This window comes from Nannobrachium achirus (genome assembly GCF_963921795.1).
Source record: "Nannobrachium achirus genome assembly, chromosome: 21".
NCBI classification, from domain to species: Eukaryota; Metazoa; Chordata; class Actinopteri; order Myctophiformes; family Myctophidae; genus Nannobrachium; species Nannobrachium achirus.
In genome coordinates this window covers 44,672,117-44,741,914 of record NC_137828.1, presented here as the reverse complement: position 1 = coordinate 44,741,914, position 69,798 = coordinate 44,672,117, and the positions used below count along the sequence as shown (strand labels likewise).

The 69,798-nt window shown below is 43.2% G+C and overlaps 2 protein-coding genes across 2 annotated transcripts in view; one reads left to right on the top strand and one right to left on the bottom strand.

The window, feature by feature from the left end:
• lama1 (laminin, alpha 1) overlaps positions 1-7,541 on the bottom strand; it is a gene marked incomplete at both ends in the record, with an annotated part of 53,290 nt that extends 45,749 nt beyond the window's left edge. The window contains 5 exons of the mRNA XM_080751799.1: positions 1-160; positions 339-390; positions 2,201-2,325; positions 2,835-3,005; positions 7,466-7,541. The exon at positions 1-160 is cut by the window's left edge and continues 31 nt beyond it. Of these exons, the coding sequence (XP_080607925.1) occupies positions 1-160; positions 339-390; positions 2,201-2,325; positions 2,835-3,005; positions 7,466-7,541 (584 nt within the window). The remainder of the gene's footprint in view (positions 161-338; positions 391-2,200; positions 2,326-2,834; positions 3,006-7,465) is intronic.
• A 2,431-nt stretch (positions 7,542-9,972) lies between these two features.
• Positions 9,973-44,797, top strand: LOC308306753 (uncharacterized protein; the record flags this gene model as incomplete). The annotated part of the gene is made up of 8 exons (XM_080751798.1): positions 9,973-10,001; positions 30,800-30,845; positions 39,505-39,636; positions 40,881-40,994; positions 43,128-43,262; positions 43,517-43,650; positions 43,778-43,826; positions 44,645-44,797. The coding sequence occupies 8 exons, from the start codon at positions 9,973-9,975 to the stop codon at positions 44,795-44,797; spliced, it is 792 nt and encodes a 263-aa protein (XP_080607924.1).
• Positions 44,798-69,798: the final 25,001 nt, after the last annotated feature.

Sequence of the window (69,798 nt, the reverse complement as noted above, 5' to 3'; positions counted from 1 at the left end):
TAGTAGCTGGTGCAGATGACCTCGTGGTCGCTCTTGTAGGTGGGCGGTCCTCGGCGGGGCGTGATGTTGTAGCGACTCAGACACTCAGTGTCACTGATGGCGTAGTACTGCCAGGGCTCATAAGTCACCCCGTCCTCCGAGCGCTCCAGGATCCAGTTACCTGAAGATGAACAAAACAGCAACATCAGTAAAAAAGGAAGAAAGAAAGAAAGAAAGAAAGAAAGAAAGAAAGAAAGAAAAAAGAAAGAAAGAAAGAAAGACACTTCAAAGGATGGAAGCTACAGGAAGTGGTAACAGTTACAGGAAGTGGTAACAGTTACAGAAGTTGTGACAGTTACCTGGTCGTGGCGAATTGGCAGCTTTGATGATGATGTAGGCGATCTGGAATAACTGGAGGAAGAGAGAGAGAGAGAGAGATCTGATTTAACACTCTGATCAGTACCAGTCTGCTACTGCAGTGGTTCTCAACCTTTTCAGGCCGTGACCACCAAAATAATCATATTTTAACTGGGGACCCCCCCACCCTGACAAGCACTTGGAATTGTAGGAGTTGGCATTACATTTCGTTTGACTCAATCTGTTCCATTGTGAAAATAGTAGATCTACATGCTCACAACACCTCGCGCTGTGAACATATTTTCACCATTTTGCCTCTAATATTTGACAATTTGGCCAATGTCCTTAATTTGTCACTTTAGAAATGTGCAGATACCATGTATACACTTACCGTATACTGTATGTTAGTCTGTTTACTGTTGAGTGAGAAAACAATATTACAGATTAAGCTAATCATCTGGGGACCCCCCAAAAATGATGTGGGGACCCCCCTGGGGGTCCTGAACCACAGTTTGAGAACCACTGTGCTACTGGGAGCTCAGCTGACCAGTACAGCCAGAGTCCGATGGCTGTACTGTTCACTGGACACCCAAGACTGTGGCTGTTGTAAAAAGACTTCTACTACAGGGATATAACCAGTATAACAGATTCTGTTATACTGGGCTATGGATTGACTTTATGGATTGACTTTACAGATATTTCACTACAGCTATGCATTGGTATTAAAACGAAAACGTACTTTGCATTTTGTTTTGAATACTTGAGTTGTATTTATTTATCTATGTATTTATTGTAAAGGCAAATCCTCCCAGTACTTTAACTCAAGTATACATTTGACTGAGCTACTTTTATAATTTATCTGATCAGGAGTAATGGTACTCAAGCAGTGGCATTGAATACTTTGTTCAGCGTTGGTCCGTGGCATGAAAATGTTTGGAGTTTATTGATGTATTTTAACCTTTACTCTAGAATGTTGTGAAGGTCGATTAGTGTCTGTGTTTAATGGAACATTGTGATACTGTCTGGAAAGTGAGAGACGGGGAGAGATAAGAAAGAAACAAGATGATTGAGAGAACACACACACACACACACGCGCGCGCGCACACACACACACACACGCACACGCACACATGCTGAGACGGTGAGTCAGTTCTAGGCAGACAGGGACGCCCTGGGGTCAGAACCAAACATCCTTCATGTGGTGTGTGTGTGTGTGTGTGTGTGTGTGTGTGTGTGTGTGTGTATGTGTGTGTGTGTGTGTGTGTGTGTGTGTGTGTGTGTGTGTGTGTGTGTGTGTGTGTGTGTGTGTGTGTGTGTGTGTGTGTGTGTGTGTGTGTGTGTGCGCGCAAAAGACTGCTCATCTCCGGTGATGATCTTAGCATGCAGATGTAAGCTAACATCAGACTGGTAATGAATAAACGGTTATGATAATATGTCTGGGAAGACACCGTATATGCAGTCTATAGACAGACAGTCGTGTTCTTGCCACGTATCCACAAGCCTCAGATCTCCAACACAGCTTGCTCACCCTGTCAAAAGTCTTTTGAAACGAGCGAGTGAGTTAGTGATGGGTTGTTTGTGAGTGATTCGTTCAAAAGAACTAGTTAATTGCCACGAACAAACTGGTTCACTTCATGAAACTGTTACATTTTACGCTTTCGGTCATACCTCCCCCCGGTACACGGGACGGGATGCAATAAAAACGCGATAGTGCTGTTTCACGCTGCTGAACGAATCATTTGAACAGATCATTGCCGCGAACGGAATCGTTCATTCATTGAAATCAACTGTTTTGAGTGAGTGAGTGAGTGAGTGAGTGAGTGAGTGAGTGAGTGAGTGAGTGAGCGAGCGAGTGTGCACATACTTGTCTCAGGTCCAGGGTGACGGTGACCCAGTGGAACTCCCGCCCGTTGGCGATGCTGGGACTCTGCCACCAGTTGTTGGTGCCATCGATGACGTTGCCGATCGGGTGATGCTCCGTGCCCGGTGCTGCCAGACCTGCGAGACCACACCCACAAACACCATCATCATCAGCATCATCAGCATCATCAGCAGCAGCAGCAGCAGCAACAGCACAGAAGAAGACGGAAGAGACAGATAGATAGTGGTCCCCAGATAAATGATGGAGAGTTGGTAACCATATGGACCCTTATAGATCTTTAACTCTTTAACTTACGGGTCCATTTGGTTTCATATTTCACTCTCAAGAGTTAAATTACACCTGTGATACTTCATACTTAATTTACAAGAAGTCGACACAATTACAGAATGTACCAGAATTGTTATTTTGAATGACCTGTCGTCTTTCATATGGTACCAACATCAATGCATCATGGAATTGTGAACAAAATCCTATCCAACGATACAAAGAATATTCTAAGTATTGGGCCTGAGAGGCTAGGTCTCATCAAATGGTGGTCTGTGGCTCAAACGCTGAATAACTAATGGACCTTGATATGAAAAAGGTTGAAAACCACTGAGAAAGAGAGAGAGATTACCAGTAGCGTTGTCATCACAGATCCTGCACTGCAGGTTCTTCTGCTGGAACCTGTGGTGATAGTGAACATGCTCCACCAGCTTGCAGAACTCCTCAGGTCCGCTCTGTCCGCACGTTGCATTGCTGCTGATTGTAGCCTGGCTGGCCAAGTTCAGGATGGCTGGGAACAAGCCTGGGTGGGGGGAGAGAAGGACAGAGAGAGCGAGAGAGAGACTGTTATGTTTTGAGTGCTCAGGGGTAGAGTGGCTGGTGGAGTGGCGGGATGGGAACCGTGAGGTTCCTAGTTCGAAGTGTCCTTGAGCAAGACTCTGAACCCCTAGTTGCTCCCGGTGAGCAGGTTGGTGCCTTACATGGTTTCCTCCACCATCAGTGTATGAATGGGTGAATGTAATGCACAATCTATGTAAAGCTTGAATGAAGCGCTATATAAATGCACCATTTACCATTAACAATTGCTTGTGACTAAATAATAACTACATTGGACCCATTGGAACACAGGTTAGCTATCAAACACTGCACGGTTTTTGATTGATTGAAAAAAATTGTAATTCGGATCATAGTTGTTTGTTAACATATTGAATTTATTTCCCTGCGTTATAGCAGAATTGAGAAGCAATCATCAAGAAGCAGTCTTACGTGGTGGCTGTGCAGACAGACATCACTTTGGGGAAAGCGCATTTTGCACAAACAATTAAATATTAACCATTTAACCGTTGGTTTTCACTAGTTAATTTTCAAACAACTTTCTTAGAGTTAAACGGTTAACCATGAACATCTGGTTCATGGTTTGTTTACATTGGCTGTGCCCCCCCCACGACCTCAATTGGCCCTGGTTGCATACCCCTGCCCTATAGCAATGATTAAGATTAGCACTTGAATTGCCTTTCTAGAAATGTAAACACACACACCTTAATTGCTTTATCTATGTAATCAGCTGTGTGAATGCATGATAACATCAACAGGGCGGTCTCACACACACACACACACACACACACACACACACACACACACACACACACACACACACACACACACACACACACACACAGTCATGTAGAGGTGTGAGGAAGTGATGAGATGCGAGACAAAGAAAAACAGACCACACAGAGGAGTTAATGAGTCTGTCTGTCTGTCTGTCTGTCGAGTTGATCTTGGACATAGACCTACTGCAAATGACCATTTGTGGTTTTGGTTTCCTCGCTACAATGTGATGTCACATTGCTGTATTCACTTCAATGTACAATCTCTAGGCATTTAGCTGACACTCTTAACCCAGAGCCATTTACACACTCCATTCCAATTGTACATACATTATTTTGGTTTTGATTGTATTGTTCAACTGCTTTGGCAATTTAACAAATGTTTTCTCATGCCATTAAAGCCCTTTTAATTGAACCAAACAGTCAAATATAATACACAGGAACACAATGGAAACAAGCCTGCAGGGATTTTTGTGTCATCCTTTTTAGCTTTATTGTACAACTGTACCACTGTGCTTTTCTGCAAACTGTTAATAAAGTATTCACACACTCAATCATTCAATACAATGTACAGCTAGCTTGAACACAGATTGATTAGTGGGAAGATGGGAAAGGAGTTTTAAACACTTTCTTGGGCAATGTAAACGTATGTTTTCTCATGCCAATGATACTCCTTTGAATTGAATTGTATCTGTGTGCGTGTGTGTCCACTAAATGACGTCTCTACTTCACGCACATAAAACACACTCACATAAAACACACACACTGGTGACAAATCAGTCTTCACACCATACAGGATGTACACACAAACACACAATTCAATTCACACACACACGCACACACACCTAACCACCAGAGTGGTTGTAAGAGCAGATGGGAGGAGGTTGGATCGTCTGTGGGGGGTTGTGTGTGTGTGTGTGTGTGTGTGTGTGTGTGTGTGTGTGTGTGTGTGTGAGGTGAATAACAAAAGGCCATAGAGGAATGGAATGTGTAGAATCACAACAAGTAGAATGTGTCTTTGTTATTCAGATTAACTCTCTCCCTCTCCCTCCCTCTTGAATTGAAAGGAGCTTTATTGCTATGATAAAACATACATTAACATTGCCAAAGAAAGTTAAAAGAAAACTAAGAAATGCATGTATAATCAAGTAATGTGTAAACAGGGATATGTCAAATTGCAACTAGGAAAAACTAGCGTATAGCCTTTTCTCTTTCTCTCACATTCAAGGAGCTTTATTGGCATGAGAAAACCTCTCTTGTCCTCACAGTACGATCCTTATCTTTAATTATTTAATGTAACTCAAGAAATGTAACCAAAACTCAGAGAAATGTAACCAAATGGACCTGTCGTGGGTCTGTGTCATCAGTGTTCTACATGAATGGATACATCAACACAGGATGTAATTATTTTTTATTTTGACGCTTGCTTTGGCAACGTAAACATGTGTTTTCACATGCCAATAAAGTTCCTTAAATGTTACTGCATGCTCCTCTCTCTATTGACAAGGGAAACATACGCATACATTGCCAAAGGAAGAGTGAAAAAAACAAGAAATTTATGTACAATAAGTAAGGGCATATAGGCCTACTAGAATAAAGAAATGTGAGACGCATTGCAACTTTACAATCAAGCAGGGGATGGTCAAATTAAAATACATATTAACATATTCAGGCAGTAAAATGGCTTTGCTGTTATCTAACAATTGATCATTATCAGATAACAGGTAATTAACAATAACGCCTCTCTCTCTCTCTACATTGCAGATAAGATAGATGCTTATTTAAATCGATGTAATAGGATATATAGGATGTATGTATGTACGAATTGAAAGATAATTTTCACATCTCTCTCTCAAAGAGGCATGGGAAACATGTTTACATTGTCAGAGAGTTTCTGTCTCTCTCTCTGAAGTGAAGTCATGAATATAAATTAAATGCAGGTCTTGTGTTGACTCAGCTGTCCTCATTGACGTTAAAAAGAACAATGGTGATCAAACTTTCACACATAAACACAAGAGCTGTTAGTCTGTCTGTCTGTCATTAAACTGCCCCGGTAGGAAGGGGAACCCAGCTGTCCTGCTTAAATATTGATTGATAGAATACTTTATTAGCAGTTTGCATCGGAAAAGCACAAGACAGTGCAGTTCAAATACAAGGTCAGGATTTAAACCCAAAAAAGCACTATATGGCTTGTTTACATTGGGGTCCTTTGAACTCATTTCACTGAGGAAGTAAAAGTACCAATGCCACAAGGTAGATTGTAGACACTCTCGGCTACAAATAAAACAAGGCACATATTCAAACTTGATTAATTGAGTACTTTTGAGTACAAAAGTGTTGATGTTATTATCAAAATAATACTTCCAGTACCAGACATAAATGTACTCATTATGCAGCAGATGAATGATCCATTTCACAACATTGGATATTATTAAAATAAAGTAGATTAATGCATATCACTTTAACGATGTGGTTGGTAAAGTGTGGGGCTGGTTTTAATTATCCTGTGCTGCTGGGTAGCTTAGCCCAGTGGTTCTCAACCTGTGGGTCGGGGACCCACAGGGAGACCCCCACATGGTTTTGGGGGGGGGGGTCCCCAGATGACAGTGAAGTCACAACTTAAGGACTTTTAAGACCTTGTTAATACCAAAAAAGAAAGAAAGGAAAAAGGTGATCAAAAAACTATATCCTACTTTAAAAAACTGGTCAAACATTGGCCAAATTGTCATATATAAGAAAGAATTGTGAACATATCCGTTCTACAAGCTCACAACGCCTCTCAAAGCGAGGTGTAGTGTGCTTGTAGATCTGCTATTTTCACAACATCTGTTGAGCCAAGTCAAACCAAATGTAATGCCTACAATTCCAAGTGCTAGTTAGGATAGAGTGGGGGGTCCCCAGTTCAAATTTGATTATTTTGGGGGGTCACAGCCTGTAGACTATGGGATCCCTCGACTTTTAGCTCAACAATAGTATTGTACTGTATCATTTAATGTATGTTTTGTAATAATCTAAACATGTAACTAAGAGTAGTGGATTATAAAAGGCTACAACATTTACCTCTGAGATTAAGAATTAAGAATCAAACAATGGAAGAAGCAAAGTCAATGCAACCATCACTCCTTATGTAGGCCTCAATGAAATGAGTACAAAGGACCCCAATGTAAACAAGCCATGGTGCTTTCTTGGGTTGAACTCCTATTGGTAGACCTTGTAGGCTATCTGAACTGTACTGTCCTGTGCGTTTCCTATATGAGAACTGCTAATTAAGCATTCAATCATTCTATTAAACCCTACTTTTAAGTTATTTTTCCACCACTGATTTGCTGTAGGCCTAGAGACAGATGCACAGAAATACTGAACAAAAAGCATTTGAGAAATACAAGACAGCAGGGTGACTTTGATTTGTATGCCCCGCAGGACTGAGTCACCAAAAGCACCATTACGATCCACGATAACCAAACTGTGGAATAACGTTTTCGGCAAGCACGCAAAGAGCATAACGGTTTTAACTTTCATCAACAATAGAAAAGACACTGGAATAAACCATCCAGCAGCCTACACAGACAGTAGCCTATAGGATCAGTCTCTGATCACGTGCATCGATCAGCATCGTTATTGATTATTAATGAATGGGTTTTAATATCCTTACCTCGTTGCTGAGCGGACACGCGCGTCGCCGTGCACAGCACGCTCACCAGGAGCGCGCCTCGCAGCATCAGAAGCATCACTTTCTTTATGGGAATAACCAAACAACCAGTGTGGAATATAGTCTCGCCTGCTGGTCTCTGTAATGCGACTGGATCCACTGGGAGCTAACAGTGGACTGAAGTTGAACACAACTTATAGGTCTCTCTCTCTCCCTCCCTCCCTCCCTCTCTCTCTCTCTCTCTCTCTCTCTCCCTCCCTCCTCTCTCTCTCTCATTCATTTCATTCATCCGGCTTTAAAACTTTTGTTTCAACCCTAACCCCCCTGCCGGGTGGGTGGGTGGTACCATGTGGGAATTAGGGGGGTGGGGGTGATGGGGGGTTGTCAATGGGACCACCACTGACCACCACTCTCATTCTGCACTCTGCAGTGTGTCTCACACACACACACACACACACACACACACACACACACACACACACACACACACACACACACACACACACACACACACACACACACACACACACACACACACTCATTCAGTTAGCCTTGCAACTTTGCAAGCAGCATGGTTGTGTGTGTGTGTGTGTGTGTGCGTGTGTGTGTGTGTGTGTGCATCCACACTCCATCTAGTGGTGAAAGTTAATAACTACACTCAGGTCAGCATGCAATGTTGACATAATGGCATCACTGAAAATAATCTAGTCAGTGCAGTACTCAAAATGACTATATATTCCTTTGATAAAAAGAGATATATCTCTTATATTAGTAAAATGTGTATACAATGCGTAAAAATTAACAGCATAGAGACATGTTGGCCAAAGGATAACACAAATGTTTATTGTGGTCGGGCATTGCCAGTGGTTCACTTCAAGGTTCATGGCAGAGGCAACGCCATGGGTACATAGGCATATAGGCAACATACAATGCCCATACATGGAGATCCCAATCTGAACCAGCCACACAAATATGGGCCATGTCTTGTCCATCTGGCCAGTGATATATGACATCAGGGATCTTCATATATGGGCACAAAAGGGATTCTGGGGAATACCCATAGGCCTATATAGACTTTTACATAGGTGATGTCACCTGTGATGTCACAGTGATGTGTCAAGGGAACCAACCAATATTGTAAAAATCGCACCCGTGCGAAGTGAGCGGTGCAAATATATTTAGGGAGATACATTGTGGACAATTTTCAAGCCTTGTTTTTCTTTAAATAATCATATATGCTTTGTGTGTCTTCAATCAAATGGCCGTGATCAATCAATTGCTGTTCTAACCATGAATTAGAACAGCTATTGCCAGGGGAGTAAATCGCTTATAAGTGAATATTAATCTAATACATTTTTGAAATTCAAGGTTAGGCGGCCTAAACGTGTTATGACGTATTTTACACGGCCTAAACGCGTTCTAAATCAGAGTTAACCAATCGGGTGCCTATGTGACTATGACATCATGGACAGATCAACAGAATCGAAGTGTTTCATTGGTCTAACGGACTTGTGTCATCATCACGGGGCGAAGTGAGCGGTGCAAACTAATTCCTGTAAGGGCGCCTGCGCGAATCAGTGTTGATAGGCATGCATGACAATATTCTTTGTGTTGTGTATGATGTCAGTCTAGAGGTCTGCTCAGACTATATAAGGTTTCCGTGTGTCCTGACCTTTACACCATACAGAGGACGGAACCATCTCTGGACAGAACCAGCTCTGCCACCAGAGCCTGATGACTCTGGTGGTCGTCAGTTAGGCAACCAGTGATCTTATTTGCCTCTAGATTTTTGTTTATGACCCTATACTAATTATTTCGGCAAAGCCGAAGTATTTGAATTTCATACCACGATTATTTTGACCAAAGAATCATCCGTTATCCTGGGGCGGAACATTTGGTCTAGTTAACTCATGTTACCCTCATTAGTGACAGCATAATATTTTTTTGTATATATTAATATTCCAAAAATAAGAATGAGTCAGGTGATTTCAAAATCCTCACAGATAACAGTGGCACACATGGCACATGGTACTGTAGTTCCAAGTTTTCAAAGGAAAAGTAGGTCTCATAGGGGAAGAATCCACATGAAGGTAGGCAATCCAACATAGAAAAAACAGTCAGTCAAAGAAAGTGTTCCATTGTGGCAGGCCAGCCGGGTGACATGCAGTGTTCAGGCCTTGTTCAACAGTCTGAGGCGGGAGGAAGCTGTTCAGAAAGCTGGTGCTCTTGCATTTGATACTAGACCTCCTTCCATAGCCACGGCTGTAGAAGTGAGATGAAGAGGTTGTGACTGGGGTGGTGACTGTCCTGTTCAGTGAGCTTTGACTACACACTGCTCATCGTACGGCTCATGGAGTGAGGAGAGCCCACCAGCCATTATGTACTTGGCCCAACGCACCACAACATACAGTAGGCTTTTCCGTTTTTTAATGGTGCAGATGCCATACCAGGCTGTGACACAGCAGCCTGACAGAGTGCTTTCAATGGAGTTGTTGTAATACAGCCTGAGGATGCGGGGGCTCGCTCCGAACTCCTTCAGGTAATGAAACTAGTATGGTATTTGCTGACCCTTTCCGCTGCAATTCCATCAATGAAGCACCATGGTCTTGACATTGTGGGCAAGGTTGAGTACCAGCAATCCCTGTAGAGTCTACAGGGATTGCTGGTACTCAACCAGGGATTGCTGGTACTCAACCTCTACAATGTAGACAGACTCATCATATCTGGCATATCACTGTCATGTTGTGTCCTGTCTTGATTCTGTCATGCAGGTGGCTCTTTATTGTTTATACTATTTAGTTATAATCTATACAGTCTATACAGAAAAGTACAGTAGGAAATCACGTGATTCACTGTCTTCAGAAGCACATCACGTTCCGTCAGAACATTACTGAGATGAGATTCATTCGGTTTTGTGAAATCTGTTATCAGTGTGTTTGCCAGACCCATGAAATGGGTAGTATTACATTTAATGTGACTCGGTTCCACAGATAAATATTGTGAAAATAGCAGATCTACATGCTCACAACGCCTCCTGTTGCGAGGCGTTGTGAGCATAAGCAAATGTCTGTCCGGGTTTTCTATATAAAGGGTATATATGATGATGACATGATGATGACATGCCTACAAAAGGCATGATGTCATAAATGATGATGACAGACAGGGGGTCTGGCACAACCAGGTTGACCTGGTCTAGTTTATTATACATTTTGTTTCATGAAACCTCAGAGAACTGACATTGCTGATTGTATGAGTCATGTATTTATCTATAATACATGAAAACAAACCACACTTTTAGACAGGGCCCTGTGATTAAAGCGCTCTGTCTAAAGGTGTGGTTTGTTTTCATGTATTATAGATAATTTCATGTATTATAGATAATAATAAATACATGACTCATACAATTTTGAAATTCAAGGTTAGCACCGCTCAATAATTTTTTATGACGTAATTTAGGCGGCCTAAACGCGTTCTAAATCAGAGTTAACCAATCGGGTGCCTATGTGACTATGACATCATGGACAGATCAACAGAATCGAAGTGTTTCATTGGTCTAGCGGACTCATGTCATCCTCATTTGTGACATCATGTTTTTGCCAGACCCAGGGGGTCGGCCTACAAAAGGCTTTGTCGGTCTGTCGGTCGGTCGGTCGGTCCCTCTTTTCCTCAGTGTGCCTGTGTTTGCCTCTGACTGCTCATCTGCCCCTCCCTTCCCTTGCTCGGCTGATTGCCTTGAGTGCCGCCACCTGTACAGGACCAGCTGAGTTGAGTTGGCTGACGAGCTGCTGACACTATAAATTCCTCAGCCCATCTACAAGCTCAGAAACATTTCCAGCTGCTCAGCCAGGTCAAAGGAGAGAGGCCAGACTAAGATTGATCCACCCCCCCCCCCTTCCTTGCATTCTGATTTTCATTGCGGGTCTGGCAGAACCAGGTGACCTGGTCTAGTTTTTTAAGCGGTCTATAGGAGCGGTTAGCACCGCTCAAAAATGAGACAAGCTGTGACATTTCTCATGGTAAACAATAACTACACCTACATTGGATTCATTTAGTGTTTTATTGAATTTTTATATTTCTTGGATCCATTTGTATAGTGTTTAATTTTTATATTTCTGATAGTTTTGGCTCAATGTAAATGGTGAATGTATTTTTTATCTGGGTGACAGATACAGATGTATGGTGTAATATGGTGCTATCTGCTGTTTGGTTGGTGTCATTGTATTGCATGGACAGATGTCACATGATAGATTACCAATCAAATATTTTTTTTGTGTCTTTGAGAAAATAAAAAGCCATTGTGAAACACCAGTTGGAGTGTGGTTAATTCTAACTGCCTCAGAAGAAGAAAGTTCATCCCGTCCGTCCGTCCGTCCGTCCGTCCATCCAGTGACGTGAAGTAACAAAGTACATTTACTTAGGCCTACAGTGCTTAAGTGAAAAATGAGATATTCCTACTTTAATTGAGTGTTTCCCATTTCCAATATGTTTACTCGTACTCTCCACTACATCTCGGATCCAGATATTGTACAATTCATGGGTTGCATTTGATCCTACACTGGCCATGTTGAGGACAAACCAGTCTATGGGACCAACACAGGTGTTCTGATTGAACATTAGAGTTCTATGCCAATCAGACCAATTGAAACATCTGTGTTGGTCCTCACCATAGCAGTGTAGGACAACAAATTAAACCCATCAATTGTACTCCACTACATTTGAAAACTTGTACTAGATTTTGATTATTATTACAAAACATAAATTAACCGCTTTATCCCTATTCAGCCATTTCTACAAGCTCACAATGCGTTGCGATGAGACGATTGAGAGCTTGTAGATCTGCTATATTCTAAAGATTATACATTTGAAAACTTGTGAAATGGGACATTCTGCATAATGAGTACTTTCTACTCATTATGCAAGTGTACGTTTTGATGCCAATACTTTTGTACTTTTACTCAAGTACAATTTTTATTCACAGCTTTTACTTGTACCTATGTGAGTGGATTCCCAATTGCAATGCATTTCAATGGGAATGGAGCGGTTTCCTGCTAGTAGCAAATATCTGCAAAAATCACTCCATTCTCATTGAAATGCATTGGCAGAATTGGGAATCCACTCTCATAGGTAGCCATGCTGATTAACAGATTCTGCCAATGCATTTCAATGGGAATGGAGAAGATCTTTGGAGAAATCTGCAAATATGGCAGATTTCTGGCGGAAAGTCCACTCCATTCGCATGGAAATGCAATGGCAAAATCCGCTTATCAGCGGGCAACCCTTTGGTGTGACCATATCCTTAGGGCACAGTCACACCGGAAAAAATATTCTACCTATGAGAGTGGATTCTGCCAAAGCATTTAATTAGGAATGGTGTGGATTTATGGTCTTGCACAGCTTTCAGCATGCCGTGCAGACCTTGCGTTTATGCTTGAAGCACTGTTTTTCCCCTGTGTCCAATCTGGTGAGTCGAAGGCGGACCGTCCCAAGACTCAGGAAGTAACAGTTGTTGTTGGTTATTGGGAGAATCCGCTGGCTGCAAAAACAGTCTGCTGAGCAAAAAAACCAAAAAAACAAAAAAAGTAGCCTATTGGCACACACACACACACACACACACACACACACACACACACACACACACACACACACACACACACACACACACACACACACACACACACACAAAGACCACCCCATATAGGCTATGTGTGCATGTGTGCCCTTTTCTGGGGACTGAGCATTGGTTCGACCTCCCGTTTGTCCGACCACGGTTAGGGTTAGGTTTGGCATAGTTTTACTGAGGCTAGGGTTTAGGCTAAAGGTTAGGTTTAGGCATAGTTTTTCTGAGGTTAGGGTTACAGTTAAGGTTAGGTTTAGGTGGTCTGACCAACAGAAGGTCGAACCACAAGTGTGCTACCGGAGCTGAGGAGAGGAGGGGGAAGAGCGTGTGCAAGGACACGCTGTGATTGGTCAGTAGACAAACGCTCTCGACTAAACATTATACATTTACTATTCTGTCCCTATTGGGATATAACTTGAACGGCGCTGAGTCGGCTCAACGACCTTCGCAACTGCAATCGGCCCGGCGACTCGCTCGCTTTAGCTCGCTCGGCGGGACCTCGCATGGCTCAAGGTCGCTTGAGGCGGCGCGCCTCCGCCATGGTTTTGTCTACAATAACTATCCACACCGTCCCATCGTGCATTGATTGAGCAGAAGGTGGGTGGCAGTTCCGACTTGCAGCTGCGTCGCACCTCCGAGCTGAGCCGAGTGTGACGGAATCGTAATCCCGACCATCATTGACGCATTATTTGTAACGGCGAGAGAAGCACTTCCGTGTTGGGCGTGGCCTCTGCTCATGCAGCTCTGGTAGGAAAAACGTCCTCGCGGTCGAACCAATGCTACCCCCTTTTCTGTGGTTTGAGCACCTGCCCCCTCAGTGCTCTCTGCACGGCCCTGGTCCATCCATATCCTTACACACCTCCTCCACCAGGCGGCGAAATACAACAGCGCCTAGCTAGGTCTTTTGCTGCTCATCATGCTGCTTGTAACACGTTGAACCGGAAGTAAATACGTGTTCAATTCTTATTTTCAGTAGCCGTTGGTGGAATTGGTGATCTTATTATTATATAATAATATTACAGCAGCAACAGAGAGCTTTGCACATTATATCAGTTTATAAAGGAGCTAATCAGTTTATTACATTTGGTGAAAATGTCCCGTACTAAAGGATATAAAACGAGTCAAATGGAGTCTGTACGTCTGAAGATACATGAGCACATGACGTCGGTGGGAGAGGAGATACTCTGTGCGTTGGACAAACAGCAGCGCGATGCTGATGTTTGTAGTGAGAAGCGGCTTAATGTTAATTGTGTGAGGCTTAATGTCAGAGTGTTCGTGTGGGAGCGACTCACCCGTGCGGCGGCAGAGTTCACCTGCAACCTCCACCAGAGAGACATGGAGACACTAGAAACTCTGCTGGAGAAACAAAACAAACTGCTGGACGTTGGCGTTGACATCGACATCCTCCATCCTAACACTACAGGTTGGTTGACAACTAGAGAAGACAAGGGGGGTCCGCGGATGTAGTGGAGTAGAAGTAAAAGTATTGGAAATTGGAAAATGCAAAAGTGTAGGCTACTTAGAGTTACTTAATTACACCACTGCAGTGATGCCAGTCCAGGGGTGCCACAGAATAATCAGATAACATTTGGAATTCATCAATATCACTTCACAACGCTTAATAAAACTGACCTGATTTGCACTGTATATAATATGAGCTAAACTTTTTTATTATTATTATTATTGTTTGAAGAATTTAGGCTATTAGAAGTTTGCATAGGAAAAAAAAAAAAATACAAATCACCGGTACAAGGTCAACTAAAAGGAGATCCTAGTAAGCTTTTCGGCTTATTTACACAGGAACAAAAATAAAATAAAAATAGCAGACCTACAAGCTCACAATGCCTCACGTTGTGACATGTGAGCTTGTGTTGTATTCATCGCCATCTTCTGGCTATAATAATTATTTCCCTGTCTTTAGAGGAACGCCCCCACAGCCCTTCAAATAAATAAACTACATTTGTTTTCTACTTCCTGTGTACATGGCCTTTAATAAAATAATATACAAATCATATGAGCATTTTTAAAAACAACTTTAGTTGTACCAAAGTGCTATACAGACAGATTTCGTCAACAATAAACAACAATACAAACAATAGTAAAAAGAAAAACACCTAGAAAGCATACTAGAAAAATCACACCCGTGTGAAGTGGAGCTGTGTGTGTGTGTGTGTGTGTGTGTGTGTGCAAAAAGTGTGTTTTGGAGAAAATTCAAGATGGCGGAAAATCTATCCTGGCGCAAATGGGCGTGGCCTATATGGGGAGATGCGTCTTGACCCAAGGAATCCAGGGAAAAAAGAATTTTAATTTTCCGATCTACGGTTCAAGAGTTACGGGGCAAAACGTAAAGTGGGCCGTTATAGCGCCACCATGAGGCCGAGTGATGTAATTATTTTTCCATTCATTCTTAAAATCATTATGAATCTCCTCTCCGAGGTTTGAAACTGTAGCTCCTATGGTTTACGAGAGAAAAATACTTGAAAGTGATTTCTTGCATTGTCCCATTATAAGTCAATGGGGACAATTAAGCGTCGTTTTTTGCCGATTACGTCGGCATGGTAAGGCGGATCGGAACGAAAGGTAATAGAACACCATTCCCGGCTGAGCCGCACATTTTGATGTATATATTGCGCGAGTGGCGTAAATGGTGCGGCACTAGTTACGCGCCGAAGTCAGGCTACATACAGACACACAGACAGACACACACACACACACACAGACACACAGACCCACACAGCCACGTATAGGGAGCTGCACACAGCTCCAAAAACATTTACAGCGTATCAAACAGAAACAATAATGTACAAAAAAAGTCCTTATTCTTTTCTTTCATTCCAGACCAGTGTGTGGAGTCCAGTCTGCAGGTGAAGATCAGCTCTCCAGCCAGGACTGTTTCTATTAAACAGGAAGCTGAAGACCACCTTGAACAGGAACCTGAAGACCACCTTGAACAGGAACCTGAAGACCACATGGATCTCAGTAAGTTTCATGTGCTTTACAATTTAGGGCAGAAATATTGTTATATTATTACCCCAAACCCTAGTATACTTGGTTTAAATGAAGTACATTTCCCTTTTATGCAACTCATTGCAGCCTCTGATTTGGAAATTGCAGTAGATCATATATGCAATATGCAATTTTGGATTACTTTTCTACTAGGCCTAACTGTTCAGCCCTAAAGGACATGAGTGATACAAATGGTAAAAGGACATTCCCATTGTCTTTTGCAAAGCAACACAAGTTTTCCTCTGCAATGTTTTCTCTCACCAAAACAAAAAACTGCCCTAGCTTGCTTTGCGAGGAGTTGTTAAATTGGTATAGGATAGGGATCGACCGATTATCGAAACAGACGATTATCAAATTCACCGGAAGTGGTAATGTAAAACATGTCCGGTTGGAAACACTGCTGCCAAAATAGATAATTAAAAGATAGATAGATCTATGCCAATTTCACCAGCTGCTATAAAAATAATAATGGTAATAATAATAAATGTGATGATTAATGACAGATATTAGTATATATAGCCTATATTCTAATCTAGGGTGATGGCGGCAACTAGATGGGAGCCTCTAATAATCCACATTTATAGGATGGGAAAAATATAAATGAATTAACCACTTAAGCTTAATATCGGGTATTGGCCTCTTTGATCACTACATATCAGTATCGGTATCGAACATATCCCATATTGGTCGACCACTACACAAGACGCAAGCTGGTATAAAAGGACTGAGTCATTTCTTGTTAATTAGGTTGTTTCTACTGTTGATCTCCACAGAGCACAGGGAGAGGTCTTCAGTATCTAGGGAGATGACCTCCAAATTCAAAAGATATTCACCATTGTCAGAGGAACAGCCAGAGATGGACGAGGGACGTGGACTATTTGATGCAAGGATACAACAACCAGTTGTAAAGTTGTACAAGATAGGTATGTAGTGTTTTAGCTATTGTGGTTTAAATGAGTATTTCCAGTCTAATTCGTGTTCGTGCATGTGTACATTCCAAAGAAAACATTACAGCTGCGTTATAGTCGTTTGTGTTATTAGCTCACTAGCGTGTTATTAGCTCAATCTCTGTGGTGCTCCGGAAGTAGTACTACCACGAACCGGAAGTGGTGCTTCTGAAAGACGTCCGGGCGGAAACACTGCTGCCAAAATAGTTCCACCCCAACGTCTTGCAGATCACACAATTGTAGGTAGATAGATAGATGGATAGATCTGTGCCAATTTCTCCAGCTGCCAAATAACAATAATAATAGTAACTAGAAGAAGTGCTCTTCCGAGCACAGGTCTCCACCAGCCACATGTCCTGGTGGTGCTATAATAGGCCAATGTAAAAAGGGTGGCATGTGTTCTTCACCAATCTTAGGCCTTTCATGGCGCCACCATGAGGCTGATTTGAACATTTTGTAGTGTAATTTCTTCCTTGGCCTTTTGCGAATGTGCGTGCACAATTTCATTACAATTGCACGCTGTGTTTGATTTGAGGCATTTTGTTTGAAACGGATCAATCCTGCAAAGTTTGGAGGCCAATCTTAGCCAATCAGGATGGAATATTTAATACAGGACAGATCCGTCTTGATCATATGACTGTAGAGATACTGTGTACTGATTTGTGTTCATTTTGGGTAAAAACTGAAGGAGTAATATCCAAAAATGTGTCTTACATAAGTTGGCCTCCAGGTGGCGCTATAAAAGGCTCATGTGAAAAATGCAAGGAAAGGGATTTTCCTTGGCCTTTAGGGAGTGCGCTTACAAAGTTTGAAACTGATTGGTGTAGTTATAGGTAAAGCCACAAATTGGGCTGTTATAGCGCCACCATGAGCCTGATTTAAAACATTTGAAGTGGCATTTCTTCCTCATCCTAGTGGGAACGTGTGCGTTTGTGATTTGTCCAAAACGGACCAATCTTACAAACTTTGAAAGCCAATCTCAGGCAATCAGGATGGAATATGGACAATCAGAGAGATCCATGTCGATCACATGACTGTAGAGATACTCTCTATCGATTTGCGTGATTTTTGGACAAAATCTGTAGGAGTACTGGCCAAAAGGTAGTTTTGCACAAATTGGCCTCCTGGTGGCGCTAGAACAGGCCCATGTGAAAAATGTGGGGCAGAGGTTCTGAATTGGCATCCAGGGTAGGGATGAGGCCGAATATTCGGCACCGAAAATTTTCGGCCGAAAATGGCTAAAAATGCATTTTCGGTTTTCGGACGTATTGTTTTTAAAACCGAATAGTATAGCACCGAATAGTGTGAAGAACAAGGGTCCAGTATAATCTCTCAAAAAGCAGCATCAGCATGCCACAGTAGTTCTGTTGGTGTGGCCAACAGCGTTAGCTAGAATCTAGATTGTTGACACTTGTAAACAAAGGGAACGGAGGGCTGCTGTCCCTCGGATGCGCCTCCATAGTCCATGTTAAAATAATTTACCGCATCGCGGTAAAAGAAAAACATTAGCGATTAGCGAATAGCAAAGGCCGCGGGCCGCGATTTTCTGCAAAGTAGACTTCCCAAGCAATATGGAGACGTTTTAATTTTAGAAATCCCTTCATAATTGACTACGCAATCTAATAATGTCCTTAAATCCTTGTGCATTGATTGAAAGCTGCAAAGTGAAAGTGATTTCTGTGCAACTGTGGCTCCCCCTCCGTCCCCTGCATGTGTGTGAAACTTTTGGTGTGTGTCTTAGGGTGCTTTTTTGCCTTGATGAAACTTAAGCAAGGCAGCGACATACAGTACTTTCTTCCTTGACAATAATGAGAGGCAGACAATACCATTACTGACATTTTGCTGAATATAAAAACGTTTTATATTGCTAATAAACAAAGTAAAATGGAATCTTTTGGAAACTTAATGGGTCTGTAACTCAGTGAATAAATGGAACCAAATGGACCTGTTCCATTTGTACTCTAGTATTTTAACATTTAATATAAATTGGGGTCCCAGTGATATAAATATAATTAAATGGGTGTCTGTAGCCTAGTGTATTTAGAAATCCTAGTTCTAAGTTCAAACATTAGCCAAATTGTAAAATAAATATAAGAAATAGAAATCTGGAATAACATGTGGGTCCCTGGCTGGCACACAATATTTTGAGAAGGGAGTCTGACTAAATTGGCCTATATAATTATGGTTTTGACATAATCACGTTTGCCATAATAAGGTAGCTTTACAGCAAATGTACTGTAATGACAGCAATGATACAAAAATGGCAATAAAAATACATTATGCGCATAATAATATATATTAATAATATTCGGCTATTCGGTATTCGGTTTTCGGCCGAGTGTTTCCATTATTCGGTATTCGGTTTCGGCCAAGAATTTTCTATTCGGCACATCCCTAATCCAGGGAGTGCGCTTACAAAGTTTGAAACTGATCGGTGGAGTTATAGGTAAAACGACAAATCGGCCTGTTATAGCGCCACCATGAGGCTGATTTCAAAAATTTGAAGTGGCATTTCTTCCTCGACCTAGTGGGAACCTGTGTGCACGATTTCATGTTAATTGCACTCTGCATTTGTGATTTGAGGCATTTTGTCCAAAATGGACCAATCTTGCAAACTTTGAAAGCCAATATCAGCCAATCAGGATGGAATATGGACAATCAGACAGATCTCTGTAGGAGTAGTGTACAGAAATGTGTTTTGCAAACATCGGCCTCATGGTGGCTCTAGAACAGGGCCATTTGAAAAATGTGGGGCAGAGGTTCTGAATTGGCATGGGAGTGTGTGTGCTCATTTTGGCAGCGTCCGGGCCAACGGCGCCGGAGATTAGCTGGTAACAAACTCGGAGGATGGACGCACGGACGGACGGACGGACGGACGGAGCACGGATGCACGGACAGGGGCGAAAACATACTCTCCCCCTGCCTTCGGCTGGTGGAGACAATAATAATAAATGTGTTAATTAACCAGTAAGACACCTAAGGGCGAAAAGCGACCTTGCCTAAAAAGCGTGGTCGTGCATGTGATTCGAGTTGCGGTTGGTTGTTTAAGTTGGACTGGTTAAACTGACACAATATGTCAATATATGGGCATTCCCAGATAAGGGCTTAATATTGATGGCCTAACAGGGATTCTGTTGTATGGGCGTTCCCAGCTAAGGGCTTAATATTGATGGGATAAAAGGGATTCTATTAGTGTGGTTTCCCTAACAGGGCATCATCTGGGAATCCTTAAAGGAGAATTCCGGGGGAAGAACGAAAGTGCATTTTTCTACTACACGCCTGTAGCATGTAATGCCTAGAGTCTGTATCCATCGTTTGTTTACATCCAGCTCCTCCATTTTTGCCGTAAAGCCGTGAACTTCTGTGAAATCTCGTCTCTCGTGGGACTTCCGGAGCCCGTTCGTTGCATTTTATAGAGTAACTTCTAGCCAATGAGGAAGCAGCAAACATGTCATGTGACATTGCTTCAATGTTCTACGGTGGTTTTAGGGGCTTGAATCTGCTCCCTCTACATTTCCATCAGTCACATCTTCATCATAAAATTGAGAGAGCAACGAAAACAACTGAGCCTTTTAAACCGATGTTCTGCATACTTTATTTTCCTTTGTTGAGAACTGCAACCTCTGCACTGAAATGGATGTGCGTGCACTAGCTTTTCATTAAACAGAGGAAACACTGGATGGATAAAATGTAAAACTGTAAATGTAAAACGTTTACAGGTCTCTCATTGTATCTTTTCGCCAGATGTCCCGCACCTCCCTGTGTGTACAGAGAAGGAACCAGAGCCTCCACACATTAAAGAGGAGCTACTTCAAAGACCAGAAGAGGTTGATAGGCCAATGCTGACATCACTAGCAGTGCAAAGTGAAGGTGATGATGGTGAAGAGAGAGACACAGAGCCTGTAGCCAGCTCCTCAACTGAACACATGGAAACACAAGCTGATGCAGAGGACTGTGGAACATCACAACCAACTAGTGATGACCAGCTCTTCTCTTCACACTGTTCTGAGTCTGACATCACTGAAGACAGTGATGGGTGGGAGTCCAGTGTAGCTGACATCGCTGAAGACAGTGATGAGTGGAACCCAGAGTCCAGTGTAGCTCACATCGCTGAAGACAGTGATGAGTGGAACCCACAGAGTCACACAGGGACGGAAAGCTTTAGTTGTACTATGTGTTCCAACGTGTATGCTCATAAGAGAAGTCTAAACAAACACATAAGGACTCATACATTGGAGAAGCCATATACTTATAAGAAAGAAACTCACTCCATGCAGAGTCACACAGGGAAGGAAAGCTTTAATTGTACCATGTGTTCCAAAGTGTACGCTCATAAGAGAAGTCTAAACACACACATGAGGATTCATACAGGGGAGACGCCACATACTTGTACGAAAGAAACTCACTCCATGCAGAGTCACACAGGGAGGGAGACAATTATTCAAAACAAAAGTCTAAAAAGGACTCATGGAGAAGAAACGTCATTTACTTGTCCATTATGTCGCGAAATATTTGGTGACACAGGTAGTCTAAATAGACATGTGACAGCGCAACCTCTGGCCGGACACCTAATTCTCCGGCATTTGTGAGAGTGATTACAGTGCATGTGTTATTGTTGACATTTGCATATCTCGGCAAGTCTCCTGTTTCATTGGTATGGAATAACAGCTTTTTCGCCTGCGTGCATTTCGTTTTGTGCTCGCTCCAAACTGTTACTCACACTGAATGCTCACTGATCGCTCCTCCCATGCTTGTTTATCGTTTGCCAACGTATCCGATGAAAGCGACGGCAAGTAGGCTACTACGATACGATACGATAATCAAAATATCGCCTACATCCATTATCCTGGGGTGGTGCGTTCTGAGCTTGTAGATCTATTTTTTTTGCAAAGAGATTTGGTAGAGAGGGAAAAAAAAGGCTGTATGTATATTTAGTACATATATTATAAGTACTGTGGCAAATACAGGTTTAACTGGACCAAACCATTACACAACACAGTTGCAGGTGCAAGCCATAAGGCACGTTTATTCACAGAACTGTATACAGAGTGAAAAGGAGCGGTGCAAATGTCAAATAAAACGGTCACAGTAGAGGCAAACTGAAATAGTCTTCTTCTTTTCACAGAGGCATATACTAGAGTCTTTCTCCCCCTCCCCTTTTAAGATTGTGCAACGTTCAGGTAGCTCACCAGAGCAGGCAGGTTCAGGGGATTTAGCGGACTGTTCCTTTAAGAGAAAGGGTGAGTGGAACGCTTTAGAATAGAGCTTTCTCTTGCAGGTAGGTGGGTAAGGTACTCTTCTTCCACGGGGCAAAGTGAGTAACGATACTTTTACAGAGGCTCGGGGAGTATGAACGTTACTTCTCTTCACAGGGGGTCAGGTGGGCGCCAGCTCAGCCAAGTCCAATCAGCCCACTTACACGATAATTAGGCCTGTGCAAAAAAATCGATTCAAAATATTGTCGTGATGTTAACGCCGGCGATTCAATTAATCGATTTTCAAAGTTCAGAATCGATTTTCCCGATTTTATTAAAAAAAAAAAAAAGAAAAAAAAAACTTTTTTTTTTAGGCGAAAGACAGAGGAGAGCTGTTATTCTCCCCTCTCTCTCCCTCCCCCTCTCTCTCTCTCTCTCTCTCTCCCTCCCTCTCTCTCTCTCTCTGTGTGTGTGTGTGTGTGTGTGCAATGTGCATGCGTGCGGCAGTTCACTTCTCTGTGAGCCACGTTTCTCCCCTCTACACACACGCACACGGAGTAGAGAGAAAACTGCTCTGCTCTTGACACTGACACTGGAATAATTCATCATAGATCATAATATAAGTAGCTTACTTTTACCTTTGTAGCTGTTGTCATCTCAAAGTAAAATCCACAATGTTATGCTCCAAGTTGCTTGGATTAGAATCCAGAGAAGTTAACACGATGCGTTTTCAACACTATTGCCAGCCAGCTGTTTAACGAGGCTCGTTTAGAATGACCCTAATTTGACATAGTGTGTGTGTGTGTGTGTGTGTGTGTGTGTGTGTGTGTGTGTGTGTGTGTGTGTGTGTGTGTGTGTGTGTGTGTGTGTGTGTGTGTGTGTGTGTGTCTGTGCGTGTGTGTGTGTGCGTGGCTCCAGTTAACGTCTCTCTCCTTCCCTCTCTGTGTGCGACATGAGAGATAACTACTCAGTCACGTTGCTGTAAAACTTCCCCAAAAAAAAAAACATACAGTAATTCCAAAGCCATTGGAGTAGATATGGACAACAGTTGTTATTGATCGAAGGATAAAGTTTGTAATTCCCTTATAGAGTTTAAAACAGTCATTTCCATAGGAGCTAACGTCTAGCAGCTAAAAAGGAGGATGAAGCGTTGCCATTCAGTTTCTGACACAGAAACAAGCAAACAGGTCTATAAAAAGGTGTTGCCAGATCCTGTTTTTGCGAGCAAACGGGTCTATAAAAAAAAAAAAAAATGGGGAATGTCAGTCAAACAGAAATATTGCTGTCTGATATTGTTTAAGAACAGTGGTTCTCAAACATTTTCATGCCAAGAGCAAGGATCCCAAATGTGTAATATAGTGTACAGAAAAAAATTCTTAAGGGCTTTGGCCTATTATTGATTCTGCTTTTAAAGGAATATGTTATTAACCATTATAACCAAGTAACCTTGAACATAATGAAGGGCAGACAATATTGCCACTGTGTTCATAGGAAAACGTTTTTCTTTTGGAGGAATTTTCCTAGGACTAGGACTAGAATCGAAAGTTGAATTGAATTAATATATACAATGTCAATGTTGAGTAAGAGGAATCATTAAATATATAAATGCTGCTACAGTGACAAATTAGAATAATTTATGGATTTCATGCTGTGATCGATCGGTGCCTGCAGCACAGCGATTTTTCTTTTATCTTTTATTTATGACTGTTGTGTTCTGTGTTTTCTGGCATCTTGACCAGGAACATGTTGTAATGTTGTACCACTGGCACTTTGGCTGAAATAAATGTCAGAAAGATTGACTGACTTTATTTGGCTGCATTGATTTTGAAGTATATGATTCAACTTTTAATGTTTTATATTGTTTAGAATTGTTTTAAAATGTTTCAATATAAAAAAGCTGTAATTTTTGGGGAAAAATCGCAATAATCGTGATTCGAATCGCAAATCGCAGGAAAGCGCAATTAATTGTGATATAATCGAATCGTCACCCAAAGAATCTAAATCGAATCGAATCGGGGAAAAGTGAATCGTCACAGGCCTAACGATAATCAAACTTAAACGGGACATAAGGGGCCATAGGGCCAGTGGGCTATTGGACGTTCTGTAGTTAAATAAAGGGGTGAGTGCACAAGCGTAGATTGGACGGGTTTTTGGGTTTTAATAACCCAAGGGCCCCCCCTAGTGTCGAAAATAAGAATTGTTTTTAATAGGCCTAAATAAAAGAATGGGCCCATATCTACATAAATTCATACTAGGATATTATATGTATTTTGTCATTTCCAATATATTAGGGGTCCCAGGGCCCTACTTTCCTAATCTGTGGGCGGTGGGCCCCCTCGCAACAGTACAAATGCTTTTATTTTAGCATTATTGACTTGAGGAAGCGCCAGCACGGCGCCAATCATAAACATCCGGGGTAAAGTGTAGACTAGCAGGTTTTTCATTTGGCTATTCACCACAGTTATTCAGCGCGTCACCACCATTCATTGTGAGTACGACGCGACACCTCCACTTTGATAAAACCGTGATCTCATCCCCCCCACCTTTTTGGCCGGCCGGGGTGCTTTTTTTTTTTTTTTTTTCTCCCCTGCGCTGCAAGCTGGCTATCATCAACACAAACGCGTAGTAGGGGCTATGGCTACTTATATTTCCATGACAATTTCAAAATAAACATGTTGAATGATCGATTGTATATGAAAAATAAATAAATAAAGGCTTTTGTTTTGAAATGCGCTTCTGTGCAGAGAGGAAATGGCTTTCATAGGAAGTCCCTTTACCTCTCTGTCTTCCGTGCGTATTATGGACTCATGGTGAAATGAACAACACACTACAGGCATAAAGGAATAACACCAAGACAAGACCTTGAAGACCATGTAGGCTATATTAAACATCGTCCTCTGCTCCTCTCATCCTAACTCAACACTTGGTGAGTCGTGACTCGTGGCTATATTATATTAGAGTTAGAGTAATGATGATGGAATGGATGCTAATGCTATGCTGCCTGCTGGCTAATGTACACTGTTGTGGCTAAGTGGCTTTATTGTTTATGTCGGACTTCTGCGTTGTTTGCGGCGTGAGTTTTGGTGCTAAAATCAAATGGTTTGCGGATTCAGAATCACAAGAATCTTAGCTTTCAAATGGTATACAGCTTGCAAAGAAATAAACCGCGGAAACCCGAATAAAACGCGATCAAATCCGCGAAAAACCGCTTCGCGCGCGTGCGTGACCCCCCCCCCCCCCCCCCCGCTTCGCGCGCGTGCGTGCGTGACCCCCCCCCCCGACCCGGGCCCCTTTGATCAGGGCCCCCCTGATCTGAAAACCCATGGGGAATAAGGTCTAATTTCGCCACTGGGTGAGTGTAGTACTCAAAATAAAGGGGATTCGTGTATTAGCTCAAGGCTTTTCAATACGGTCCATCTCCAGTCCTCCTCCTCGTCCTCCTAGGCAGGCCGGCTCACAGACGTCAGATTTCCTAGGATAGGATAGGAGACAGTCAATATGTGGAATTTCTATTTAGAAATGAGCAAGAGTGTGTTGCGGAGTTATCTCTTACCGCCCAATGCACACTTTGCAGCCAGGAGAATGCCAAGATCTGAAGGCAGAGGAAACAGTCTGTATGTATTTGTACCCCGCCCCACCTGCCGCTGTCGTCAGTTCAGGTTGATTGAGAAGGTACGTTTGTTTCACGATAAACGATAATATCGCCTATCGTCCCATCCCTAGTCAGCAACGATCAAAGGAAAGGTAGAACGCAATGGCATGCTTTGACTGACAGGCAATGACTCAATGTGAGAACTGCAGGTTTTCCTCTCGTCTTCTCTCCCCCGCCGGATCCCCAAATGTGAACAAAATAACAGCAGCTGAGCTATCCAGTAACCATATGTCCACAAGTCTACCCTTCTCTTCCCTCTTCCCTCTGTATGGCAGTCGTGTGTGGATTAGATTTCAATTGGGACAACTTAACTAAAAAAAGTCAGTGTATCATGAAAAAGCCTACAATAATTCATGAAGGGTCTTTGGTTGCATAAATAAAGTGGGTACCCAGTCTTAGTTTAAACCCCTTTAAACCTATTTTACACTATATTCAAAAATAGCTGATCTACAAGCTATGAGCTTGATCTAAATTTTTCAAAAAGTGTAAACATTTTGGTACAAAACATTTTGAGAAGGGGGTCTGTGACTAAATAGGCCTACACATCAATTCCGGGGTCCCATACAGCGTGCCCGGAAAAGTGTCCTTCTTTCTGAGGTCCTGCTGGTGGCCACCCTAATTATAGCCATGATACTAAAGTGAATCGCTCAATATCACTTCTGTGCTTGAGATGTCGTACAGTTCTTGGAACTTACTATCACTGTTTCTGGGAATGTTAGTGGATATCCAGGTTTTGGGGGCAGGTGGCACGTGAGCTATCTTTAAAGTTAAAATAAAGAAGGATACGGGAGCCTTGATCTTGGGACTCAAAAGAGGTCAACTTGACACCCCTCAAATTTTAGTTATTCGATAAACGTCTACCTTCAGCCCGAAAATGCATTTTGATTACCGGTAATTGGATAAAAGATAAATCATCGACCATACAACTACACTACAACGCGGACACTTTCTGTGTGTAAATGGGCGGACCCGGAGAATCTCTCCGGGAGTCTCGGCCAATAGCATGTGTTTTCCTCCCCCACCCCGCTCTGCTCCTCTCCTCCTCCCCCTCCCCATAGCAGAGAACGCACGTCAACACATTCGGTGCGACAACCCTCTGCACTCTGATTGGTTAGGGACATTTTACACTTCCTCCAACAGTGTTTCTAACGCGATCACCCAGGCTTCTTTTCCTTCCGATCGCCAAAAGAAGCCTGGGTTTCCGAGGCTAGTAAAGGTGTGCTACCCCACGAGTGATTTGGGAAATTTAAGGAGCCTGTTTCTACTACCGTGAGGCGGGACTACTGGGAAGAGACCCCGGGGGAAACCAAGGGCCAGATGGGGCGATTACATCTCCACACTGGCCTGGGAATGCCTCGGGATCCCCCAGGATGAAGTTGTTAATGTTGCTCAGGAAAGGGAAGTTTGGAGCTTTCTGCTGGAGCTGCCCCCCCTGCGACTCGACTCCGTTTGAAGATGGATGGATGGATGCATGGCACAGTTTGTCACTGCCAAGATCAGGAAGAAAGCAAAACTATCACCTACTGCTGAGAGAAGATTGTTTTAGGATGATCAAGAGTAAACTTGGAACCACCAAAAAGCAGGTTTGCAATGACTTAGAAGCTGCGGGACATTGTCCACTGTCAAACTTGTTTTACATCACCATGGGCTAAGAGCCTGCCATGCAAGATGGAAGCCCTTGCACCAGAAGTGGCACCTTCAATTTTAGGGTTAGGGTTTCATCTGTCCACAGAAGTCCTCAAGAAGGCCTTGTCTTTGTCCATGTGATCAACCGTGAACTTTAGTTGAGCCTGAAGGTGCAGCTGGATGCAATCTTACCTGGTGTGGCGAGAACAGGTGGTGGAGGTGAATGGTATGGTGTTCCCTCCCCCCTCCCAGTAAGCTGTGGTGTTCCTCAAAGAAGCAGATGTAGTGATGCGTGGAAGTGGGGATTGAACCCGGGGCCCCTACTCGCCAGACCAACGCACAAACCATTGTGCCAATACGGCTAAGCCCGGTTGGCAGGGATGTTGTGGGCTGGTTCATGGCTGTACTAACTATGGGGGTACAATCACCCTGGGGCTCCCACTCGCCAGACCAACGCACAAACCGTCGCGCCAATAGGGCTGAGCCCGATTGGCACTAGGTCTGTTCTGGCCTGGTTAGGGCCTCTATTGTTCCTAATAGCCGGGGACCCAGTCACCAAAATGGGAGGGGACATGTGATTTTCTGCCGTACTTTTTATTTCTGTTTTATCTTTTAGTTTGGTCATTAAGGTCCACAGAATGAGAGGCCTGCTCTGCTGGAAACATCACGAAAAAAAGTTATGGCCATTTGTGTATTCACTGTCCCATTGACTCCACTAGAAATATTTAAAAAAGGAAATAAAGTCTGCTTTCATTAGCATGTGAGGGGTCAAACTGGGGGGGGGTTTCATGATCCTGAATCCATTGCATTTCAGAATCATGAAGAACCCCTAGTTTGACCCCTCACATGCTACTTAAAGCACATTTATTTTATTTTTTAAATATTTCCCCCTAGTGGCGAAAATGAGAAGCTTCTGGGAACCCAGATTACCTTGCACCTGACTAAATACTTCCAAAATGTCAAGGATGTCCACAATTTTAACATCAGAGGCAGTGCCACAAACCATCTTCAACCCAGATTCATCTCAAACAAAGGGTCAAATTCGTTCTCCTGCTATACCAATAAAATGTGGAACGCCCTACCAAAGGCCTTAAAGGAGTGTAAATCCTTAACTTCTTTTAAAACCGCTCTGAAAAAACACTTACAGGCGGCTGCCACTTGAAACTGGTAACAATAAACCTAGCCTAACCTTACCTCCCCCTGACCCTTCTATTGTTAAACCTTTTATTTTTACATCATGTTATTATTTTCACAACTTTTTTTCCTGCATATTACTGTGTTCTGTCTGTCATTCAATGCTATGAGTTAAAAAAAGGATATCAATGTAAATATCCTTTGCTTTCCTGAGCATATCTTTATTAGCTGACCTCATGAAACTGTACCTTTTATGCAAACTTCTAATAAATAGTTCAATCAATCAATCAAAGTCATACTTGTGCCATACTTGTACACTTTGTTGCAAAGGCTTAGTGACACGAGTAGTCTAAAGAATGAAGACACATGATGACACACACACACACACACACACACACACACACACACACACACACACACACACACACACACACACACACACACACACACACACACACACACACAGGGGAGAACATTGAGGCCTTCTGGCCAGACAGAAACCGGAGGCGTGATGCCTTAATCATGTACCGAAATAAAACTTTTTTTTCTTCTTTTTTGCATATTTGGGTGCTGTTTTATGTTTGACTATGAAAAAAGTAGTTGCATATAGCAACCACACTAATAATTAAGTGTGAACACTGTTCTGGGCAAAACAATATTCCATATTGATTGGCTTCAATTGGCTTCCAAATTATAGCGGTTGTTTTGCACAAATTAAAAGCCACAAATCATGAACACAGCGTCCGATTGCAGTGAAACCTTACACTCCCATTCCCACTAGGCCGAGTGCCACCCCACGTTTTTGGAGTGGATCGAGGTTCTTCCCTGACCTAACTGGGAGTGTGCGTGTAAAGTTTCACTCTGATCGGTCAGACGGTTTCGTGGCATTTCGTGCGAAACGGGCCCCTCCTTCGAACACTCTTCAGACTGCTGCTGAAGAAAGAGCAGTGTGCTCGAAACGTCGCTTTTAGGTACAATAGATGCCACAATGAAGTCATTGAAGGGAGATACAGTGTGCAAACTCTTCTGTGCCATGAAATAGCAGAAAATGTCAGGGGGAAAGGGTCTACGTCTATGGCCTATATGGGGGCATATACATACAGACCTGAGAGAGAGGGGGAGAAAGAGTGAGAGAGATTGCTTTAAGTTGAAAGCTTTCTGACCTGACCTGTACTGAGTTAAATGCCAAGGACACATTACCTGATGGCACGCACAAATGCACGCACGCACACTTTCACAAGCACACACACACACACACACACACACACACACACACACACACACACACACACACACACACACACACACACACACACACACAGACACCTGATATTTTGTGAACTAATGAGTGAGCGTGCGCGTGTTAATATGCTGTGTGTGTGTGTGTGGGGGGGTCTCTCTCTCTCTGCCTCTCTCTCTCTGCCCCTCTCTCTCTCTACCCCTCTCTCTCTCTCTGTATCTCTGTCATTTTCTGTCTGTCTGTCTGTCTGTCTGTCTGTCTCTTTCTGCTAATCCCTCGCTCCATCTGTTCCCATCTGTCTTCCCGTGTGAAAGAGGAGAAGGCGAGAAACAAGGAAGCAAATAAGAAAGAGAGCAGTAGAAGAGGAGGAGGAGGAGAGATGAGGAGAGAGAGGAGCAGGGTCTGATGCCAAGTCCTATTCAAGCCCCCGTTGTTGTCATGCCAGCTCATCCTGCTTTTCCCAAAGAAAACAGGACACTGATCCAGTGTTGATTGTGACAGCAAATTTTGATTTAGTTTTAGTCATGGTCAATGTTGCATTGGTGATTCAATGTTTGGGGGGGACGCGGTTTTAATGACGTCACACGCACGTCGCTTACAGGTAACGATTGATGTATGCCCATGTGCGTGCGAGGCGTGACCTTCATCAGAAAAGATAAGGGATGGCAATGTACACACGTGTGACCAGATCAATGCAACACTGGTTACACTCGTCTTTTGATTACAATGTCATTTAGTTTGTCATATTTTAGTCATCTACAATGTTTTGGTGTTAGTATAGTTTTAGTCGACTAAATCAAAATAATTTTATAGCTAATATCCTATATATGTTTTTTTTTTTTTTTTTTTTTATGAGTTCCTGTGCCTCTGCAAGGGTTGTTGCATGTGTTGTCTTTCCTGTGTTGCTGGTTCCCCGTCAGTCGGTTGGAGCTGGATGAATCAAGGAGTCAACTGGCCGTCTTCAGGGTAGCAGAAACACATATATGCCATTGGTTCTCAAAGTGGGGTCCGGGGACCCCCAGGGGTCCTTGAGGGAGTACCAGGGGGTCCCCAGCTAAATGACAGTTATGAACCAAATGGACTCTTAGGGGTCTGTAACAAAATGGACCCTAACAGGTTAAATTAATACTGATTTTACAATATAAATTGGAGTCTAGTAATGCCATTAAATGGGGGTCCGTAGCCTAATGCATGTCAAACTGGGGGTCCTTGAAATTAAAATGGTTGGGAATCACTGCTAGAGCCTTAAAAATCTTCTCCAATGGGGTCCCTGGCATATCTTTTAAAATGGGGGTCCACGGGCTAATAAGTGTCAATTTGGGGGCCTTGACATGAAAACGTTTGAGAACCACTGATATACAGAACAACATCAAAGCTGTGGAGAATAGAGAAGTGGACGAACACCAGAACACTTGCCCCGAAACACAGTCGCCTTGCAGGGCGTTAACCCGGCAGAACGGTAGATGGGTCTCTGGTATTCCTAAACGGTTAAACCTGAACCTTGTTCCTAACCTTAACCTCTTTAGATCGGTGCCAAAACCTAAGCCTATTCCAAATGCCTGAACTTATTTCTAACCTTATCCTCAGTAAAACAAATACTAAAATACAAGAACCGGTGGGAGAAAATTTATAATGATGGCGAGCGTTTTTTTTTAAGGCGAGCATTCCGGTTACCAAGTGAATAACGACCCCTCAGTTGGGATTCTTCAGCTATAGAGTGAAGAGCTATAGGACTCAAAACCCCCAAAATGCATAGAAAACTAGAAGAAGTGCTCTTCCGAGCACAGGTCTCCACCAGCCACGCGTCCTGGTGGTGCTATAGGCCAATGTAAAAAGGGTGGCATGTGTTCTTCACCAATCTTAGACCTTTCATGGCGCCACCATGAGGCTGATTTCAAAAATTTGAAGTGGCATTTCTTCCTCGGCCTAGTGGGAATGTGTGTGCGCGATTTCATGTTAATTGCACTCTGCATTTGTGATTTGAGGCATTTTGTCCAAAATGGACCAATCTTACAAACTTTGAAAGCCAATATCAGCCAATCAGGATGGAATATGGACAATCAGACAGATCCGTGTCGATCACATGACCGTAGAGACACTGTCTACCGATTTGCGTGATTCTTGGACAAAATCTGTAGGAGTAGTGTACAGAAATGTGTTTTGCAAACATCGGCCTCATGGTGGCGCTAGAACAGGGCCATTTGAGATATGTGGGGCAGAGGTTCTGAATTGGCATCCAGGGAGTGTGCTTACAAAGTTTGAAACTGATGGGTGGAGTTATAGGTAAAACCACGAACCGGCCTGTTATAGCGCCACCATGAGGGCCATTTGAAAAACGCAGGGCAGAGGTTCTGAATTGGCATCCAGGGAGTGTGTGTGCTCATTTTGGCAGCGACCAGGCCAACGGCGCCGGAGATTAGCTGTACACAAACTCGGAGGACGGACGCACGGACGGACAGGGGCGAAAACATACTCTCCCCCTGCCTTCGGCTGGTGGAGACAACTACTGTATGCATTTGGCACAGTTATACTTATAACACGCAAACAAACACAATAGATCTTACACCTTCATACTGCATCATTCACAGGTTATAACAAGTTCTATTCATACCAACCCATTTTATATATAACTTTTGATTGGGTAGGCAGGATGCACATTTGGGTGGGCCACCCCACCCACATTTGGGTGGGCCCCCCCACCCAGAAGCGTCCCTGCTCCAAAGTGACAGAATGCCTCATTTCACCCTGTTCACTTTGTTTGTGCTGCTCAATGCGTCGTAATGAAAGTGTATTTTTGACAGACCGGAAGCAATATTCCTGTCTTTACATTGACATAACAGCTGAGTGGACTTGTGGTTAGAGCAGTTGTATTCAACCAGTGGTCCGTGGACCACCAGTGTCCTTGAGGGGGTTCCAGGTGGTCCCCAGCTAAATGATAGAGAGTTGGAAACCAAATTAACCCCTATGGCATATAAAGGAGGAAGGCATAACCTTTTTTGACAATGTCTTAATATCAAGTATTTCTTTAGACTATTTTCTTGTCATTATTAATCTTCTATATAAATTATAATATGATATACTCTGACTGTTAGCCTTTTTAGTTGCTTGTGGTCAGTCAACAAGCGTTTAATACACAGTTGTAAGCATATACTAGTAAGACTCCCTAAGGGCGAGAAGTGAGGTCGCGCTGGTACAACAAGAGATTGACACAATATGTCCAATATGGGCATTCCCAGATAATGGCTTAATATTGATGACATCAGGGATCTTCATATATGGGCATAATAGGGATGGGGACGGCCAGGTGATGATAGTCAGCTACACATTATAGAGACACACGGGCGCCTACAAATATGGATGCCCTATTGTGATAGCGACCCCACTTCGGGTAAGGATGAACGGTGAACTGCAGCTGCCAATGCAATCCCAATGAGAGGAATTGTGAAATATCATAATTTCAGTGGTTGACTACTGAGGCAATAGCGATTTTTTTTTTTGTGTTCTAATAAAGTGTCCCATGCGTTTAATTTTGCCTTTTTAAAGTGGCATATCTGTCATCTTGATACACTAACTACAATATACTTTAATTTACTTCATCTGTGAGTCAAAAGTGCTAGCATTGGAAATCTTAAGTTTAGGTGGTCGCATGGTACATACGTCATGGACGCATCCCTTGAGGTTTTCAATACCCAGATACGCTTGTCTCATGTATAATTAATTAGGCTGTTTATTTTTAGGAAATGATCGCATCTCACTTCTTCCAAATGGAGTCTTGCAGGTTATTTTTGGATTAATACTAACCTGGAGAATTCACTCTGTAGTTGAAAAAGTCAGGATCTTCAAAGTCGGCGTTCATAAACGCACAGCAGTAAAGACAGTGATGTCACTGAAAAGCGACAGGTTCTGTATCTGCCGTCTCCCCTTTTCTCTGTTAACATTATGGGTAACTCATTCAAGTGGCAAATTAAACGTGAAACACATCATGTATTTAGCAAACAAGAAGATATGTTGTCAGGGTCAGGTCATACATTTGAAAACATTTTTATTTAAATCAATATAGTCTTCAGTTTGTGTAGGAATATTTTAATACCAGTAAGACTCCCTAATCTACGGTCGCTTATCTCCACAAATAGGGCAAAAATTTGTTTTTCCAAAATCTTCCTGATCCATGTTGATGACATGAGTGTAGACATGCTGTGTAGTGATTTTCGTGATTTTAGGGCAAAATCTGTAGGAGCAGTGTCCAAAAATGTGTTTTTAAAAATCGGCCTGAAGGTGGCGCTATATGGGACAGATTCATGTTGATGGGATGAGTGTAGACATACTGTGTAGCGATTTGCGTGATTTTAGGGCAAAAACTGTAGGAGCAGTGTCCAAAAATGTGTTTTAAAAATCGGCCTGAAGGTGGCGCTAGAAGAGGGCCATGTGAGAAATGAGGGGTGGGGTACGAATAGGTACCGGCCCCGGCTCTCCCGGACGCTCCTAGCCCGAGTTACGGCATTTTATGTGAGCTGCAGTGGAGGGGGTCCTCCACTGGGGGCGCCACCACTTTTGCATCCGTTCTGGAGCACGAGGAGTGGGTGGTCCCCAGGAATTCCCCGTGAGCAGCCCTGTTGGGGTGGTCATTTGGTCATTTTTGCACATTTGGTCATTTTTTACACCTGGGGGTCCCCCAGGGACCTGGGGGTCCCTGAAGCTCCGGGGGTCCTTGGAGGTTGTAGTTTGGCAGGTAAGGAGTGTGTGTGCAAAATTTGGCATGGATGGGGGCAACGGTTGTGGAGATATGAGCAGGGCAAAAGTGTGACGTGTGACGGACGGAGAGACAGACAGACAGACAGCCGGTGGAGGTTTCTGTAGACAGTAAATGCGACCTACGGTCGCAATTAGGCTAACCACAGTTGAATAGCAATGACTTTCTATGGGCTGGCTTGCAGTTCACTGTTCTCCCTTACCCGAAGTGGGGCTGCTGTTTCAATTGTGGGCGTGAATTTGTAGGCGCCCGTGTGTCTCTATGGAGATCCATGTGTTGTACCAGTAAGACTCCCTAATCGGGAGATAAGCGACCGTAGGTCACTTATAGAAATGAGGGGTGGGGTCTCCGCGCCGCCAAGGCGGACGAATAGGTACCGGCCCCGGCTGTCCCGGTCGCTCCTAGCCGGAGTTATGGCATTTTATGTGAGCTGCAGTGTAGGGGGTCCTCCACTGGGGGCACCACCACTTTTGCATCCGTTCTGGAGCACCAGGAGTCGGTGGTCCCCGGGAATTCCCCGTGAGCAGGCCCGTTGGGGTGGTCATTTGGTCAGTTTAGCACATTTGGTCATTTTTTACATCTGGGGGTCCCCCAGGGACCTGGGGGTCCCTGGAGCTCCGGGGGTCCTTGGAGGTTGTAGTTTGGCAGGTAAGGAGTGTGTGTGCAAAATTTGGCATGGATGGGGGCAACGGTTGTGGAGATATGAGCAGGGCAAAAGTGTGACGTGTGACGGACGGAGAGACAGACAGACAGACAGACAGCCGGTGGAGGTTTCTGTAGTAAATGCGACCTACGGTCGCAATTAGGCTAACCACAGTTGAATTGCAATGACTTTCTATGGGCTGGCTTGCAGTTCACTGTTCTCCCTTACCCGAAGTGGGGCTGCTGTTTCAATTGTGGGCGTGAATTTGTAGGCGCCCGTGTGTCTCTATGGAGATCCATGTGTTGTACCAGTAAGACTCCCTAATCGGGAGATAAGCGACCGTAGGTCACTTATCTCCACAAATAGGGCAAAAATTTGTTTTGCCAAAATCTTCCTGATCCATGTTGATGACATGAGTGTAGACATACTGTGTAGTGATTTTCGTGATTTTAGGGCAAAATCTGTAGGAGCAGTGTCCAAAAATGTGTTTTTAAAAATCGGCCTGGAGGTGGCGCTATATGGGAGAGATTCATGTTGATGGGATGAGTGTAGATATACTGTGTACCGATTTGCGTGATTTTAGGGCAAAAATTGTAGGAGCAGTGTCCAAAAATGTGTTTTGCAAGAATCGGCCTCATGGTGGCGCTAGAAGAGGGCCATGTGAGAAATGAGGGGTGGGGTCTCCGCGCCGCCAAGGCGGACGAATAGGTACCGGCCCCGGCTGTCCCGGTCGCTCCTAGCCGGAGTTATGGCATTTTATGTGAGCTGCAGTGTAGGGGGTCCTCCACTGGGGGCGCCACCACTTTTGCATCCGTTCTGGAGCACCAGGAGTCGGTGGTCCCCGGGAATTCCCCGTGAGCAGGCCCGTTGGGGTGGTCATTTGGTCAGTTTAGCACATTTGGTCATTTTTTACATCTGGGGGTCCCCCAGGGACCTGGGGGTCCCTGGAGCTCCGGGGGTCCTTGGAGGTTGTAGTTTGGCAGGTAAGGAGTGTGTGTGCAAAATTTGGCATGGATCGGGGCAACGGTTGCGGAGATATGAGCAGGGCAAGAGTGTGACGTGTGACGTGTGACTGACGGACTGACTGACTGACTCACTCACAGACAGCCTGTGGAGGTTTTGGTAGTAAATGCGACCTACGGTCGCAACCAACCTTCTGTCTTGGCCATATATGGAGCGTGACATGACGCACGGAAGCTGCAGGTTTTAAATGTGACATATGGTCGCAATAATAACACTAACTCTAACTCTAACTCTAACAATAATATTGTTGTTAATGTTAATGACGTTCATATCCATAAAGCTCCAATGTGTTTGACAACACCCAGTGAAACCAAAACCATATGTGAGTGACACAGTCAGCTGTGTGTGTGTGTGTGTGTGTGTGTGTGTGTGTGTGTGTGTGTGTGTGTGTGTGTGTGTGTGTGTGTGTGTGTGTGTGTGTGTGTGTGTGTGTGTGTGTGTGTGTGTGTGTGTGTGTGTGTGTGTGTGTGTGTGTGTGTGCGTGCGTGCGTGATCGTGCGTGCGTGCTGCAAACGCGTGCGTGAGAGAGATCCAGTTGTCCTCAAATAGAGATGTCTCAGTGACAGCAGACAGATAGTGCTGAGAGAGGAGAGGTGCTGGATGGTTGGCAACAGAACACAGTAACTATAGTTAGGGAAACATTAATTTGTTTCTGCTTTACGAGTGCATGAGGTAGTTTACGTTTTAGGAAAGGACTCGTATTAGTGGAGGTCATGTTCGCTGTTTGTCCAGGTATTATATGAGGAAGGCCTTGATTTATATAAGCTGAAACAGGTAGGATGAAGTCATGCATTGACCTACACAGATGTTTATTGTTATTTATTTAATTATTATTTATTACATGTTCCATATCATCACTGTCGGGCAGAAACCTTGTATCTCCAAGTTTCAAATGTGTATGTTTTTTGGTAAATTAAAGTTCTAGTTCATCATACAAAACTTGTGAAAATAGCAGATCTACAAGCACACAACGCCTCGCACCGCTTGTAGATCTGCTATTTTCACTAGTTTAAATCATTTTTAAAATGATAAATACAAAACGAGTGGTTTTGGACATACAAGGTTTCCACCCGACAACGACGATATGGCGTCATTTTAGTTTTGTGCACCGAAAGTTGCCTAAACCTAAATGATTTGCAATATTTTTGTTTAGTTTTTGCATTGTTCACTAGCTATAGCTTTCCTTTTAGTTTTAGTGGTGGAAGAATAGGTTTATGTTTTTGCCTAAGTGAAAGTAGCAATACCACAATATAAAACTATTCTATTACAAGTAAAAGGCCTGTATTAAACATTTAATTTCAGTATAAGCTCAAGTATAAAACATGACTTAAATGGTTAATACATGTTTTGTACTAATAATCTAAATCTACGAAGCAGTTTTCCCTATAATTGTAGAGGAGTAAAAAGTACATTTGACCGTGAGATCTAACAGAATAAAAGCAGTGGGGAAAAAAGGAAAAGTACAAAATTGTGCTTAAGTTGAGTACAATTACAATTACAATTTAGGCATTTAGCAGGCACTCTTAATCCATGGTGATTTACAGTTAGCAAGGACAGCACAAGGTAATGCATGAAATGCATAGAAATAGTCATCTAAAAATATCCGTAGACCAAGAACCTGTCATCAGTCTTACAATAGAATAAGTAATGAACTAGAAGCAGTGCTCTTCCGAGCACAGGTCTCCACCAGGTCAGGTAGGTCCTGGTGGTGCTAATAACTCAACCTGCTGGTGGTGCTATAACAGGCCAATGTGAAAAGAGTGTAATTTGTTCCTTGACCTAGTGGGAATGTGCGTGCAGAATGTTTCTGCAAGCTGCGTCCATGATTTAAGTCATATTGTTCAAAATGGACCAATCCTGCAAACTTTGGAAGCCAATGTTAGCCAATTAGGATGGAATATCAAATATCGGACAGATCCGTCTTGATCACATGACTATAGAGATACTGTGTACTGATTTGCAAGATTTTTAAAGGCATATATAAAAAATGCAGGGCAAAAGATTTTCCTTGGCCTCTAGAGAGTGCACATACAAAGTTGTACACTGATCAGTGGAGTTACAGTATAGGTAAAAACATGAAACTGCCTGTTATAGCGCCACCATGAGGCTGATTTGAAATGTTTTAAGTGGCATTTATTCGTCGGCCTATTGGGAATGTGCATGCACAATTTCACCAAGATCGCACACTGTGTTCATGATTTCAGGCATTTTATTCAAAACCGACCAATCCTGCAAACTTTGGAAGCCAGTTTTAGCCAATCAGGATGGAATATGGAAAATCGGACAGATCACATGACTGTAGAGATACTGTCTACTGATTTGCGTGATATTTGGACAAAATCTGTAGGAGTACTGGCTAAAAGTTAGTTTTGCTAAAATCGGCCTCCTGGTGGCGCTAGAACAGGCCCATATAAAAAATCTGGGGCAGAGGTTCTGAATTGGTATCCAGGGAGTGTGTGTGCACAGTTTGGCTTGTAACAGACGGACGGACGGACGGACGGGCGGACAGGGGCGAAAACATACTCTTCCCCATGCCTTCGGCTGGCGGAGACAATAATCTGTACATTGAGGGTATACACACTATAGGATGACAGGACAACAATGACGTGGTATTAGTCTACATAACTTAGCCATCTAAATTACATTTTAGCCTCTGTATAAGACTAGGCTTGGGCAAGTGCTGAGTAAATGTACTTGGTCACTTTTCGCCACTGGTTTTGGAGTGGGGTATAAAGAAGCGTATATAGATGGGAGGCAGATCATGTAAGGAGAGAGGGACAGAGGAGCAGGAGGAGGAAGAGGAGGAGGAGGAGAGGAGGAGGACACAGAAAGGAGGAGACGAAGGAGGCGCGCTGAGACGACAGGCCGTCAATCAGTCTGGATACACCGTCCTCAACCTGGCACGGAGAGGGTTAAAGGTGGGCACTGTTGCTGTTGGTGTTGTTAGTTAGTCTATTATTGCTATATAGAGTCTGGAACTGCACCGAAATCCGAGTAACGGAAGCTGGCATTTCCGTTCATGAAAATATATTTTGAAATATCATTGATTTTTACTCCTTCCATTTCTGCAAGGCAGCAAGCTATAGGCCTATATCGTCACTGTCGGGCAGAAACCTTGTTTCTACAAAAGTAGTGAAAATAGCGGATCTACAAGCACAGATTTGTGCATGCGTGTGTGTGTGCGTGTGTGTGTGCGTGCTTCTGTTCAGGAGACCCCACATGAACTATACTCGGTGAGCGAGGTGCAGAAGTTGAACCTGTCCGTCAACCTGTTGAGGAACCTTCCTTCACATCTGTCTCTGCTGTCCAACCTGGTGGTCCTCAACCTCTGGGGGAACCAGGTGACTGTTTTATAACTAACCTGAAAACAGGTTACTGGTTCTAAACTAACTTGCTTTGCTTCAACCTCTGCTGTTCTGTGTTGTGCTATTGTTGTATTATTGTAATAACTAGAGGTTTGCGCTCACATCTAGAGATTGCGGCGCTTTGCGGCACTCACTAACCTGCCTTTGTTGCTTAGTCTTTACTTCTTTTCATAGACCTGGTTGCTTGTTTCTCTCTCACAAAACGTTCACACACACAGCGAGGGAGAAGGCTGGTAACCATGTCATCCAGTAGAATATGGATGCTCCATATCTGGAAACTCCCGGGTTCCGTATTTTTGCTCGCGCACACACAATGTCCAATGTAAAACGTGAAATTGTGTCTGTGACGTTATGTGTCCATGACCTTAATGTGTTCATGTTCACCATAGGTGTGTAGATTAGACCATCCACTGCTGTTGATTTGAAAGTCTATGTGGTGTTGATGGTGTTGTTTTTCCTGCGAACTCTCGATCTCTCCACGCATGCGCTGTGTAAACTATTGCGAAATAAGCATGTGCATGAAAACACGCTATTAGTTTATTAGTTTTCCCATAGCATGCAGGATATATTTCTGCGTATTGTGGAGACTTGTACACTAGAGCTGGGATCAGGCTGATTTTATTTTCAGCCTAAAAGCCTGAACGTTACCGACAGCTTACCAGGGCGGTGCCCGCCGGGTCTCGAGGGTTTTCGGTCGGGTAACCCAGCTCTGTTGTACACGACTGGTGTGGTAGTTTAGGCCCACTTCACCTCTGGGACAACCAGATCTTATTTTATTGTTGTTTGGGACACGATCAACACAATCCTGAGTTATGTTTTTTTGTTCAATCTGTGTTTTGAGATATGTTAGTATTTCAGCATGACTAGTGATGCATTTAGCATCATATGATGCATCATGCTGCATCATATGCAAAATACTAAAATATCTCAAACACAGATTGAACACAATAAATAACTCAGGATTGTGTTGATCGTGTCCCAAACAACAATAAAATAAGATCTGGTTGTCCCAGAGGTGAAGTGGGCCTTTAAGGGGGGACGGAAAACTGAAGTGGTCTTCCTTAATTAGTGTGGCTGGATGTGTTACAGTGCTGTTATATGATTCTATATTTGACCCCTGAATTAGTTAATCCTTAATAAGGCCGCTTCTCTCTCTCTCTCTCTCTCTCTCTCTCTCTCTCTCTCTCTCTCTCTCTCTCTCTCTCTCTCTCTCTCTCCAGCTAAGCAGTCTCCCTGTAGAAATAGGTCAGCTGACCAGACTGAGGGTTCTGTTTGTTTACAGAAACCGGCTGACTGACATACCAGAGGAGCTGGGAGCCTGCACACAGCTAGAGGTTAGACTTACATGCTACTACACTTTGATATGACAGGGGTTGACACTAAGGTCTCAGAGGCAATTGCCTGTCGGGCAAGTAAAGGGCATGTTCTACTTGCTCCAAAGGTCATGCCCCCGAAAAAGAAAATCATCCATTATAAAATGATAGGTAACATCTGTGATTGTTGAACAAATTAATGTTGAATCTAATCCAGGGGTCTTCAACAGGTGGTCCGGGACTCTTAGGGGGTCCTCAGAGTTACTACAGGGGGGCCACCAAATCAGTGATAGGATCATTCTTTTAAATTAACAACTTGAGGGTTCAAGTTGTTAATTTAAAAGAATGATCCTTATCGCATCCCTATTCTGTGGAGAAATGTAGCCTGCGAGGCGTTGAGAGCTTGTAGATCTGCTCTTGTAAAGAGCAGACCAAGTACAGAGTGAAAGGTCAAGTTAACTAAAAACACGAATCCAACATAGATTGATGACAGTGCTGGGGGCGCGACGTTAGTGTAGTGGATAGTGCATGTGCCCTTCATGCAGAAGGTTGAGTGGTTCAAACCCTGCCTACAGGCCGATGTCAGCAAGAGGGAGAAGACGACAGCCACCTCATGGCAAGATCTCCTAAGTAACAGGAGATCTTATGAAATAAAATGTCGCCAACCAATCATCAAGGACGATGATACACAAAAGAAGAAGAAGACGACATTGCTATCAAACAGGTCTATGAATCTATCTATGAAATCGATGAAAATCTGCATCACGCATTTATACAATATGTAGAGGGGTCCCTGCTTCATCTCTCTCTCTCAGCTAAGGGGTCCTTGGCCTGAAAACGTTGAAGACCACTGATCTAATCGACAACTGCAGATTGGCGACAGTCACTCTGAAAAACCAGACTGAGTTCAACCGCTGCGACAAAAAGGTAGCATTGTTCTTCATGACTGATGGAATGCACTTGACCCGTCGGGCAACCTTAAAGAGCAAACTCCACTTGCCCAAACATTTGATTTACTTGCCACGGGCAGTTGGACGAAATCAACACTGGTGTAGACACACCACCAGAGCTAGATGCTCGGTACGACAGTCTCTCAGTTGCAGCTTGGCCTGACAGTCTCAGAGATTCAGTGTGAAGCTGTGGCATCTCCTGCCAGGGGCGTCACAAGGGGGGGTAAAGTGGGACTGAGTTACTAGGGCCCAAGGTGGAGGGGGCTTAATTATTTTATACTTATTATATCTACTTTGTAGATCTGCTATTTTTGAAATGTTGTGAAAATGTGTGCAAATCTTTGAATATACTGTATGTATTTTTAAACAAACATTTGTATCTCAAATTTTGCTTCAGGGAGGTCCATGGAACTAAATATTTTGAGATGGGGGTCCGTGGCCAAATACATATCCTTTTGGGGGTCCTTCACATGAAAAAGTTTGAGCACCACTGACATAGAAACATAGGTAAAAAAAAAAAAAAGAAAAAAACTAGAAGGATTTGAAATATTCAAAGGCACATTTTCAAGATTTTTCAAAAATAGCAGATCTACAAGCTCGCAGCACGCTGTGAGCTTGTAGATCTGCTATTTTTCAATAGTTAAAGCACAAAAGAATGTGTAATAATACGTTCCCAGTCTAAATGGGTTAAACCCCCTCCCCCTATGAAGAACATTCATGGGGGGCCCCGCAGTGAATCCTTGTATACCAGGGCCCAGAACTCACCTGTCTCCTGCAATCGTTCATTTCCTCCTCTATTGTAGAGGTGGCAGCCCTGATCACTGTTCAAGGGAGCACCACCAGATGGCGACGCTGCACTGTGTATCGTCAGTCCACACAGAGGGTTGTATTAGCTGCTGTACTTTAAAATCAATTAAAACATGAAAGAATAAAACCAACTGCTGCTACTGAACACTCAATGCACAGTCCTCCAAACAGTAAACCCAAGAAGAATGCTGTGGTCTACGGCATACAAAAACAAAACATTTATTCTCAGTGGGGTAATTATACATTAGTTTAAATATACTTGTTTCATATATCCTCTCTTCTCTTCTCTTCTCTTCTCTTCTCTTCTCTTCTCTTCTCTTCTCTTCTCTTCTCTTCTCTTCTCTGTATTGAGTTTAGGTAACACAACCAACTTGTTTCTCTCCCCTCCTCTCTCTAGGTATTGAGTTTAGGTAACAACCAACTGGTTTCTCTCCCCTCCTCTCTCTCGTCTTTGAGTCGTCTGAGAAAACTGGACCTGAGCCACAACCGTCTGGAACAACTTCCTGTCTGCATCTACAATATGAAGACTCTGGTACGCACGCACGCACGCACGCACGCACACAATATTAAAAATTTTGAGCACCACCGATAAAGAAATACACGTTTTTCAGAAAACCATTAAGATTTCGAAGACATTTTAGTTGTTTTTCAGGTCTCAATGGGTTAACATTCTCCTCAAAAACTTCCTTACAATCTCTCTCTCTCTCTCTCTCTCTCTCTCTCTCTCTCTCTCTCTCTCTCTCTCTCTCTCTCTCTCTCTCTCTCTCCCTCTCTCTCTCCCCTCAGGTCTTCCTCCATCTTGGTTACAACGCCTTGGAGAACATGTCAGAGAACATCCACGCGCTGTGTGAGCTGAAGATATTCATTCTGGAGGGGAACCAGCTCCGCTCTCTGCCCAGGGCTATCGGCCATCTCAACAGGTCGAACCACGACCTCACTATTACTAGTATTAATTATGTTTCAACGTTATTTCATGGATTCAATTTGAATTAAATCATCATGATTTTTTTTCTTCATGTAATTTAATTTATTTCCTCTGCTGTGTAGGCTGGAGTTGTTAAACATAGACTTTAACGACATTAAAGATCTTCCTCAGGTAAGATTGTCTTAAGTCTAAAGCTGGCTGCATTTTTCAAGAACAAGAAAAGTCCAATTGTTTTAGGGCTTCAGCAGGGCTAACTCAAACTGGTTCAGTTTCTGTGGTTCATAATAGACCTGCGTAATAGTCCATATCAATGTCCATTATTTATTCTGCATTTGAGCCACGGAACCACCATTTGATGACATTTAGCTTCTCAGACCCAAAACGTAGAATATTGTGTTGTCTGTCAACAATTCAATGCTGACTGTATTGATATGGTAGGACTAGGAGTGATAAGAGGCAAACGTTAATCAAAACATGTGTAGACTCTCAAGAGTTAAAGATCTATGAGGGTCCATGTGATTACCAACTCTCCATCATTTAGCTGGGGACCACCTGGAACCCCCTCAAGGACCACTGTTGGTCCCCGGAACAATGGTTGAGAAGTGAACCCACTGGTCTAGCCCTATATATGAAGTGTTTCTCGCCGAGCCCAAAATATTCTTCAATGAAAAGATTATTGATTTAATTTGTTTTGGTCATTCTACTGTTAGACTGACGTTCTTGGTCTACCTAAGTTTTTAGATGACTATTTCTATGCATTTGACGTATTACCTTGTGCTGTGCTTATTGTAAAGCACTATGGATTAAGAGCGTCTGCTAAATACCTAAATGCCTAAATGATACAATTTGTGTGTGTGTGTGTGTGTGTGTGTGTGTGTGTGTGTGTGTGTGTGTGTGTGTGTGTGTGTGTGTGTGTGTGTGTGTGTGTGTGTGTGTGTGTGTGTGTGTGTGCGTGCGTGTGTGTGCGTGCATGTTTTTTTGTGTATCAGGAGTTGCTCCAGCTGTATTGTCTGGAGAGGGTGGCGTGCCATCCTCTGGATAAAGGACTTCACGTGGTTCACAACCCGCTCATCAAACCCGTCAGAGACGCTCTTCAAAAAGGCCTCAAGGGGCTCTGCAACTACCTGAAGAACTCTGAATAGACCCCTCAATGTTCTCTTCCAGAAGGCCTCAAGGGGCTCTGCAACTACCTGAAGAACTCTGAATAGACCCCTCAATGTTCTCTTCCAGAAGGCCTCAAGGAGCTCTGCAACTACCTGAAGAACTCTGAATAGACCCCTCAATGTTCTCTTCCAGAAGGCCTCAAGGGGCTCTGCAACTACCTGAAGAACTCTGAATCGACCCCTCAATGTTCTCTTCCAGAAGGCCTCAAGGGGCTCTGCAACTACCTGAAGAACTCATACGCTCTCTACAAGAACCAGGGGTCATCGCCATGCTGGTGGATATTTTTGTTAAAATGTCATTTTTGCCACGGACATACAAAATGAGTGGACAATATTATTACCATAAACCCTTAAAGAGCCCTGAATGAATGTAACATAACAGCCCTTAACTCTTATGGGTCCATTTGGTTCCATTTACTCTCAGAGTTAAAGGACGAGTTCACCCCCAAAATGACTTTTTTCCTATTGATTACTCATGCCATGGAGATTTGAGTTCAATAATGTGTTTTTGTATTTGTCGCATTCCTAAGACAATAATTTGATTACAATAAATGTACCCCCATTGATTCCGGATGGGAGTCCAAAAACGGCATCTTAGTGATGACAGACTATATCTAAATCAATATGAAATGATACAATACAACAATCAACGCGTAAAATTAAAAGCTGCCAGACAGCAACAGTAGGTATATTTCTCCCTTTGAAAATGATGTTAGACTGTTAGATGAATCCCGAATTGTTGAGCAACCTTTTAGCTTGTTCTTGAATACCACTGCTCCGTGATTTAATTTCGTATGGGAATTCGTGTTGAGATTAAGCCCAGAGCTGCGAGCTGACACAGCCCGCGGCAGTATCACCATGTTGTAAAAATGGCTCTCAGCATCAAGGGTTGGATTAGGGGTAAATCCCTGCAACATACTATCGTCAGCCGTCAGGTAGCCTCACCCTACAGAAACAAGAGATATAGGCTCCTGCCATATGGGGCTCATGGCTCGGCAAGGCAACACTATGTTGAGCTGCATTCACACTGTGCCAGTATGCAGGATATAGGCCTACTGTTCATGCCATACTGTTTTAATTGATTCTGTAACACTTCAGGTGCAGAGATGGGCTTAAATTTGTAACCTCAAAGTTTGCTGCAGCCTGATTCAAAATGAATACTCTTACTCTCACGCCTTGTCTTATCTTCCACAAGAACGCGCTACCCGCTATTTTAGGGTATCATTTGTGTGTGGCGGAGTCACCCTTTCACTACGGGCAATCCGTAGTATACTGCCCTTAAACACCTGCGCAACTATAGGCTACTCATTTTTCTTCATAGCTGTGGTTTGGTTGTTACATTATAAACAAACCCATATATCAGACCCCCATGTTTGTCCTTCGCTTGCAAAGATGATCAATTGACTTCACAGTGTCTTGTGGGTGCGAAGATGGACAGGTGATTCCGGTCCTCGGCTCGCACAGAATGTCCGGTTGCAGTGAGGGCATGTTATGGTTCGGGGTTATTCCCTCTAAGACCAATTAAGGTTGCACTGTGCAGAACACAAAGTGCCATATCTTCCGTACAAGTGGCGAGATCAAAAGGCCACAGAAGTATCACACTGAAAGGATCAATGACCACACACTGTTTAATCATGTCGTCTCATATCCAACATCTCTCTGTGATATGCAGAAATACCCCCCCCCTCTCTCTCTCTCTGGGGTTGTTTTAAAAGGGGTTTAGTAATTTATAGCTGATTTAATTTTGAATCTTTCCCAGGGAGGCCTGCAGGGCTCTCAAGTGAAAAAGTGATTCGGAATGAAGGAGGAAAAATATGACGTTCATATGTGTGATGAGTGTACCATTAAAACCACATTTATAAAGATAAATCAGTATCACACTGCCTATACATTTAGCTACGTGGTTCAGTCCCTCTCATTTTGCATGCAGGATAGCTTGTGTATTAAAGCCCAAACGCAATTACGACCCCGTAATGCAATGAAGAGGCCACAGTCTGTGACAGATCCTCAGGCAGAGATGAATATGCAGGAGCCGTTCTGTAGCTCTCTGTGGTGAAAGAAGTTTAGTCAATTTAATTTACTGCAATTCAGCAGGAATGCTTCCCTCTAAAAGCCTTATCTATACAGTGGTGATTTTGACAGCAAATTCTGATTCAGTTTTAGTCATAGTCTTTTGAATCACGATGCTAGTTAGTTAGTTGGTAGGGAAACCAGACTATAGTAGGGGATATCCGCCTCAATTGTAACATGTCATAATTGTAATGTAGGTGATTCCTACTTCCTCACTTGGGAATACTACTACTACCCGAGACAGAGTAGAAGTTGAACATCAGAGTTTATTACAACAGATGAGAAACACAGTAGATAGTTACTTAAACAGAAACAGAACAGAGTGAAAGGCAATAATATTGCTACTTTGCAAGAAGCAATAAATACGAATTATAAAGTTTAACCATGAAAATAGAATTGATATAAGCAATGGCTGAGAGACCCCTTGCAGACTGTGTAAATCTGTGCCTTATACATGCACTCACACACTTTTGTGTATAGTTTTTATTTCTGATTCTTGTTACAGCTCCACTTTGTATTTCTAGCCTACTTGGTGTCGTTCTTAGACAGAGTTTTTATAGAATGTGTGGGCTTTGTACTTCAGCAATAGAACAGAGGGAGTGTGTTTTCACAAGTCTCAGCTGTGATAATAAGTAAAACACAACCTGGAATATGGTTGCTTTTATTCAATACTTTTACAAAGTCAAGAGAACAAAGTAACAAAATATGAAATATTTTACCTTTCATTCTGCCTCCTAGTGATGCTATTATAGGCCAATATAAAAAGGGTGTAATTTCTTCCCCTGCCTTTCATGGCAGTTATATGCTGCGTTCATGATTTGAGGCATTTTGTTCACTTATTAAACTTATTTCATGCACATCGCAGGCTGTGTTCATGATTTGAGGCGTTTTTGGACACTTTATCGCTGCTTGCAGCTATATTTATTATTATTATTATTATTATTAAAAAATTGTGCACTTCATAGGCATGTTAGATAAAGGTCCTTAGTAGTCTATAAGACCTGGCTAAGATATGTATGCGCTTCATTTAGGAGAGAATATCTCAACTGTTCTTGGCTAATATGACCCCAAGGAACAACATAAGAACTGTGCGAAATTCTCTATCCGGGACGAAATATCCGAGAATGACCACGCCCTTTTAAAAATGACCACAACTTCCAACATGGCTCTATCTTCTAAACTGTTGGAGCCACACATTGTATGAGGTGCTCCAAATGTTCATAATGACTAATGTTTAGGGGGACATGTAAGTTTGTGACATGTCTAATTTTGAATTTTTATGACAAAACAACTAAGAAACGCTAAAAACGGTCAACCTATTATTGTCCAGGGCCTTAGGGATATTTGTTGCACTAATCAGTGTAAAAGCACCAAATTTGTGCCAAATGTAACCCAGGGCATGCTCTAATGCAGGGGTATTCATTAATAGGTACAACACATTGTACTTCCTGGCTTGAAAGGATCCACGCACGTCTGCACACTGTTTGTTTGCACACTGTTGCTTGTTGTTTGGACAGTGTTGTGTGTCTTGTAAATTGCATTTGTTCTGTGTTTCTTTGTTTTTGCACCTTGCCATTGAAGTGTCTCTGAGTTGTTACTGTATATTCCAGCTATATACAGCAGCTTAGAGAGGATAAACATCCATGTGCTAATGATCAGATATTGTTGGCAACAGATTTTGATTTGATTTGAGTTTAATTCATGCAAAAAAAACAGCAGAACTTTATAATGCAACAAAATATACTAGAAAATAGCAATTAATAAAGTTAAAAAAAGTATTCCATGGCAGCAGTGAAGTAAAACACACGTATCAGTTCATGGTGACCATTATTTGTGCTTCTATAAAGTGTCATTGTACAGCGGCCTAACTGCAGCGTACAGGGTAGAGTTTTTTACCCTGTTTGTTTTGGCCTTGGGGCCTGGTTCGCCCAGCTCATTTTGATTTCGCAGAGTCCTTCCTCTTGTTTGCGGTAGCAGGTCATGTAGAGGTGTTGCTTCTCAGGCATGTCCTTGACCAGCTTCACTGCAGCCTCCTCCCTCCTAGTCTGGAGTGATGGTAGGGGTTGTGAGAAGTTACCAGCTCTCCTTCAAATAATTTTACAGGCACATTTCTGGACTCGCTCTAGCTCTGCTTGTTGTTTTTTAGAGCAGCCCACCAGGAGCACTGAGCTGTATTCCAGACACGGCCTGATGAGAGTGGTATAGATGATGATGAGGTCATCTGCAGGCAGTCCGTGTCTCGCCATGACCGTGCAGCCGCTTGGAGGCAGTATTTACTGTCTTCTCAAAATGCACATCTCCAGTCAGGTGGTATCCTAGATACATTGTTGTTGTCACAACGTGTACCTCCTGTCCCCCCAGCATCAGCGGGGGAGGTTGTGGTGGGTCCCTTGCAAAACATATCCGGAGTTCCACTGACTTTTTTTCCATTGAGCATCATTTTATTCTTTGCTGCCCATTAGTCCAGCCTTTTTGCCTCCAGGCACATTGATGTGTCTGACATGATGTTGGCTATGGGGATCGCTCTCGACAGCCCGATATCATCTATATCCAACATCAAGGGTGTCCTCAAACACAGCATCCCGGGTGGCCATGTAGAGGAGGAAGAGAAAAGGGGAAACTACCCCCCCCCTTGTGGCACCCCAGATGTAACCTCAATCCAAGGGCTGTGGGCTCCATTTGCCACCACTCTTTGTCTCCTCTCTGTGATGTAACTGTGTAGCCAGGCTGTCAGAGATGGGCACAGTTCTTCTAAGCCTAATATATTTTGCATCACCCATAATCAATCTGGTCAAAAGCTTTAGACATATCTGCCAACAGTACTCTCACCATTGTTGGTTTCAGTGAGCCAGGTGTGCATTGCTCTAACTAAAGCCGTTGTGGTACTGAGCTTGGGAAGATATGCATATTGTTTTTTACACACGTTGAGCACCGTGGGCATAAGCTTTTTCAAGACAAAACGTTCTATTGTTTTCCCTACACAAGAGGTTAGAGAGATGGGACACCAGTCTGAGATTGAGCCAGGGTCTTGACCTTTGGCTATGGGACAAACATTTGACTCTTTCCATATTTCGGGAACACTGGTAAGAGCAGTTGGCCAGATGTGTAATGACCGGAGCCAGGTCCTCTGCCTGTTCCTTAAGCAGACAGGTTGGAATACCGTCCGGCCCACTTGCTTTCCGGGGGTCCAGCCGAGTAAGGGCTATTCATCTCACCTATGCTACAGATGTCACTTTGTGTAGGAGGTCTTGGTAGGGGAAAAACACAATCGGGTGTTGTTTTGGTCCATGATTTGGCAAAGAAATTGTACAGAGCTTCTGCAGCTTCGTTTTCTTCTACTCCCTGTATTGTGATTTTAGCATCAGGTGATTTGGTTCGTCCTTTATTTATAAAGTCCCACCACTCCTTGGGGTTCTTTTTCTTTATATTTTGCATTTCATTTGTATCGTATCTTGTTTTTGCCTGGTGTATTAGTCTTTGGACAATGTTTCTATTTTTCCTAAATTTTTCCACATTTCCCCATTTGTTGGCTTTTTGTCTTTTCTTTATAGCCTGCTTTATTTTCTCTGTCATCCATGGTTTGTCCGCAGTTTTTTTCTGTCTCACAGATGCTGTACACATGCATGCATTGCGTACAGTAGACCATGTAAGCTCACAAGACGTTTGGCGCCAAGACGCTATAGGTGCCAAGTCAAGTATGTTTTGGTTTACTACAGGGGGGAATGCACAAAAGCATGCACACACTCATGTGTTGCGCTGTTCACGTTGTGAACTTGTAGATCTGCCATTTTCAGAGCAATATTATGGTGAGTGATCCAGTACAATATTATATGATGATTGATCCAGTACAGTGTAATATGGTGATGAGTGATTGCGACCGTAGGTCGCATTTACTATCAAACCCTGCACAAAGTGTAAAGGCCACTCTTAACCGCACAGATTCGTCGACGATTCGGCGGCGGAAGGCTGCGGATAGCGTCGGTTGCCGAACGGGAGCTCATCGTCAGGTTTTCGGCAGCGGGTCGGGAGCGTTATCGACCGAGAACTGGGAAACTGGACTTGCTCGGTTTTGTTGAGTCGGTCCCTTGCCCGACGGCAGTGAAATGAGCCAACGAGAGCGGAAAAAATAAAAGACAACACACAATCCGCTGGTAGCTATCTGTTTGGCATACATACTGTTTCCACACAGTCACAGAGGACACCGAGACAACACACTACACACAACTGAACTGAATAAAGTGGGCGCGAGTGAACTGCGAGAAAGGTGCTTGATTGTATAATATCCACGTCCACGTTTCAACTGGGTCCAGTTTGGTTACAGTTGGCATACATACTGTTTCCACACAGTCACAGAGGACACCGAGACAACACACTAAACACAACAGAATAAAGTGGGCTAGTAATAGTGCAGCAGCTGCCCGTGTTGTTGTTGTTTTTTTCTTCTCCTCTGCACGGAGAACAGTCACGTACAGAGTGCCTCCGTGCCTACTAGTGGTTAGATTACCTCCTCTTTGTGAAAAGCTGGATGTGTGCTTCAGCGTATGACGGTGCGTGTCGAGCATAGCAGACATACAAGCTCACAACGCTTCAAGTTCCGACATGTTGTGAGCTTGTAGCTCTGATATTTTCAATGCGCGACGTCACACCATCGTATCGTATGACAAAATAATACAACTGCACACAGCAGCGGAGGCAGAACGCTGAAGCAGCAACAAGCTGTTGTGAAAGTGTCAGATCATGATACAATTTTAAAGGATTATGATTGGTTTTAAAGGTTGTTCTACTTTATCCAAATAATAATATAAATAATAGGCTTAATAACAGCATTTTCCGACAGCGACGGCATGCAGGGACGATCAACTATGGAGTGAAAATAGCCTTTCAGACTACTGCCACCTCCTGGTTTGGAATGGTATTTCATGCGATCTCCCCGCGCATGCGCACAATTGCGTACAGTAAGTACAGTCGGCATACAGTCGGCAGACGAAGTTCTGTGCAGTTCTTTGCAGTCCTTTGCAAGTTCTTTGCAGTTCTTTGCAGTCCTTTGCCAGTTCTTTGCAGTCCTTTGCAGACTTTTTGGTGTGGAGAGGCCTTAAGTCCGTCAGTCAGTCAGTCAGTCAGTCAGTCTGTCTGTCACTCCTCACACGTCACACTCTTGCCCTGCTCATATCTCCGCAACCGTTGCCCCGATCCATGCCAAATTTTGCACACACGTTCCTTACCTGCCAAACTACAACCTCCAAGGACCCCCGGAGCTCCAGGGACCCCCAGGTCCCTGGGGGGCCCCAGATGTAAAAAATGACCAAATGTGCTAAACTGACCAAATGACCACCCCAACGGGGCTGCTCACGGGGAATTCCCGGGGACCACCCACTCCTGCTGCTCCAGAACGGATGCAAAAGTGGTGGCGCCCCCAGTGGAGGACCCCCTACACTGCAGCTCACATAAAATGCCGTAACTCCGGCTAGGAGCGACCGGGACAGCCGGGGCCGGTACCTATTCGTCCGCCTTGCCGGCGTGGAGACCCCACCCCTCATTTCTCACATGGCCCTCTTCTAGCGCCACCATGAGGCCGATTCTTGCAAAACACATTTTTGGACACTGCTCCTACAATTTTTGCCCTAAAATCATGCAAATCGGTACACAGTATGTCTACACTCATCCCATCAACATGAATCTCTCCCATATAGCGCCACCTCCAGGCCGATTTTTAAAAACACATTTTTGGACACTGCTCCTACAGATTTTGCCCTAAAATCACGAAAATCACTACACAGTATGTCTACACTCATGTCATCAACATGGATCAGGAAGATTTTGGCCAAACACATTTTTGCCCTATTTGTGGAGATAAGTGACCTAGCTACGGTCGCTTATCTCCCGATTAGGGAGTCTTACTGGTCCAGTACAGTGCAATGTGATGGTGAGTGATCCAGTACAGCAAGGGTCTTCAACAGGGGGTCCAGGACCCCTAAAGGGTCCTCAGAGTTACTATAGGGGGTCCTCCAAATCTTTGTGTGGTAGAAACTGTTTTCTTCTTTTTTATATTAACCACTTGAACCCTAGTGTCCTTATATTCTGAGAACTTTGGCCAAAAATAGCAGATCTACAAGCTCACAACGCCTCGCAGAAAGAGCTTCGGTTTAGTATTGACAAGTATTGACACTGACAGTTCAAGTTTTTAAATATCTGAAAACACAAATTGACACATATCCAAAATACACTGATGATGATTGTGCTGTCAAACAATGAAACTATATGGAATCTATGAGAAGGTTGTGGGGGTCCCTGCTTCATCTCTCTCTCAACTAAGGGGTCCTTGGCCTGAAAACGGTGAAGACCCCTGCAGTACAGTGTAATATGATGGTGATTGATCCAGTATAGTGATGGTGATTGAGTGCAGTGGATGGTGCAGAGCAGAATATCTGCAGCCAACTCTTTCCAAATCCTCTCTCGTTCTAATTGGCATCAGCTCAGCTGAGAAACGTCTTCACCCAATTCCTTCAGTTTTGTTTTGTGTTTTGTCATTTATTTCCTCCAAATCCCTTTCTAACTGTGAAGCGGCCTATCCCAAGTTGTGCACCCACTGGAGCAGGGGCAGGCTGTAGTGATTTGCTGGGGAGAAAAAATATAGTTTTCTTCTTCTTTTTTTCTTTAATTGAGCCAGAAACTAAATCCTTTTCAGCCCAAAGCAATTCAAGGGTAAAAGTGAGCTTTCTTTCTAGTTTAGAAATGCTCCCCTGAAACACTCCGACAAACACTTGTGTTTGAGAGATATTATTTGCAGCAGCTCCAATATGTGACATTATGTTTATGTCCATGTATACGTGTCCCTATTCGTTTGTCCCTTTTCTGATTGGACAATATAACTAGACTGCAGTGTTAATTTCTTTGACTAAAGGCCCTGATGAAGATAAGGATAAAAATATAATTTTCAATTGAAGTGGATGGCAGCGTCCACACCACAACGATAAAGCCATCATAATTGATGTGAACGCCGACATATCGTTATCTTTATCGCGTCCGGTGGGAATGACACTTAAGACTAAAACTAAAAGTCTAAGACTAAGACGTGTGTCATTCAAAAGACTAAGACTAAATCTTTGTTGTCAAAATTAACACTGCATTAAGACTGAAGGTCTTTGCACACTGCTGCGTTTTTTGGGCCGAATATCGGAGTGAATTTCGGAACACAAATAAAAAAAATCAACCACACCTTATGTCAATCACGTTTGCACACTGCCGCCCGTTTTGTATTTATTTTCGGACCAGGGTTGATTTTTTCCGATTTTCGCAACTGTTGCTACTGAGTCCCTTGCTCTCTCTCTCTCTTTCCTCTCTCTCTCCCTGGCCTCCGGATTTCGGATTTCCAAAACGCAACGAAAACATGCAGTGCAGTGTGTAACCAGTTTAAGACTAAGACTAAAAGACTAAGGGTCGATTCACACCGTTATAAGGAGCCTAACTAATTTCGGTTCGGCAGTGTCCAGACCCAAATATGGGTTTCCCCTCCCGGTTCGGGGGGGGCGTCAACCGACTTTAGTCGGCTCCACGGTGCTGCCAAAATGTTGTGACCTCCCGACTTAATTTCGGTACTTAGCGGTGTCTTCTCATTCATTCAGCCCGGATTCAAATGCATATTCTCGGCTGTGAATACAAGGAAACAGCGGTCGTTTAGGAGGGAGACACGCCGACTTCCAAATGATTGTGGACGCCGTGTATTGAGTGTTTCATAGCGAATACAGACAGCAGCTGGGTCTCGCTCTGGCTGCAGAGTGATGGCAGGCAGGCAGGCGCGCGCGCGACACACACACACACACACACACACACACACACACACACACACACACACACACACACACACACACACACACACACACACACACACACACACACACACACACACAGCTTTGGTACATGTCTTTTTGCTACTCGCCGACCGAGAAAAGAAAAGCATAGACACAACTTTGAGTGAGAGAGAGAGAAGAGACCTATGGAAGAGACCCCGTGTCTCCGTCACTGGTGCTGCTGCCTGCTGGAGCTGCCTGCTACTCAATGGACCTCCAGTCATTCAGCTTGCAGCGCGAGGGTCAGTCAGATATATATCCGCCCTGCAACGCTCATTTCTCGGCCACACGTTGTCATGCCACGGACCTCCAATATTTACAAGGGACTTCGGCACTAGCAGTTAAGAAAGTATGGATGAACTCCCCCCGAACCTAAATAATTTTGGGTCGGGGAGCCCTCCCGAACCGAAATTAGTTAGGCTCCTTATTAGAGTGTGAAACGACCCTAAGACTGTTGGTATTTAGTCCTAAGACTAAAACTAAGACTAAACAATTTCAGAAGACTAGTCTAAGACTAAGACTAAATGGTGTGTTATTCAAAAGACTAAGACAATAAATCAAATAAAAAACTAAGAAATTCCATATATTAGAACTAGTGAAAATAGCTGATCTACAAGCTCACAACGTGGCGCAAAGCGACGCGTTGTGAGCTTGTAGATCAGCTGTTTTCACTAGTTTGGGTCCCAGGCAAACGTCTCATTTCTCTTTTGGGTCTCGAGCTAAAAGGTTTGGGAACCACTGGCTTAAGACATTCAATGACCCTGCTTTCGTCTCTGCTACCCTGGTGTCTGAACAGCAACACAGGTAACGTTCCTGAACAAACACTGCCCACTAGTGATGCGCGGGCCGACCCGGTGCCCCCACCCGCCCGCCAACCCGCCCGCGTGCGGGTGGGTGGGTCAAGGTTTGAGACTCAATATTGGCGGGCGGCGGGCGGGCGGGTTATCACCACTCTCATGTGCAAAAAATAAATAAGAATAATCACCTGTTCTTATTTGCCTTTTATTCTTAATAAGAGTAGTCCTATAAGAATAAGAATATAATGTTTGAATACGAGCATGAGCGAGCGAGCATGTTTTAAAATGCGCCAGAGAGGAGCGAGGTTTCTCCTCCGCTCCTTGGTGCGAGGACCGTCCCAATTCCGCTCCTGTTGGGCCCGCGAACCGCATTTTGCCAACATTTGACACAACGTGAGCACAGCAGAAGAATGCACAAACAATTCAGCAGGATTTCACTTACCGTATGTGTCTCTGTCATCCACACAAGTCCGTTTATAGCTAAATACTTTGTGTCGGGTAAGTTATAGACTATAACCAGCCAGTCAACGGATACGATTTGAAACACAACTTTCGCAAGTGAGACAGATTTTTTGACTGAATGAACCAACCACGCTCGCCTCGAGAATTAAAAAAAGTATAAAAGCTATTTGAGATGTTTATAGATTAGAATCTTTACACACCTGCTCCCAAATAATTAACTAGGCCTATATAATTCCAGTTCACTGCGCATGTATTATGTAGGTCATTTCAATTAAGCTCTCGCACTCAATTGTGTCAGCGCTCGTCTGAAAAGAGTCGAGCAGCTCCCGCCTCCCTTAGTTTAAACTAGGTTATAAAATGACATATAGGCTATATAGAATAGATTTTCAGCCAAGAAGTGAATGAAAACGTAGGCCAGTGCTTTCTTATTGTCCATGCTGGATTATTATTTCTTCAAATTGACTGCATCCATCCTGGATCACACAATAAGAGGTAACATCCAGGTCTTTATTATCCATCATGCTTTCAAATCAAACAAAGTAATCACTCATAGGCCTATGTGTGATGTGTGAGACCAAGTTTAACATCTTAAACATCACATGCTGCGCATCCAAAGTCAGCCGCCTCTCCTCCTCTTTCTCTCCTCCTCCTGTGTGTCTCCGCTCTCATATAGGCTACTAAATTGAACAGCCTTTCGGACTTTAAGTCACTCGGACTTTAAGGCCATCGGAAAATCACCATGCGCCCACCTCGAGTCGCTCCCATGATCCCATCTCTCCAATCTGGTGAATCAATAACCAACAGAATGTAATATTGTCCGTCTTTTGCTGTCTGCGCTGTATAAATATGATTGACATAAAACCTGAAACGCCATTCTTCCCCGACGATGCCCCAGAGAGAATGAACGTCTTTGAATGAATGTCTTTTAGGCTAAACCCCAATTTGAACAACACGTTTGTTTATTTAGCCCATGACAATATTGTGCTACTGTAAACCTTTCTGTAAAGCGACGTTGGGTACTTAGAAGAGCCGTATACAGATGAGCTATTCTGGAGATGATATAACATCTTTTTTTTAAATGCGGGTTGCGGGGCGGGCGGATTCGTTGATTTGTATATTGTTCTGCGGGGCGGGCGCGGGCGGGTTACGTTTCGTGCGGGCTGTGGGTCGTGCGGGTTATGAAAAAAACCTGACCCGCGCATCACTACTGCCCACCATTGCAGAGGCATTGGAGGACTATTCCTCGTATAAGTCCTTCTCTCCAAGCAGCACCTAATTACATCTCAACATTTGATGGTTGGATAAGGTAACGGCAAAAAAAAAAATAACCCCAAATTAGTGTGTGTGTGTGTGTGTGTGTGTGTGTGTGTGTGTGTGTGTGTGTGTGTTGTGCGTGCGTGCGTGAGTGCGTGCGTGCGTGCGTGCGTGCGTGCGTGCGTACGTGCGTGCGTGTTGCATATGTAATTGACATGTCTGTTCTTACTTAATAAGCTCCCCTGTGCACTCATCAAAGGAAGAAACACACAGATAATGAGCTCATTATTGAACTCATAATCATGGTTCTCTGCTTATCGTTTCTCCTGTCCTGCTGGGGAATGGCTGTGTGTTTGGCATACAAGTGCAGGATTTATTGTTCTGCTAAAGCTAAATGTTCAGCATGTTTATTGTTTGAAGGTACTAAGGTGCATGATGTTGGTGCACCTGTCGTTTCTTCCCGCAGGCTGCAGCGGTTACTACTTGGTCGTTTCTGACTGTTTAGGAAACTATAGGTCACGAGGTGTCCTGATCGTAACAGGATAGATGGGCACCAAGGAAGAGCGCACTGCGGTGTTAATTGACATTCTTTTCCAAAATGATTTAAAAAAAGAGTAAGTAAAGTAAAGTATACGTGATCAGAACATGCTTAAACGTTTAACGTCTAATATTTCTACAATTGCTCCAAATTTGCTTTTGTGCATAAACAAGAAGTTGAAGGATAAAATTAATTTTGGACGAAATATGCCATCATGAGGAACAGCCACTTCTGAAACTCAGGATATGCCGCCTGAGACGCCCTCCCAAGGGGTTCTGCCCAAACGTCAACCCGTGCGAAACCGTGTTAACTAGTGGCCAACTAAGGGCTGGTGGCCAAGTGGGTGACCAAAAGTATGGGTGACCAAAAATGTGGGTGACCAAATTATGGCCAACTATTCGCAAGCTATAATCTCTGAGGAAAGCACTGCCTAAAATGTACCTGCACATTGCTGTTAATACTATAGAGGCGGTGTGACCGTGCCCTTACAGGTAAAAGTCCGGAATTCTAAATTTACTTGAGTAAAAGTTAAAAAGTATTGGCAACAAAATGTATTTAAAGTATCAAAAGTAGAAAGTGCTCATTATGCAGAATGTCCCATTTCACAAGTTTTCAAATAAAATGTATAAACATATTTCGAAAATAGCAGATCTACAAGCTCACAATCCGTCACATCGCGACACATTGTGAGCTTGACGATCGTCTATTTTCAAATGGCCAAAAGTTTAATAAGGCGGAAGTGGTTAATGTATGTTTTGTAATAATAATCAATCTACAAAGTAACTAGTACTGTAGTTGAAATGTAGTAGAGTAAAAGTACAATATTTAGATCAGAGAAGTAGTGGAGTAGAAGTAAAAGTATTGGAAATTGGATGTACTCAAGTAAAGTACAAATACCTCAAAACTGTACTTAAGTACCGTACTTAGTTACCACCACTGCAGAACAGTAACAAAGAAAGATGCACACTGACTAATATCCAAGTGATAAGCAGGCAGTGCAATATGCAAGATTATTCTGGTTGAATTGCCACATGATTAAATAACACTTAAGTGTTTTAAATATTGCAGTGTCAAGCTAAATACGTTTGTGTCTCGGTACACAGCGTACACAATGTGTTTAGGCTACACATTAGGAAGCCAATGAATGGCTACTGCTCTGGAATATTAAGGCACTTCATATTGCAACAGATCACAGCTAAGCATTATTCCATTTAGAATATAAATGGGGCGTTTATACTGTGCCTATGTTATGTGTTATGTGCTGTGAATGCACTTTCCCCATGATCAATCTTGACACATTTGTAATAATTATGTTCTCAGACAAAGACCCACATTAATTTGTAAGGCATTACACTCTCTCATTCCAAGTGGGCATGGTGAATTACAAAAGGCTATTGTGTAATGATAACATTCATCATACATACATGGTGAAGGGTGTTTTCTTTGTCTCTTTTTTCTTTTTTTGGAAGAATAAATGGTAAATGGTGGTTTTTATCCAAAGTGCTTTACATAGATTGTGAATTATATTCATCCATTCATACACACATTAATACACCGATGGCAGAGGGAACCATGCAAGGCACCAACCTGCTCATTGGGAGCAATTTGGGGTTCAGTGTCTGCAGCCACAGAATCAAGCAGTACAGAAATTATAATATCTGTTGTCAAGTTCATTTTCTCTGAATACGCTATTATACAGTGTCCGCGAGTCTCCCATTTTACCGGCGTACAGGTATCGACTTTTAGTTGCAAGTAAAACATAAGTAAACGTATAAGACAAACAACGTCAACGATTAAAAGACACGTAAACTGTTACCTCTTACCCCTTTTTTCCCCCTCCCCACTTTAGTCATCATGCCAATTAAATCATCCCCACATATTTCTGTGATGTCACTGCTGTTGTACCCTGTTGGTTCACCTGCCAATGAGGAGGAGCCTCTGTCCTCCATCCCGGCGCTGACAGATGCATAAGGGTCCCTTTTTGACTCAGGGCACTCCTGTAAACGACCTTTTCATCCATGGCACCCCTGTATCACATCGATACTAGCGCCTTACATTCATGTCATATTATGGTACGTAAATATGTAAATCTTTCCCCCTACGTACAGTATGTCATGAGGAAAACTTGTTTCCATTATAGGACAGATCAAAAATAACTTTTATACTTAGATTTTATTTGGTGTTCAACCACTTAAACCCCAGCATCCCTATTCTACAAGCCGCTTTGTTTTTGTTGAAAAGACTTGGTGTAGGCTGAAAAAGTGGTTGAACTGAAGTGATATTGATGAATTCCAAATACGTATTATATTATATAAGTATTCTGAGGCACCCCTGGCCTTGCGTCACAGTACCAACTTTGAGAAACCCTTGAACCAGTCTTTACAAAATCTTTAGAGGCATCTCACATCTAAAGACTGAAATATTAGAAAAACAAAAAAAGTCTTTGAAAAGTATTATTTTTTTTTTAAATCTTATAGTGTGAGAGGGTAGTCTTTTAAAAAGCTTTCCAAATCTTTCCAAAGCCTTGAAGTGTATATAAGGCCAGCTTAAAGCCCAGTGGGAAAATACGTCAATGTTTTCCACTTCAAATGCAATTAGTGCAACATCTGGGAGGACTGAATTCAGACCTGACAGTCGTGACGGTTCCTTTCATTTATCACAAAGAAGCCTGTTAATTTACTATAACAAAAACGTTACTCCTCCGCTTGGATGTGTGTCTTAATTACAATGCACACAGGGGCGCTCGCTTCAGTTTGAGCCTGATAATCGTCGATGATATGGCTGCTGCTTGCAGTTTAGCTTTGTGTGTTTTTGGCATTAGCTGAAGCCACGGCCTGCCACAGCAAGTTCCACCGTCCTCTTCCTGCAGTTTCCAGCAGATCGGTCCAGAAACGCTGCATGGTCACATTGCTGACGGTGTCGTTGCCGAACAGACCGCACCGCAGGAAGCCATCATTTGAAACGGTCGGGCAGTTGTGGGCCTTGACGGATGGGGTCGTTACTGCCCAAAGGCGGCAACTCGGGACGCCTTAAACGTTTAGCACAACACATTGTCATCCCCCTCACCCCCCACCCCCCACCCTACTGTCCAGACACACACTCTATCCACTCCATATTAATCAGTGTTCATGCGACTCTTAGAATAATCTGCGTTGATATCACACATCTCTCCTCACTGCTTATTAAAAACCCATTGTCATTCCCCCGCCCTATACTATGCAGCCACACACTCTATCCACTCCATATTAATTTGTGTTCATGCGACTGAAAGAAGAACCTTGCTTTGATATCACACATCTCTCCTCACTCCTTAATGCGTTGGATTCAAAACCAGAAGAGCGGGGGCTGAAAATGAAAGCTGCTCATTCATTCCATTTGTGACTCCCTAATATGGCACCGAGCTTCTGCCTCAGATGTAAGCGCTTTCGCCCAGCGGGCTTGGCCAGCGATTAGCATGCACGTTGCACTGCTTTCTCTATCTGCCTCCTATATTAATCCTCTGACATATTCCACTGATTGCTGTGCGAAACCTGAAATGTGAAAATAGCAGCCTAGCAGGGGAGTGCTGGGATGACTGCCACCACCCACACACCAGTGACTGAAATAGTAATAGGAAAGGCAGAGGGAGATGCGTGAAAACGAGAAAGACTGATGCAGAGTTAATAACCTAACATCAGAGCTAGAGGATGATTTTGACAATTTGAACTTTTTGCTGTGCTTTGCAACTGTATGTGAAGATATGAAATACTTCAGAACAATACCAGAAATATAAGTTTTACAGACACATCATTCTCTCAACTCAAAGTTTAGTTCGTTGACTTTGTTTCTGTGTTAGAGACCAATTGTATTCGCTTCTGTTCCATAGCAAAAATGAAGCCGTTCCTCTCTGTCCACGATCTTGAAACCGTTACAAACATCCCGTTTGTAATTCCCTCTACACTGGGATCAGTCAGTCAGCCCTATCCCGTCTCCAATTGGTCCAGAATGCAGCAGCCTGGCTCTTGACTGGTATCAAGAAGAGAGACCATAATCATCCCTGTCCTGGCCTCCCTCCACTGGCTGCCAGTGCGGTTTAGAATGAAATGAACTGTTTTTTGAAAGCCCTTAATGCAGGGGTCTTCAACAGGGGGTCCGGGACCCCTAGGGGGTCCTCAGAGTTACTACAGGGGGTCCTCCAAATCTTTGTGTGATAGAAACTTTTCCCCCTTTTTTATATTAACCACTTGAATCCTAGCGTCCATATTCGGAGAACTTTAGCCAAAAATAGCAGATCTACAAGCTCACAACGCCTCGCGCTGAAGACACGGCAGATAAGCTGTGATTGGCCGGTAGTGTATCATGTGTGTATGATCCGCGATGTGATTGGCCAACGTATACACAACGTATACAGATGATGCAGATGACGTTATTTTTCCACGAAAACCGGACCCCGGCCAGGATCATAGAAAACATATAAAGAGAAGGCTTTAGAAGCTGAAAATAACGGAGTGGGTGTTCTAAAACTTAAGCGATTTAACAGTTAGGACAATTTTAAGATTTGTTTTATTAAAAAAGTTACATGGTATAACTTAAATATCTGAAAACACACATTGACATGAAACCGAAATACACTGATGATTATGGTCAAACCATGGAACTATATGTAATCTATAGGGGTGTAACGATACATTTTAATTGCGATTCGATACATATCACGATATATGGTTGACGATACGATGCATGGACGATATTGGTTCATTAATGGTGATACGATTCGATTCAATGATTTAAAATCGATATAGTAACTATTTAGCAAAGATATTAAATCTGTGTGAAAGGTGTGGATAGTGCAGGTTTTAAGGGAAACATGTATTATTATGGATATAAATAAGTAAACACAGTGATTATCTGCCAAATACATGGTCATTGTATACTGACAAACCTGCACCTTGACATGAACCCAGAGATTACACGCATGTATCGATAGACCAGTGTAGCTATATGGAATGGAAAAGTAATTAAACTCCTCCTTTTAATTTTTTCTTCTTAAAAATGCTAAATACAATGCACAAGTAGGTAGTATCGATACAATCGATTCTTTGCACTGCCGATTCGATACGATACAAAATAAAACGATTCGATTCGATTTTAGCTGTTTTCATTTCGATATACTTCGATTTTTTAAGTTAAAAACGATATTTCGATACAGTTACTATATTGTTACACCCCTAGTAATCTATGAACAGGTTGTGGGGGTCCCCGCTTCATCTCTCTCTCAACTAAGCGGTCCCTGGCCTGAAAACGTTGAAGACCCCTGCCTTAATGGACTGGCCCCCGCTTACATCACTGGCCTTGTAAACCCCCCCACCCACCCACCACTACCACTAGGCATCTCAGGTCAACTGACTTGGGGATATTAGACGTCCAATTTGAGGTGCAGAGGTGACCGTGCCTTCTCTGTCGGAGCCCCCATGGTGTGGAACAGCGTTCCATTCTCCGTTACATCTGATCTGCCCCCTCCATTGAATATTTTAAATCCAGGCTCAAAACCATGGATTCGAATCCTCCTGATACGTTCTCCATCCTCCGTTCTCCTTATTGTTTCAGTTCGATATGTTATAAGTGATTTTCCTAGTATGCCCCTGTGTGTATTTGTTGTGATGATGAAATGTCTACAGTAGGCTATATAGCACTTTGGCACAACGAAAGTAGTTTGTTAAAGGTGCATTATAAATAAACTTGATTTGATTTGATTTGATTTATCCTGTTTGGGACCAAAGTGTTGCTGCTAGTGAGGTAGAAAACTACAAGTAGCTAGTTTTGTATGGCACTCACATCGGCTCTGTTTCCAGGAAAGGTGGCGTGAGACATTAGCGAGACATTAGCGAGGTATTAGCGAGGCGGTCAAGTAGCAATTATTGCCGCTGACATTTGCAGATAAGAGCAAATATCAGAGGGGACTTGTGGGGGTTACTTTCTGTTGTGGAGGTCACATGGGTTTTTCACCTCAGACGCACGGATGCAGAACGGAGTGGAAGATGAGAGTCGACAACCGAGGGGGAGGGGGGGGGGAGTGATAAATGAGCTGACAAATGCTGTTTGTGTAAGATCATGGCTGTTCTAACGCGCAGGTTATCCGTGTGTGCGCGCGCGTGTGTGTGTGCGTGCGTGCGTGCGTGTGTGACCAGTGGTGGAAAGTATCTAAGGACATATATTCAAGTACTGTACTTGAGTACAACAACAACAATGCTCGCGATGTGTCGCGATGCGACACATTGTGAGCTTATAGATCTGCTATTTTCAAAAGATTTGAAGACTTGAAATGGGACATTCTGGATAATGAGCACTTACTACTTTTGGTACTTTAAAGGGATATTACACTTTCAAAAATGTGGTCACTGTATCATCTAATCAGGCTTTTATGAACACCCTGAACAGTTTTTAATTTACTTAATAATATTTAGATATTTGATGTAAATGTTATCTGCCCCCCCAGGCTCAGGGCCTCTCCACATACACACCTATTGTAACTTCAAACTCCATTTTAACCATGATAGATTCATTGAAAACACCCATTATTTTTTCTGGTGACTCATACTACCCTCCTAATATGTGAGCAGGCCGTGTTTTCTCAATAACCCTTTTCATTTATTTTTAATAATTCTTTGGGAAAATGAGAAAAATGTAATAAAAAAAATATAAAAAAATAAAATAAAAACATTATCGAAAAAAACACGGCCTGCTCACGTATTAGGAGAGTAGTTTGAGTCACCAGAAAAAAAATATGGAAGTTTTCAATGAATCTATCATGGTTAAAATGGAGTTTCAAGTTACAATGGGTGTGTATGTGGAGAGGCCCTGTGCCTGGGGAGGCAGACTCATGCAAGGCAGATTTTTTTTTAAAAAGTGGAATATCCCTTTAAGTACATTTTGAAACCAATACGTTTGTAGCCTACTTTTACTCAAGTGAATTTTGAATCCCAGACTTTTACTTGTAACAGAGTATTTCTACATTGCAATATTGATACTTTTACTGAAGTAAAAAAATGTTGTACTCTTTCCACCACTGCGTGCATTCGTGTGAGTTTGTGTGTGTGTGCCTGCGTGCATTCGTGTGTGTGTGTGTGTGTGTGTGTGTGTGCCTGCGTGCGTTCCTGCGTGCATTCTTGTGTGTGTGTGTGTGTGTGTGTGTGTGTGTGTGTGTGTGTGTGTGTGTGTGTGTGTGTGTGTGTGTGTGTGTAAGTGTAAGTGTAAGTGTAAGTGTGCATCAGCAGTAGGTTGTCAACAAGGTGAGTGCTTGGACCTTTTCTCAGAAAGCTGTCATTATCATAATAAGGAGCGACTAAATTACGCCCACTGTATGGGATATGGATATTTAACACCTCACAAAGCATGGAAAGGCATCCTAGCTGGTGGAAGCTGTGTTCCCATTACCTCTTTTTTTATTTTATTTTAGGTACAGTGCTGCGTTTTTCCATTACAGAGCCCAGTTGGATATCTAAGGGGGAAAAAACATCAGGTGGTAATATCAGGCTAATGGTACAGTATATAGCCAGAGGGGGGAAAACAGCTAAAAAGAACTCTGCAAAAGTCCAGGACTAGATTTGAGGCACTTGTGTTCACTTCTGCAACTAATACAAATCACACCTAAGTGATTTATGAGTCAATTTCATCAAGCGTCCCACTAGCCAATCACAGCGTGTCCTGCGAAGCTTGGCCAATGGGACCCACCCTAGGCATACAACACACTTTGAGCCGTAGGGCCATATCTAAGCCAGATGTAGGCCACACTTCAGTTTACTTATGCGCCGGGACATTTAACACAACACACTTTGAGCTGTTATGTGCCAAGATCTAGGCCAGATCAGGCCTTCAGTTTACTTAAGCCCTGGACATGTTTTAACATGTTTTTTTCTATCCGTTTATGGCTCAAAAACACCTTAAGCTGCATCCTGTTCTGTGGTTCCCGTTCTCTTTAGCTGCATATCCAGAGATGAGGTTGTGATTGAGATCATGAGATGGGATCGACAGTCACTGAAAACACAATAGGTGTCGCCTCACAACTATAAGGTTCTGGGTTATACGCTGGGCCTTTCTGTGTGGCCTTTCTGTGTGGAGTTTGCATGTTCTCCCTGTGTCCCCTCGGGTAGGTACCCTCACAAAAAACAGGCAGTAATCCTGGTCTCTATACTGCCTCCCCCTGGTCAGCCGGAGGTGAAAGGAACTGGTTGGAATAATGTGTTCCTTGAAAGCGAAAGTCCAGCCGGGGGAAACTCCCCCCTGTCAGGTGATAAGAAGCGGCCTGCTCCCTCCTCATGCATTGAAGGAAGCATGAGCTCAGTTTGGGGATAGTAGCGCCCAGGATTACAGCTTAGGCAATTATTGCATTGGATGAAAAATTGTGTGATAAAAATAAAAAGATAAAATAAAAAATAATAATCTCTCTCTTTCTCTCTCACAAAAAAGTATTGAATACAACAAACTTTCAAGCTCATCTTAGGAATGTTGGAAAGGTGGTAGACTTTTGAAATAGTTTCAACCATGAGAAAACTTTTTAAAAGCCCTATAAACACAGGGGGATCCTAAATCCAGTAAACTGAAATTGGCTGTCACTTAATGGTCCTTCTAGTAAATACAGAGGGGCTAGCCTTGTTTGAGTAGCTTTAAAACAATTACTGTGGGCTGGTTTTAGGGATTTATTAGATTTGACAGGTGCTTACCAACAAACACAAGGCTGGCAGCACTCCAAACAAAGTCAAACCTTTTTTTCCCGCTTGCCAAACCCCACAAAGATCTCTGAAGACTGTTTTATAAATTTGTTCTATATACAATGCTGGAAGTAGGGATGCCAAACTACCTCAATTTAAAATAAGGGGTCCCTTATTTTCCCTTATTTCTAAGAAAAATAAGGGGCGCCCAGATAAAAAGTCTCGCTGTATATTACCACTTGAACCACACGAAAAGTTGCCGAAAATCACGACGCATTGTGATCTTGTAGATCTGTCTACCATACCAGATCCATACCAGATCCTTGTCTGGTATCGCGACGCCCCAGCTGCCTTAAAGTTAAAGCTCCAAACAGCCCAGAACAAACTAATTAGGGTTGTGCTTGGTCTTCCACCTCAGACCCACCTTACCGATCATCACCACGAAAGCGTGGGGTGGCTCAAAGTAGCTGACAGAGTACAGCATCTTGCAATGGGCCTGGTGTAGAAGATTCACTACACCTCCAAGATACCCATGTACCTGGCAAACTACTTCTTAAAGGTCAAGGATGTTCACGATCACAACACCAGAGGCAGCTCCACTAATCATCATCAACGTAGATTTAACACTAAGCAAGGCTCTAACTCGTTCTCCTGCTACACCATCAACATGTGGAACGCCCTTCCACAAGCCTTAAAGGAGAGCAAATCCCTAGCCTCCTTCAAAATTGGTATGAAAAGTCACCTTCAGACAGCTGCTACCCGTGACTTGTAAATAGACTAAGCCCCCATGTCCCCCCCCCCCCCTTTTTTCTGCCTTTGTATTTGATATTATGCTTATGAAACTGATATTATCCTATAATGTACTATGTTCTATCCGTCTGTCTTTCAATGTTATATGAGATACTTAAAGTGTGGTTCCTGTGGAAATAAGCCTCGGCTTTCTAGGATCTCCTTTTAGTTGACCTTGTACCAGTGATTTGTACTGTCATGAAACTGTACTTTTTTCTATTGCAAACTTCTAATGCCCTACTACTGTATATCTGCAGTGAAACCGCCGTGATTAACGATAGCCAAGCGGCAGGCCCCAGTGCTTCTTGTTGAATTATTAAAATAAATTGCCAGCTGAATCGGTGGTCTGAAGGAACATGGTTTCACTGATAATTATTTTTTTTACACAGGGACAATCTATTGTATTATTGATGCTGGTGACTTTTCATGCAGTCTCCATCTTAATGCAGGAGAGGGGGGGGGGGGGGGGGGGGGGGGGAGACGACAAACAATTCAGGAGAGGGGGGGGGGGACGGGGGGGGGGGACGACAAACAATTGTATTATTGATGGTGTTGGTGACTTGTCGCTCAGTCACAGCCATAATAATGCAGGAGGAGGGAGCAGAGGGAAAGTCCTTTGTGTCGATGGCTGCAGAGACAACAACAACGTCATTATTCATTCTCCCATAATGCACTTTGATGAATAGGGCTGTGCTGGGCAAGACAACAACGTATAGCAAATCTTAAAAGCCGTAATCTATGTAAAGCAGTGGTTTTCAACCCTTTTTTCATATCAAGGTCCATTATTTTATCTTATGTCCCACTTATGTCCAGTTTACCTGCATGTGCAGAGCTCATGTTAATCAACCTGTCACCAGATAGCCGATAAGACAAGTGAGCCCTTCTTCGTCTCCTTCTTGTTGTTGCCGACAGGCTGTACAGTACACTGATGCATCCACAAGTGAGGGTTTACGGTTTTACCCTACACTTTTGAATACAGATCAGTAGAGTGGAGAAATCTCAAGACCGTTCTTCCAATATGCTGGAAATTCGCATTTAGTGTACAGTAAAAATAGCCTTATAAGAAATTACTTTGAGACCCTGGTCTGCCAATTCCACAAACATCTGCTGTCTCTCATTTGTGTATACTTCTCACATGATAACAAGACATGTACCACTGTCTCATGCTGTCCACACTGACAGAGCCCATCTGGATATTTGACTATGATGTTTAAGCACATGGCTAGTAGCCTGGCGGGGTCCGACGTCATACTGCGTTCAGACTCCTCTAACCAATCAGCGTAGCAAAACATCTCTCAGCCAGTTGGAAGAACGGCAAACAAACATGTATTTTCGGCCGATGAAATCCGCTAGCGCATCCCCGTGTTCCTTATTAATTGTTGTAATTGATTCCAACTCTGAAATAACTGCACTTATTGCTTGTTTTATCGTTAGAGGGTTAACTGTTACACTTGTTGCATCGCGAGGGCAGCCATTGTTGTTTTGAAAATGCTGCAGCATGCATCTACGTCACCGTCTACACATGGACCAATCAGGGAAAGCTTTTCACTTGTTGTCAGGATGACTACGTTTGTTGTGCGGACAGCAGTCACTGATTGGCCCCGATCAGAAAATAATCAGTATACTCGCTGCCTATACCCGGAAGGCCAGACGTTAGTTATACTGGGGAAGGAATGAGTGAGTGAATGCAGTATGACGTCGGGCCCCGCCAGGCTACATGGCTAGACCACAGTGCTCCAGTCTCAGTCTGGTTATGACGATGTCATCCCTTCTCTCAGATTTCCCTGTACACCTCTTTTTTTAATAGATGGCTGCACAGTGAAATACAGCCTGACACTTTTCTCTTCTGCCCACTCTCTTTGCCACTGTACTAATTGTTCTCTGCAAATGTTAAAGCACACAACATTTCCTAGTTGGACCTTCAGATCTTTGGAGCTTTCTTGGCCACACGTGAGCTATTTCATTACCTTCAATGACCCTAGAGTTCCCAGGTACCGACAAAAACAACAACCTGGCAGTCCATTCTCTCTATCCTGTACATACAGAACACAACCTCCCAGATCAAGTCCGAGCGCCCTTTGATTCCCCACCTCTCAAAGCCACCAGAGCAGCTCCAATACTTTTTGCAGGTTTGACCTCCTCTATCCACCACATGGCCCATGAAATTGCCAACAGCTCAGCTGCAAAGACAGACATGTTGTCAGTTATGCAGATGCTCTGGTGGATCTGGCACTCCTCTACATACATTCCCTGAGACTGGGTCCTTAGACACGTCTGTATATATGACGAGTGACTCAATGATTGTAGCTACTATGCATATTGTAGTTTAGGTTCTTAATCTCATGGTGTGATGCGTTGAACTTTACACACAACACAATACAGAAAAGCCAATCAAGGGTTTTTTTTGTGAACAAATGTAAAAATGGCCTTGGATAATTATTTTATTAAAACATACATCAACCATTTAAGCCCCTGTATTTTATCATTTGAAAATATCGTATTGCATCGCAACATTATTGTGACCTTGTAGATCTGC